The sequence below is a fragment of the Helianthus annuus genome, chromosome 6 (genome assembly GCF_002127325.2).
Source record: "Helianthus annuus cultivar XRQ/B chromosome 6, HanXRQr2.0-SUNRISE, whole genome shotgun sequence".
Lineage (NCBI taxonomy): Eukaryota > Viridiplantae > Streptophyta > Magnoliopsida > Asterales > Asteraceae > Helianthus > Helianthus annuus.
Window position 1 is genome coordinate 34,542,333 of NC_035438.2, and position 72,089 is coordinate 34,614,421.

At 38.6% G+C, this 72,089-nt stretch overlaps 4 protein-coding genes across 5 annotated transcripts; 1 reads left to right on the forward strand and 3 right to left on the reverse strand.

Moving 5' to 3' along the window:
* Nucleotides 1-12,042: 12,042 nt before the first annotated feature.
* Nucleotides 12,043-18,841, reverse strand: LOC110865214. Its single transcript, XM_022114438.2, has 4 exons — nt 17,487-18,841; nt 15,009-15,580; nt 14,370-14,589; nt 12,043-13,495 (listed from the first exon to the last, which is right to left on the reverse strand). The coding sequence occupies exons 1-4, from the start codon at nt 18,693-18,695 to the stop codon at nt 12,137-12,139; spliced, it is 3,360 nt and encodes a 1,119-aa protein (XP_021970130.1). The 5' UTR covers nt 18,696-18,841; the 3' UTR covers nt 12,043-12,136.
* Nucleotides 18,842-31,449: 12,608 nt separating this feature from the next.
* Nucleotides 31,450-32,311, forward strand: LOC110863922 (berberine bridge enzyme-like 8). Its single transcript, XM_035974501.1, has one exon. It carries the CDS (start codon nt 31,513-31,515, stop codon nt 32,278-32,280), a length of 768 nt encoding a protein of 255 aa, XP_035830394.1. The 5' UTR covers nt 31,450-31,512; the 3' UTR covers nt 32,281-32,311.
* Nucleotides 32,312-34,941: 2,630 nt separating this feature from the next.
* On the reverse strand, nt 34,942-36,253 carry LOC110865213 (40S ribosomal protein S27-2). Its single transcript, XM_022114437.2, has 4 exons — nt 36,094-36,253; nt 35,862-35,963; nt 35,733-35,761; nt 34,942-35,280 (listed from the first exon to the last, which is right to left on the reverse strand). Exons 1-4 carry the CDS (start codon nt 36,094-36,096, stop codon nt 35,154-35,156), a joined length of 261 nt encoding a protein of 86 aa, XP_021970129.1. The 5' UTR covers nt 36,097-36,253; the 3' UTR covers nt 34,942-35,153.
* A 1,987-nt stretch (nt 36,254-38,240) lies between these two features.
* On the reverse strand, nt 38,241-44,965 carry LOC110865212 (retinoblastoma-related protein). Of its 2 annotated transcripts, none has more exons than XM_022114436.2 (19): nt 44,727-44,965; nt 44,320-44,467; nt 44,040-44,144; nt 43,456-43,598; nt 43,279-43,375; nt 43,105-43,151; nt 42,525-42,723; nt 42,350-42,416; nt 42,074-42,253; nt 41,794-41,987; nt 40,451-41,294; nt 40,204-40,366; nt 39,875-39,947; nt 39,606-39,782; nt 39,393-39,515; nt 39,148-39,295; nt 38,958-39,070; nt 38,771-38,886; nt 38,241-38,686 (listed from the first exon to the last, which is right to left on the reverse strand). In XM_022114436.2, exons 1-19 carry the CDS (start codon nt 44,948-44,950, stop codon nt 38,530-38,532), a joined length of 3,318 nt encoding a protein of 1,105 aa, XP_021970128.1. In that variant the 5' UTR covers nt 44,951-44,965; the 3' UTR covers nt 38,241-38,529. The 2 variants fall into 2 exon arrangements, with proteins under 2 accessions (XP_021970128.1, XP_035830395.1); XM_035974502.1 differs by having other exon boundaries at nt 44,320-44,498; nt 44,727-44,861.
* Nucleotides 44,966-72,089: the final 27,124 nt, after the last annotated feature.

Genomic DNA, 72,089 nt, shown 5'->3' on the forward strand with positions numbered 1-72,089 from the left:
TTTTAGTCCCTCTAAAGTATATTTTCACATACCGGAACCTTATGACACGTGTCAAGACATTATTGGACGAAATTATTCGAGGTGTTACAACGTGTGTGGAACGCCCAAGAATCGAGGCAGAAACACGACCTCTAGAGTCGAAAGTGACGACAAGTCTACTGTGAATAGTCGAGTTGCCTTGGGTAGTCGATGTCTAGTAGCCGCAGACAATCTATCTCTCGATTCTATGTGTTTCGATTCTGAGAACCGTAACTGTGTACTCCGATGACTTGATGATTTTATATGTTTATGTGTGCTTTCTTGTTTTACGCTTATGTTTTGGGATATTATTCGATTTTGCTATCGACACACACGACTCGCAATTGATGTTCTATCTCAATTCGACATCCAGTTATCGCAACTCTAAGACGATATCATACTATACTGTGCTATACGACTAAGTTAGGTTATACTATACGATGCTATTCGATACGATATTCGAACGACACTCGAGCTTTGAAGGATAGGTTTCTGTTTTCTGACTACCTCAGTGATTAAATGCCTAGGTAATTTACGTGTGTCTGTGTTTTGTGCTTCTGTACTACTGTGTTCTAGGTGTTTCTGTGCTTATGTGTATCTATGGTTATGTGCTTATGTGTTTATGTGTTTATGTGTTTATGTGATACGTATTTCAACGTGATTCTAAGCTTTAGATAGTAGTAGACGTGTGAGGTGAGATTCGATTTCGTTGTGTTGAGACTCGTGACGATGTCTAATGCAGACCATGTCATCATCTGGATCCCGACCCCGAGCCCCACTTACCCGCCAGGAAAAGAGGGACAGACGTCTCGCTGCCATCATCTCCAAAACTGTGGCGAAAGCTGTGAGTGAGGTGTATGAAAACGCTAGCAAGTCGTCCGAAGAATCACGAGCTAAAATCCCTAAGGATTCAAGCAAGGCTGCTTTCAACTTTAAGCAGTTCAAAGCATGCGGACCAAAGGAGTTCACTGGCGAAGATGGTCCAACAGCCATGTTTCACTGGTTCGACTCGGTCGAAGTCACTCTGCGCCAGAGCGGATGTCCTAAGCATCTCCGTACTCTCAATGCTACAGGCGTCTTCCAGTCCCGTGCTCTAGACTGGTGGACGGCCGAACGAAACAAGCGCGGAAATGATGCAGCTTACGGGCTATCATGGAAGGAGTTGAAAGCGATTATGATCGAAGAATTCTGCCCTCCTCATGAGCGCCAAAAGCTGGAGGACGAGTTCTGGGGAATCAAGCAGAAGGATGGAGACAACGCTGCTCTCACTGCTCGCTTCAAGCAGCTTAGCATTATCTGTCCTGATCAAGTCAAGACCTCAGATCAAGCCATCAAGAAGTACATCCGAGCCCTACCTGATTGTGTAGCCGACTTTGTCCACGCCGCCAAGCCAGCAACGATCGAGGAAACCTACCTACTCGCCGCTGAGATCAACGATAAGCGAGTCAAGTCTGGTTTCTGGGATAAGCAAACCAAGTCTCTGCACCAAGTCACTACAACACCCACCGACCCATCTGCTCAATCCTCCAAGTCTTCAAGAAGGAAGAAGAAGAACAACAACAACAGCTCTAGCAACAAGAGCTGTGCTGCCGCAACCACCGCTGCTCCCCTACAATCTGTACCAGCTCAACAGCAGCAGCACCAGCGCTCAGCTCCAGTGATCAATGCACCGCCAGCAAAGCGTGCATACACAGGCCCCCACCCACTCTGCCCGACATGTTCGTATCACCATCCAGTGGGTCTAGCTTGTCGTTTTTGCGCTCACTGCAACCTGTACGGTCATTTCACTGCGAACTGCCGTTATGGTCCCCGTCAAGCCCCAGTTCAAGCTACTGCCAATCAAGCTCTACTCCCTGCCCCTCAAGGCCAACAAGCAGCTCTAGCACCAGCAGTCAATGCTCGAGTCTGCTTTGCATGTGGTGACCCTAACCACTTTGCCAACAGATGCCCGAACAGGGTAGTCAAGCAAGAGCCCCAGCAGCAACAGCAACAGCAGCAAGCAGCCCATGCCCGAACCTTCAACATCAATGCCCGCCAGGCTCAGGCGGATAACAACGTGGTTAATGGTACGTTCCTTGTGAATGGTATTTATGCATCATGTTTGTTTGATACTGGAGCCGATAATTGCTTTGTGTCGTTTGAATTCGAGAAGCTCCTTAGTCGTAAGCGCTCTTATCTATCCTCGCCATTCGAAGTCGAAGTTGCTACAGGAAGAACCATTGCCGTCAATTCAGTACTCCGCGATTGTACTCTCGAACTCAACAATCACGTTTTCCCAATCGACCTTATTCCGATGCAACTCGGAAGTTTTGATGTCATAATCGGCATGGACTTTCTTCGTGAAAACCATGCTGAAGTTGTGTGCTTTGAAAAGATTATTCGATTCTCGCTCGCGAATGGTGATCTCCTATGTGTATACGGTGAAACATCATCGAAAGGTCTCAAGCTTATGTCATGCATTCAAGCCAGTAAATATCTCCGCAAGGAATACCGAGCCTTCCTGGCCAACATCGTAGTAGCGGAGAAGGGAAAGAAAAGGAAAGTTGAAGTCAAAGATGTCCCAGTGGTTCGTGAATTTCCTCAGGTGTTCCCTAATGATCTTCCCGGACTACCACCAAGTCGTGATATCGACTTTCGTATCGACCTCATTCCTGGAGCTAACCCTATCGCCAAAGCCCCTTATCGACTCGCTCCATCCGAGATGAGGGAACTCTCGAATCAACTCCAGGAATTACTCGAAAAAGGCTTTATTCGCCCAAGCACATCTCCTTGGGGCGCGCCAGTCCTTTTCGTCAAAAAGAAGGATGGGTCGTTCCGGATGTGCATTGACTATCGGGAATTGAATAAGCTAACCATTAAGAACCGATACCCCTTGCCCTGAATTGACGATTTGTTTGATCAACTACAAGGTGCAGCATGCTTCTCTAAGATCGATCTACATTCAGGATACCATCAGCTACGGATTCAAGAGGAAGACATCCCTAAGACCGCTTTTCGAACCCGTTATGGCCATTACGAATTTGTTGTTATGCCCTTTGGTTTAACCAACGCACCCGCGGTTTCATGGATCTGATGAATCGCGTGTGCAAGCCATACCTTGACCGTTTCGTCATCGTGTTCATCGACGATGTCTTGATTTATTCCAAATCGAAAGCCGAACACGAGCAACATCTACATTTGGTTCTCGAGTTACTCCAGGGGAACCAACTCTATGCCAAATTCTCCAAGTGCGAATTCTGTTTGGAGGAGGTGCAGTTTCTGGGTCACATAGTGAATAGTCGGGGTATCCATGTCGATCCTGCGAAGATTGAAGCTGTCAAAAGCTGGATTACGCCTAAGAACCCGTCAGAAGTTCGTTCTTTTCTCGGACAAGCGGGCTATTATCGACGATTCATCGAAGGATTCTCCAAGATCGCTGTGCCGCTTACCGCTCTTACCCATAAGGACAAGCCTTTTGTGTGGGGAAAAGCACAAGAGACTGCCTTTCAAACCCTCAAGCATATGCTGTGCAACGCACCGATTCTTACACTGCCCGACGGAAGCGACAACTTCATTGTCTACTGTGATGCTTCTAACCTTGGTCTCGGTTGTGTTCTCATGCAGCGAGACAAGGTTATAGCCTACGCATCTCGTCAGCTCAAGATCCACGAGAAGAACTATACAACCCATGACCTCGAGCTAGGCGCGGTTGTCTTTGCATTGAAGATTTGGCGACACTACCTGTATGGCACTAAGTGTACAATCTACACTAATCACAGGAGTTTACAACACATCTTTAATCAGAGAGAGCTTAATATGCGTCAATGCCGATGGGTAGAACTTCTCAATGATTACGACTATGAGATTCGTTATCACCCAGGCAAGGCGAATGTGGTTGCCGACGCGCTCAGCAGAAAGAGTTACGTGCTCAGTACTCGAAACATCCAAGCCCAGCACAACCTCGAAACCCTTATTCGTGAAGCCCAACATGCTTGCTTTAACGAGCGTACATTGAAGAGAGAAAGAATCTATCACGATGGAGCTCAGTTGGTAAGCAAACCAGATGGGATATTCTATTATCTGGACCGAATTTGGATCCCTAAGCGGACCGATTTGCGAAAGATTATTATGAACGAAGCCCACAAGTCCCGATATTCTATTCATCCCGGTGCGGACAAGATGTACCAGGATCTTCGTTATAAGTACTGGTGGCCGGGTATGAAACGGGATATCGCTCTATACGTTGGAAGCTGTTTAACTTGTGCAAGAGTAAAGGCTGAACATCAAAGACCTTCCGGCTTACTCGAACAAACGCCAATACCTATATGGAAGTGGGAGAGCATAGCTATGGATTTCATAACAAAACTCCCACCCACGCCATCAGGTCACGACAGTATTTGGGTCATAGTCGATCGTCTAACGAAATCAGCCCACTTTTTGCCGATACGAGAATACTACAAGGTGGAACGACTAGCCCAAATCTACACCGACGAGATCATTCGTAATCATGGTACGCCTCGTGACATCATTTCAGATCGTGACGCTCGGTTCACTTCGCGATTGTGGGAAACATTTCAAGCGGCCCTTGGTACGTCGCTTAATCTGAGTACTGCATTCCACCCTCAAACTGACGGACAGACTGAAAGAACGATCCGTACTCTTGAAGACATGCTCCGAGCATGTGTTATAGATTTTGGTGGTAGTTGGAACAAACACCTGCCATTGGTCGAATTCTCGTACAATAACAGCTATCATGCCAGCATTCAAATGGCACCTTTCAAGGCTTTGTATGGAAGAAGATGTCGATCGCCCATTGTGTGGCACAAGATCGGTCACTCACAACTAACCGGTCCCGAGATTCTACAAGAAACGACTGACAAAATCCACCAGATTCGAGACAACTTGGTGAAAGCTCGGAATAGACAGAAAAGTTACGCCGATAAAAGACGCAAGCCCCTTGAATTCAAAGTTGGTGACTACGTACTCCTAAAGGTATCACCTTGGAAGGGTGTAGTACGATTCGGCAAGAAAGGGAAACTCGCGCCTCGATATGTTGAACCTTTTAGGATTATGGAAAGAATCGGAAAAGTCGCCTACAGACTCGAACTACCGGAGGAACTTAGTAACGTCCACCCGACTTTCCACGTCTCAAACCTCCGAAAATGCCTTGCTGATCATGATCTAATCGTACCACTCGACGATCTTCAGGTCAATGAAACGTTACACTTCGTGGAAAAGCCTATCAAAATCATTGATCGCCAAACCAAGCAACTCAGGCGCTCTCGCATCCCAATCGTGAAGGTCCGATGGGAAGGCAAACGAGGCGCGGAGTTCACTTGGGAACTCGAAAGCGACATGAAGGCCAAGTACCCGCAGTTGTTTAAATAAATAGATCTGAAGCATCAAATTGGTAAATCACGGTGTTGTGTAGCCTTCGAGCCTAATTTCGGGACGAAATTCCCTAAACAAGGGGAGGCTGTAACCCCCCGTGTTTTCGAATGTCAAAGTCAAAGTCAAAGTCCAGGTCAACTTTGACTTTCTTTGACTGTAGACAGTCGATTTTATATTTTAGTTGTATTATGTGGAGTAAGTGTTGTAATCAGCAAGAATCGAGGTAATCGAATGTGTTTTAATGCGAACCGATCTACGACTGTGAATGATAGGAAGTAACAATGCGATAAAGATAACTAATCAGCAATTAAACCGATCTAACAATCAATCGAACTCGAGACTCGAATTATGCGAATTGTGATATTGTTATACGTGTGTGTGTGCCTTACGTGTTACTTGTGCGTGTTTACTTATGTTTGGTGTGGTATTCAAGCAAATCAATCGAAAATCGAATCGAAACTCGAAAGGCAATCGAACTCAATCTAAACCGACATCGAAACGTGATTTATAGGAGATTGTATATTAGATATAGTAGTTGGGATTAAAAGTAATTTGACTAGGAACTCTATCGTAGTCGTATCATCGTACATCGAAATCGAAACATCGAAAATCGTCGCAAAATACTCGAAGTGCGTGGCGGATCGAACAGGAAGCATCCTGATCGAACAGGCCAGCCGATCGGCTAGCATCTTGCCAGCCGATCGAGCAGCCCACTCGATCGGAGCTCCCAGCCGATCGGCTGCCACTTTCCTCTTTTGGAAGCCTATAAATAGAGCTGTCATTGTCATACTTTCCACTTTTGGAAAGCTCTGACCGAACCAGCTATCTTCTTCACCTTTTCTCAGATTTCTCCCAATCCCGGTAAGTTTTCACTCTAATTCTTGTACGTTTTTTATCATTACTTGATTCTACACCTTTCTATCTTTCAAAACTTGGATTCTAACCGTGGAATCACCAAGATCTAAGTGTTCTTGGGTGATGTCATCATGGTGTTCTTGAAGAACATCATGTTTTGGCCTCATTCCACTATGATTAGCTTAGGTCTAACCGATTTCCACATAAACAAGTTAAGATCTATCAAAGATCTAAACATCCACAAGTTGTGAAGGATTGGAAGGAGGAATTCCAACTTTCTTTCAACTCTTTTACACTCAAAGCCTTCAATCAATAGAGATGGAGCTTGAACCGGCTAACTAATCATTCAAATAGTTAAAAGGTTCAAAATTCGGGTTCTATGAACAAGGTTCACCGATTTCAGGTTAAACTCCTAACCGACGTTCTGAACCGTTCACCGGCCGGACTTGGGTGATTCCTGTTCGAGCCAAGGGAACAAGTAGGAACGAGGGTTATCATAGTTCAACACGTTTTCAAGATACCTTGAAAGAATGACAAATGAACAAACAGCCAAGTGTTAGACGAAAGGCCGACCAGGTCAGAAATGCTGGCCGAACGGCTAGGCTGTTCGAACAGCCCAGCCGATCGGACATGCCAGCCGATCGACCGGGCCAGCCGATCGGCTAGCACAGGGTCCCACACTTTCAAAATTTCATGAGGTATAGTATTGACGAAGGAGTGTTCGATCAAACATGTCACTCGATTGGTAAACATTACTGTTCGGATCATGAGATACTATGCTTCAACACTTAATCGTTTTCACAACTCGTTCGTAGTAGGGAATGCCAGCCGATCGAACAGACTGTTCGATCGAGTGACATTCAGTGGAGGACCACTTCTGAAATTCCTAGCCGATCGAGTGAGCTAGCCGATCGAGTGAGCTAGCCGATCGAGCGAACCGCTCGATCGAGCGACTTGAAAGGTAGGAACACGTCAGTGTTCACAAATGCTGCAACGAAAACTTCAAAAGTTCAAATCCTCAAACACAAACACACCAGAGGAAGAAACAATCCACTCGAATGGTGCAGCCGATCAAGGCAACCGGCCGATCGAACAGGACTGTCCAATCGGATATACCAGCCGATCGAACAGGCCGTCCGATCGAACCTGCCGTTCGATCGACCAGCCTATTCGGTCCTTTCACACTTGTTTACTTTCCACGTTACTCATTGTTGTGCTATCAAACTATTCAGGCTAATCTTACTCTCAGCGCTCCATTCAATCCATAATCAATCACTGTGAGTATACTCGAACCCTTTTTGCTTTAGCACTTTTGGGTGTTACATAAGTTACTTATCAAAATCACAATCGATCACACTATTCAAACTATTTGAACGCTAACCGATTGCATGTATTACGTGATTAAATGTATGCTTGTTATTATGTTTACACGTGGAAAGCTGTCTACCTGCCTTAGCAACGTAGTACTATAGTTTGGACTCAGCGCCCGTTCACACGGGGGTTGTTAAGGACAATTTACTTGCATGATTTACGGTGGTGATCATGTATTGCGAACTGTCTCGGACAGTCAACCCGCAGTCACTGGTATTGATAGGTCCATGTCGATAATTTACATGCATCATTGCTATCTGTGTACGTGCTGGTTATGCGTAAACTATTCGAACTCTATATGCTATTATTAAACTTGTATGCTCACATTTACATTATATGTATTGACTTTATTTTAACGTATGTGACAGGTGCTTAAGTTGCTAGGATGCTTAGCTGCATGGTGATGAAATCAAGGCTAGGGAGTCTAGAAACAATAAACATTTGTCTGTAATAATTAAATCTGAGTTGTCGGAACGGAGTTACTTGTCTTGTTGCTTTCTGTGATAACTTGTTATTTATTTGGGACACGGTATGGGACGTGTCATTTAAACTAAATTTATATAATAGTTGTTGTGGAAACTTCTGGACAATCTGTTTCGCTCAGTGCCGCGCCCCGATGATTCCGCCATCGGTTGGGGTGTGACACCTACATAACCCGAACCCTCGAACCTCTGCTCAGAACCTTTAACCACAGCATTTTCACCAGGAGTAGCCTGGACATCCGCAAATGCAACATCTGATGTATCATCACTCTTAATGAATTCCAAAGCAGACATGACTGCAAGAAATGGACAAGCATATATAAGGGATCATAAAATGCAAGTAAAAGAGAAAAAATAAATGTGCAAAAACATACCCTGTCCATCCCTCATAAGAACCGGGTCTCGATTTGGTTTATCCCATACCTTACTAATACCCAGTAACACCAATAGTTGCTCGGGAAAAGGACGAACCCTTGAGGGACATTCCCTGATAATTTCAAGAAAACGGGAGTTTATCTCAGAAGCAGAAGGTTCAGGTTTATTAAGAATGGCCTCGGGTCGCCTCCAAACCATTTTGAACGGAAGAATCTCATCCGAGACCCAGAAAAAACCGATCCTTCCAGGAACCAAGGGTGGTAACCATAGATGAAACTAAGCAAACATCGGCTTTCAACGTCTCAAATGTAAACCAATCACCGTTCTTTGCCAACCGAAAGAAACAGCGGAATGATAACAAGGTAGGGTCATAACCACACGCTCGGCATAAAACCTCGAAATGCAAAACCCTAGCCAAACCTTGTGGGTGTATTTGACCAAAAGACACACGGTAATACTCTAACACGTTTAAAACAAAGAGTGAAAATGGATGACGGAGATTAGAAAATTCAAAGTGTAGACAGTAAAGTGCAATCGAACCAGCCGGACACTGATCGATTGAGACATCCATCCCCGGAACAACTGGTTTAAACTTCAGCCCAATTCCCCATTCCATACAAAACGTTTCAAACTCCTCTTGGGTTAAACGCGAATAACTTACGGCTAAATCTTTACGAGCACCCATAAGTTATGATTGAAAGAAAGAAAACGAAAATAAAGAACTAACCTGGACGAAAGGAAGGGAAGATATGAAGAAAACTTGAGAGAAAATGAAGGAACTTTGTGATCATGTTGATAAAAAAAGAAAAATAAGGCCAAAATAGGAGTTATGATTACACAGCAGTTAATTACACTGCAAAAACCGCCGACCAATAAACTGCCACACATCAATCAAATCAGTTGTCAGTTTTGAAATTCAAAAAATCCTCAACTGTCCTCAACCCTTCAAGCCTCCAAGCCTTGAAGCCTTTGAGCAATGCAAATAAATGTGTAAAAGTCAGAAGTCTTTGAGCTCATTCCCAAAAACCTCTGACTTAGGGGGCTGATGACGGGGATAGCCCAAGACCAAATAAAATGACCAAAACACATGAATGCTTAAAAGGTTGAAAGGTTCAAAGGTTAAAAACCCGGGAGCTAGGATAAAGCAATACATGAACAGTAAATGGTCACATCTCTGATTGCTTCACCAACTCTCCTAGCCACAAAAGTAACACGAGTCCACAGAATGTAGTCTTTTACACGCAGGTCAAAAGGCTTCAACCCCCAAAAGGGTAAGTCCCCCACTGCATACAAGTTTCACTAGTCAATGGTTTCTTCTTGGGAGATGACCTTTCCTATAAATTGACACTTCATTTAGTGCAAAGGATGTTCTGATCAGCTCTGATTCCAGGGAGACCTCTGATCATTATTCTTGAGTACTTGTTCCATACAAGTCACTCTCCGTCACATACAACACACACATTCTCTTTGCTCCCTCGTCCGAAACTGAACACATTTCAGTGGAGGATCTCGAGCAAACAACAAAATCAAACTAGTGAACCTCTCTCCACGTCTAGCAAACGTGGGGGGACCCCACGACCTGCGTTAGGCAAAATCAAACCCTCCAACCCTTTTGCCTAACCAGCCCAGCTACTACCATCGGTCTAGTATCTGTTGCATCAACACACCCGAAGAAAAACGCGAAGGAGGAAGAAGCGGTTACGAGTGCATGTACTCTTGTGATACAAGCAATGGAGCATGTTCGGTCTACTCCCCCTCCACGGCTCATTTTGTGGCGCACCTATATCTTGCGAGATCGTGAAGCCGTGAACGAGCGTTTGATGAAAGACTATTTTGATCCCACACCGGTTCATGGACCCAATATTTTTAGACGGCGGTTTCGAATGAGCCAAAGGTTATTTTTGCGCATAATGATTTGGAAGATAAGTATGATTTCTTTAAGCAAAGAATGGACGCACGAGGATATTTAGGCTTCACCTCAATTCAAAAGGTCACTTCTGCTTTACGCATATTAGCCTACGGAAACACGTACGACATCAACGACGAGTACTTGAAGATGGGGGAGAAAACAACACGAGATTGCGTGGAACAATTTTGCTATGGTATTTTTTAATCACTTTTATTTATTTAATTTTGTGTAGTTACTTTTATTTTTAGTAGCTCACTAGTAAAACTTTTATATATTAAATTAAATTTTAGGTATATGCCAGTTTTATGGAAAACGTTATTTGAGAAATCCCACTTGGAACGACTGTCTACAAATATATGAGGTGCATCTAGAAAAGCATGGAATACCCGGCATGATTGGTAGCTTGGATTGTCGTCAATGGCGTTGGTATAATTGTCCAACCGCTTGGCGAGGTCAACATACACGGGGTGACCAGAAAGGGCCAACTTTGGTTTTACAAGCGGCTGCGTCATACGACCTTTGGATTTGGTCGGCTTTCTTTGGTGTAGCCGGGTGTATGAACGACATTAATACCTTAGAGGCTTCACCATTATTAGAGAGCTATATTTCTGGAACGATACCAAAGGCCGATTTTCATGCAAACGGGAACGACTACGAGCATGGCTACTATCTAGGCGATGGTATATACCCGGAGTATTCGATTATTGTTAAAACATTTTCTGAAACGTTCGATGAGAAAAGAAAGTATTTTAAAAAACTACAAGAGTCTTCGAGAAAGGACATAGAGAGATGTTTTGGGGTTCTACAACAACGATGACATTTTATCAGAAATCCTTGTCGTATGTGGCATAAGGATAGAATACAAATGACCATGTATGCTTGTATCATTTTGCATTTTATGATCATAGAGGATGATGAAAAAGCGATATGCCAAAACTATATTCCGGAAGATGTAGTTAAAGGAACCCAAGCAATAATGGAAGAGAGACTCACAAATGCTCAACTATTGAGATCTAAGGAAATACATAACACGTTGAAGGCGGATTTGGTCGAGCATGCTTGGGCGATTCGCCCAATGCGACACACTGGTGACGACGAAGAAGATTCCGAGGAAGAAGAAGTTGAGGAATTCGAAGCGGGGAACTTTGAAGACGTAGGTTTAGGTGCTGGAGAAAACGAAGAGGAAGAAGGAGAGAACGACGATGAAGACGAAGAATAAATGTATTTATTTTAGTGTAATGTTTTTTTAACGTTTTTTTTTAATTTTATTGTATTGTTTTTTATTTAATGAAATGGTTTTGAATTTTAAAAAGTTAGAAATTAATTAAAAAAATTGAAAATTAATTAGTTGAGTAACGATGAGGTAGGGGCTTTATGACTACGGTCTTAAGTGACATAACGCCCCATAAAGCCCCTGTGTGACGTGGCACGACTTGTGTCGCGTAACACCCAGAAAGGGGCTTTATGAAACCCTAAAACAGCATATAGTTTTAAACCCACAAAAGCACTTTTTGAGTTTTGAGTATGTGGTGGAGGAAATGAGTTGCTTTTATATCATATATGGGAGTTCTACTTGTGTGTATGGAATTGAGAAACTTTTATATAACATTTTTCAGTCTCAAAAATCCTATGATTACAGTTTAACAAACATGCAGAGCACAAAGACAGAAAAAAAAACGCCACTTTACTTGCCTGAATCCGAAAAACATTAATTGTACAATGTTTCTTAACCTTTTTTTCATTTATATTCTAATCTCTAGATATACTTCAATCCTGACATATATTGTTGTCTGGATATTAGATACTGGATCAAGGAATATATAATTCCCAACAACCCTAATATCCTTACCTTCACCACATCAGTGATTAACAATGGAGGCAAATTAAGGGGTATCGTAAGCAACGGTACCGAATCGTTCCTCTTTTTGTAACTCCACACAAACTGATTGAACAGGATATGACTCGGGAATGTCAAAATCAACAACGCCAAATTTTTCACCGCGAATAACCAATTCGGCCCACCGACTTGCATCCCCCAACCGACATTCCCTTGCCAAATCTCTTCCCATATGCTGTAAACTGATGTCAAAATCAAATAACCAGATATCACAATCGTAACAGGGAAATACCTCTGTTTGTCCCCAAAACCCGCAACAAAATCCGAATCTTGATTGAGTAGCAAGAGTATAGGCGCCAAAAGGAATATCGCACGGTTTGACCCGCCTGTGAGATTAACGTTCAATATAAGACATATGGCAAAACACATAATGGTTGCCACGTTGCCGACAGCTGGCATCCATGCACCCTCTGCAGCCATCCGTTTGATTGTAAACGCGGGTACGGTAGACGCCCGACGTTGCTGCATGAACCTCATTTTAGGGAAGGAAGAACCGGAATCGCTGCTTTGACCAGATTGACTATGTCTAATACCACCGCCACCCTTCTCGTTGAATTTTTCCCTCATGAGTGATGCCAGCTCATACTTAATCTCGAGTGCTATAAGCATAAAAATCGCAGCATACAATCCCAGTAAAGACGTTCTTGCACCCTCGACCGCCAGCAAGGCAGTTAGTTTACTGTCTTCCTCACCCAAGTCACCGACCCCACTATCGGCTAGAATCGACTTGACCCGGACCTGACCCTCTAACAAATACGTGACCGGAAATAGAGCCACCAGTAAAGCAAACACCCAAGGTAGAACTTTCGTGCTAGAAGCAGACGGCAGGTGGGTAAAGACCACAAACACAGAGGTGCAAACCGTAGTTGTGACGATAAGGATGTGTAAAACGGTTGCTTGTAGGAAATATTCAGCTGATATGTAAACACCAAGAGCAATTCCCATTGCGATTGAAAAAATCATTCTTAATTCGACAATGTATCTGATGGGAATAATGGAGGTGACTGCTGCAAGTGAGAGAAGAATTGCTGACATAAGCAGCCATGATGGCCATGTAGGCTTTGATGTGATGAAACCATATATTGAGATGTCATCAGATGATTGGCGGGCGGCTTTGATTAGTTCGGAATGGTATGTCCATGACGATGGAACTGGCGGTTGCATGACTATAAAAAGGACGCCTGTTGCTATAACTAGTACCAAGCTTCTTTTAGCAGACTGCATATTAAAAAAAAAAAGATTAACAAAAAATCAACGTAGGAGTTAAGAACATTAAACAGCATTGAATTTGAAAGAAGCATTAGTTCCGTATATATCCTTCTAAATTTCTTAATTAATATCAATTAAAGAAAGTAGCCAATAACAGAAACTCAAGGTGGCTAATTCTACCCATTCATTTATGGATGAGTTATGACCGACCCTTATGGGTCAAATGGATTTGAAATCGTCGTAAGTGTACTTTTAATGCTTACAGCCTTATAATGTGCTTTATTTAAAAAAGAGTAAAATGTCATTTTGGTCCCTGAGGTTTGGTCAGTTTTGCGACATTCGTCCAAAGGTTTGTTTTTCCGCATCTGTATCCAAATAGTTTGAGATCTTGCCATTTTCATCCGGCTCGTTAACTCCGTCCATTTTTTTCTCTGTTACGTGAGGGATACTTCCATCTTTATTGTTAACTTAAAGGGCAATTCAGTCTTTTTCAGGGGTATTCGGTCTTTTTACATAAAGTGAAAAAGATCGAATTGCCCTTTAAGTTAACAAAAAAGACAGAAATACCCCTGACTTAACGGAGAAAAATGAATGGAGTTACTGAGCCGGATGAAAATGGCAAGATTTCAAACCTTTTGGATACAGATGCGGAAAAGCAAACCCTTGGACGAAAGTCGCAAAACTGGCCAAACCTCAGGGACGAAAATGGCATTTTACTCTTTGAAAAACGATAGATGTTATTGTAGTAAAATAGTTTTGTAAACAGTAAATAAAAAACTGCTTCTAACAAATGGACAAAATGGTAAAAAGATGTTTGTGGGTCAACTAGGCTCGTTCATCTTTGCCACCTGGACATAAGAAAGTATAGGAAACTTTTATTTACCATGACATGAGAAAAGTGAAGAGCAACAATGGGAACACAAGCCAATCCCGTCAAAAGTACACAAACTCCCAAAAGTAACCCTCCAGATGGCGATCTACCATTCCACCATTGCAAAGCTTCAAAGATTGTTTCACGACAAAACCAGACAGACAAAGCAATAACCGCAGCGTGCGAATATCCTTGCCACGGTTTCATCTTTGGGGCTGTTCTTGATCGATCCCTGCAAAATTATAATAAGTTTTAAAAAGAGTAAAGTACACGGATGGTCCCTGTGGTTTACCAAAATTTTGGATTAGGTCTCTAGCTTTCCAAATGTACATGGATGGTCCCTATGGGCACTTTATAATGCATTTAGTCCCCAGATTTTTTCAAAAGTACATGAATGGTCCCTGTGGTTTGCACTTTGCAACACATATAGCCTCTAACTTGGACCTGCTGAAACCTTTCGATGTGTTGGCTGGGGACTAAATGCATTACAAAGTGCAAACTACAGGGACTATCTGTGTACTTTTGAAAAGCTAGGGACCAAATCCAAAATTTTGGTAAACCACAGGGACCATTTGTGTACTTTACTGTTTTAGAAATGTAAAAAAATGTTAAAGAGTTTAAAATTATGGAGAATTGAGGTGAAGCAAATACTTGTATAGAAGCAATGGGGGAGAAACGGCCAATAAAAGAATAGCGGATGCCCATAAAGCAGCTTTTGATGTAATAAACAACATGACGAGCTTTGATGAATACAAGCAAGTTAGCACCCAAACGGCTTTTGGTCCAATTCGGTGGTCAACAGAAAGTCTTCTCACAAGAGCCAATCCCACAAAAGTTGTTAGAACAACCATGTAACTTGGGTACATAACCTCATCATCAAAGCTATAGTAATAAATGCCAGAATATGTATAGAAACGATTCTCGATGTGACATAGAAGTAAGGCATGCCCGATTAAACCGACTTCGGTTAAATAATGAAGCTTTTGTGGAAGAAGAGCTAAACCGGGAACAGCCATTGCTAATATGACATCAGCAACGATAAATTTACAGAAGGATTTTAGTGACATGCCTGCCATCCAGATGTTGAGATCCCAGAAGTTGTGGACGACAAACCATGTCACCATTAAGCTTCCGAGCACAACGAATGCGAAATATGATGAGAGGTTTTTCTTTGTGAAAAATCGAGCCAAGTAGAATCCAGCTACTGCAGGGAGTGGAATGAACTGCAACAGGGTGATTGAAGAACAAAATTAAAACTATACTGTTACAATGACACGTTTATGTTATTCATTAGAATTCTTTAAAAAAAATAAGAATCCAGCAGCTAGTCTAGCTACATTCATATACATAACAAAAAGTCGTCTAAAAGCAACCCAAATAACCACTAAAATAAACAAGTTCTTACATAGTTCATGTTATGCAGTAGAAACATTACAAGTAGCAAAGGGTTCAGATAAAGTATTACAAATTATACATAACACAACATATATAGAGTCGGATAACATAAGCCCACAGACATATAGAAGAAAACCATGCAATATATGCTAAGCAAACTGGGAAAAACCATACACTGCCTATACCCTTTTCTAAACAAACACTTTTGAAAAATACAAAGTCTTAAACAACCTAATAAAACACCCAAGTCAAGTCATATTGGTATCATCAGACCTGTACAGCAATACTTTGTGTAACCTATAATATCCATAAACTTAGAAAGTTCTAAATCGACGTATTTTAACTTGTTTCAAAAAGTTGCTGAACAAAACTGGGTTTTCAATTTGCTCTTTGTTCTTGGTAACCTAGTTTTAGGCACACAAGCAATGTTCATCCACGCACACTCATGAGTCATGTCAACTTTTAGACAAGGAATTAAGCCATCTTTCATGGATTGTTACATATCTCACCATGAGAGTGATATTCAATGTTGAAAAGGAAGTGAAAATGCGAGCTTTATAACCAGTACTCTGGTAGTGAAATGGATAAAAATACTTAATTACTCATTGAGCTCAACAAAGTTCAAATATATAAACAAAATTGTGAACCTTATATTGGACATTCCTTTAAAGTTTGAAGTCAATATTACATTTTGTTCAGTAGGTAGAATTGACAATTAGCAATCACAATAATAAAATGGTATCAAATCGAAACAGTATAAGGTACTATGGTGACATGTTTTGTGCAACTATCTACAGTCTACACTAAGTATGAGCTTGAAAGAATTAGTATAATCGATAAGAATACACCAACCCTTAAAAAAGGATCTTTAACAAAAGAATCATCTACTGCTTCTAAGAAGTCTATAGTGTTAGAACTTTTAGCCTAGAAAGTAGAAACTAAGCTTCGTGAATTGATAATAAGGCTTAACTCTCCAAAACCCATGCAACTCCATCATTCTAGAGTATTTGCTAAAATAAAATAACATGTGTCACGACTAGATTGGTGGGAACAACACACGTATTTTCTATTTTCTTGCAGATGGAACTATCTCCACTTGAAGGCATCAACTGAAATGTAACCGCCATATACGAGAAAAAGTAGTAGCAACTAGCAACGACTAGGACTTGCAATAGAACAAGATAGAAAATACTTGAATAACAATAAACTTCTAGAGCAAAATTTATCTCACGTCACTGATATAAAACCCAATATATCGTACGACATTTCCTAGGTAACCTAGTTTAAGTTGCACTAGAAGAAAACATTAGCATTCTAACTAACTTAGAAACTTGGCTGGGCTATTGCTAGTTTGGCTTCGATTTGTCGGCCGTAAATTAAGAAGGGTAAAAAAAGGCTGTTTAGATGATCGACTCACTTAGCCACTTGAATAGTAAACATGTTACAGTCCACTTAATTTAACCAGGCTTAAACTCATTAAACCCACAATATCGCAAATCAATATGGTTGGACAATTATGACTTAACTAACAAATTAGAAGATAACTGGAAGGATTGGTGGCTCAGGTATTCAGTTGGAACAATGCACATTAGTGGGTGTGAAAAGGAAGATGACAATGACAAATACAAGTTTATAAGAGAAGCCATAACATTTACAACGGAAAACAGCAGTTGATATTAGAGCAATGCAAACACAAGAAATATAACCCTGCAACGTAAACTAAAAATGACATACCAGCACAGGAAATCCCACAACAATTGCTCCAGCAGCGCTCACAAAAACAGCCAAACCAGTGAAAGCCAGTGAACTAGAAGCATCAGCAATCATATTCATTTCATAAGCACCCGCACCAGCAGCCCCTCCTAGCATTGTAACTGTGACCAGAACATAATTCAACGGCCAAGGAACCTGAATGTACCGAGCAAACGAATGGAAAACAACCCTAACCTCCAAGCAAACAACAACAATAACCAACGCAACAGCACCATTCACAATTCGAATACTCCGCAACTGATGTTCACTCTTTGTAACCCACCAGAGCGCCCCGCGCGTTGACGCATACAACAGAAACAAAAACGGAACAAAAAAGAGCAAAAACAAGTCGCAAACTGTAGAAGCCGACGAAAACAAAATCGCCGAGTGAGACACAATGTGAAACATCAGAGGAAAAAACAACAAATGCAAACTGTGTAAGCAACTCTCGAGCTGGCCAAGAACTAAACTATCGTCCGGAACCTCTCCCCCATGGTAACTAACTTCTTGCTTCATTTTAAACGACGAAACACGCGGAATCGAGTACAACCAGTAAAACACACAATTAAACACCATATAATAATAAGAAGCATTCATCATACCAACAGCAGAAACAGTCGCCCAACTAAAAAGCACCGAACCGATAACCGGAGTACACGCAAACAAAATCCGCTCAAAAGCAAGAACAATAGTCGGAAACTCAATCTGAATCCACTTAAACTGTAAAGACGCCCAAACACCTATCAAAAAACTAGCAAAACCACACACACAACAACCTAACAACCCTAAAATCACCGAATTAAAACTGGTAAACAGAGACGAACTAAAACAGAAAACAATCTGTGCAGATATGATCGTAAACCAAACCGCAAAGAACGAACCGGATTTAAAGTTCAACGAGTCGAGAACATACGCAACCATAAGCCCTAGGGTTAGAGCGGCAACAACTGGAGTGCCGCCGAGGTCGAGGAGGAACGCGGCGGACGGAACAAGCGCGACGGCGATCCGCGCGTTGTGAACAAACGACGTCGGATTGAAGCGAGAGTTGTGTTGCGAACGGCGGTTAGTGGTGGTGTTGCCGTTGGGGTAGCTAGGGCTAGGGTTTCGTTTGGGGGAGTAGACACTGTTGAAGTTGGGGGAGGGAGAGGTGTAGGGGCGGTAGGGCGGAGGGTGGAGCTCCGGCGGAAGCATGGTCGCCGGCGAGGGTTTAATCGGAAATGGGATCTGAGTCAGAAAGCGAAAGCCGAAAAGAGTGGTGGGTTTGATCTGAGAGGATTGTGTGACGTGTTTGGGAGAGTTACAGCCGTTGGATTGCGAGATTGTTACATGTCTTTAAGACCCATCTTTCAAAATTAATGACCCTTGCATTTGAAACGTATTGCCGGGTTGACTATACTTTCTTAATTATGATTAATTAAAAATTAAAAATATTGGGATTCCTGATTTTTAACTCCTTTTAATCTATATCTAGTAGAACCATATTATTACACGAGTTGAATAAATGTAATTCTATATATTAAATAATAAAAAATAGTTATATCTTTAAAAACCATGTGTATTGCACAGATTAAATAAATGTAATTTTGTATACTAAATACTAAAAACGTCATATCTTTAAAAAACTCGTATATCATCGGGTTGAATAAATCTACCAAATAATAAAAATATTACATCCTTAAAAACTCCGTATGTTATATGTGTTGAATTGAATAGATCTAAAAAGGAGTTATATCTTTAAAAACCATGTGTATTACACATATTAAATAAATGTAATTTTGTATATTAAATACTAAAATAGTCGTATCTTTAAAAAACCCGTGTATAGTAGGGTTGAATAAATCTATCAAATAATAAAAATATTACATCCTTAAAAACCCCGTATGTTACATGTGTTGAATTGAATAGATCTAAAAAGGAGTTATATCTTTAAAAACCATGTGTATTACACATATTAAATAAATGTAATTTTGTATATTAAATACTAAAATAGTCGTATCTTTAAAAAACTCATGTATAGTCGGGTTGAAAAATCTACCAAATGATTAAAAAAAAATTGTATCCTTAAAAACCTCGTGTATTACACGTGTTGAATAAATCTAATTTTACATAGCAAATGATAAAAAGTTAAATCTTTAAAATTTCGTGTATTACACGTGTTATATAAATGTAACTTTGTATAGTAAATAATAATAAAAAAAGTTATAATTTTAAAAACCCCCGCGTTTTACACGATTTGGATAAATATAATTTTGTATACCAATTAATAAAAAATTATAATTTTAATAAATTAGGATAACATTTAATATTAATTTATTATTTATATATTTAATATAAGATAAGTAGAAAAGAGAGGTACTTGTTTTAAAAATATATTAAATTAAATATTTAGATTTGAGGATAATATTGTATTAAAGTATGATAAGATTTAATATTAATTTTTTTTAATCGCAATTATTTATTTATTTAGTTAATATAAGATAAGTATAGATTTGAGGATACCTTCTATGAATGACACGTGTACAAAACTTGGTTTCTTTTATTATAGTAGATAGATTTATATCTATACTACCTTATGATAATTTTACATTGTGTATACATTTTGAAGCAACATGTATAAGAGAGCCAAACTATTTTAGAGGGGATAAACGTGCACATTATCCAAAGTTTTAAGACACTTTAAAGGTATAATTGGAATTCTGGATTACCTGAGCTTTTAAAGCTTGCTTCTTCATTCATCATCGATCCATCATTGAGATTGAATGTGGAAATTGAATACTTTAATTGCCATCAGTTACTCCAATGAACTCAATTGTTCCTCCTTCAATGAGATTATAAAAAAATGGTACACAACAGCCTCTGAATTACGCAGGACACTCGGCCGGGATTCTCTCCTTTTTCCCAACACAAATCTTCACTGATTTCCAATCGCTGTTGATTATTTAGGTACCAAGAGCTTAACTCTTAACACTGTAAATTAGAGAAATTTTAATTTTCGTAATCAGATTCAATTCTTGTTAGAATATGGGGATTCTATTTGAAATCGCATTGTACTGTATTTCTTAACCTACATATATCTGTAGTATTTGTGATATTTGTGCATATAGTAGTTATACAAAATATTAGCACAATTGATGAGTTGAAGTTCAATGGAAATTCGTTAACCTCCATTCTTTTAATACATTCTTTTACTTTTCTTGTAGAGATTGAAAATCGACTTGTGTGATCAAAGTCAAACTGACAAAGTTACGATGGTGTGAATCTTTTTGTGAAGTCAGTTACTTGGCCAGCAATTGATCAGTTAAACTATCATGAAACGATCTTTCATCTTCTTCTATGTCGAATGGCGATTTTGATACCGACGATTGAAGGAGCAATCGGTTACATAAGAAATATTGGGTTGAAAGCAGTCCTATGGTATCTTATTTAATTGGGAAAGGTTACTCCGATTGAAATCTAAGACGACTCCGGACATAAACCTGCTCGTCCTTGCTGTTGTGCTCTCACTCTTTTTCCACCTCGGCACTATCTTTGCATTGTTTCAGTAAGTGAGTTTTCCTGATTATCGAAATGAAATCACTCACTGGGGTTTTTTTTTTTTGTATTTGAAAAGGTTGAAATCCGTCTCTGTTTAATTGGTTTGCTTTAGTTTTATTGCAGTTTTTGCTTCTTGTTATCTTCAATAGATGGGTTTTAAACATACTAATGGTTCACGTTTAAATGTGCAGATGATGGGGAAGGATAAAGATTACAGATATATGGCAATGTCTGACATGTGCCATTATCTTACTCCAGACCCCAAAGTGGCGGAAAATCACATGAGATTTGAAAATATTATAGAAAATAATGGAAGTGATGTACGTGCACCTTTACCAGTTAAAAAAGAAAGATCCTATATGGCACAACAGGTATCATACTTTTCTCACATTCAATTTTGACTTCTTTTTTCATGTCATGTGATATGTGGACTTATCTCTATATTGTAAGTTGCATTTGACTACTTATTTTTATGGAATATGGTGTGTGTTGGGTGTGATATGTTTTTATTGATATTTTAAGCCCTTTTTAACACATTAGTCAAGTTTTAAATCTATAAAACACGATATTCTATTAACACTAAACACACACATGGGCAAGTGCACCCATCGTGAGCGTAGTATAGCGTTGGTAAGATACCGAGGTCGTCCAAGGACACAAGAGCTTTTAGTACCGGTTTATCCTCAACGTCTAATCAAATCAAAAGTTTTAAAAAAGGTTTTAAACATGAAATTAAAAACTAAAATGCTGAAAAATAAAAATTAAAAAAAAAAAGAAAAACGGATAGACAATATGAATCACTTGGATCCGACTCGCCTTTAATGTAACCTTTGATGATTTCCGCACTTTTGCACTTTTTAAAAGATTATCTTAGTTATAGTAGTAGGCCCCTCTTTTGAAGGTGACGTTACCCTCAACCTAGTGGTTTGAGTCAGCAAGGATACAATCCCAAAGGGTCGGGATATTTAAAGATAATTAATTAAGTTATTAATGCGTAAAGTGGTAGGCCCCTCTTTTGAAGGCGACGTTACCCTCGGCGAACTGGTTTGAGTCAGCAAGGATACAACCCAAGTAGCCGGGTTAATGTATTAATAGTAGTTTACATATGAGGGGATCAAGCCATTCGCACCCCCGCCATCCAATACCAGTGGGTATTGAAGGAGGTCCTAGTAAGCTTGACCCAGGTCCTTGTAGGATCTATATACTGAACAAGGCAAGAACCGTACTAAACCATTCCCTTAACCACCGACCAGGTAGCCAACATATCTCTATATAGACCGTAGAGATATAAATGGTGAAAATCTTTTATATAGACAGTAAAGTAATGCCAAGACACCACGGACATATGAAAAAGAAGTTTCACCTTCAACATAAGAAACTAATTATTAAAGTCATTAATACAAAACCAAATAAAAAGTGCGAAAAGATTAAAAATCAAAAGTATTACATTAAATGCTTGTCTTCACCAAGTGATGCAAGAGACTTAGCCAAGCATGACCTTTAATTGACAAAAACTCTTACGATCAATCTTGGATCCCGAGACTACTACACACACTCTAAGATGGATGATGGATGATGGTGGTGGATGTGGGTGTTGTAGTGGTGGTGGAGTGGTGGCAAAGTGGGAGAGATGTGGTTTGCCAAGGGATGGCTTTGAAGTGAGCCAAGCACCCCTATTTATAGCCTGTACAAAAGCCCGGACACGGCCCTGTGTCCGCTGGACACGGCCCCGTGGCCATCCTCTTTCTCTTTCTTCATTAATTGCAATTGTCTGCATTAGGCTCCACACGCCCCCGTGTTCGCTGGGCACGGCCCCGTGTGCAGAAGCGTATCTGTACTATCAAGATTTGCAAGATTCTGTGAATCTTAGCGTTGACCACGCCCTGTGCTGAGCTGGGCACGCCCCCGTGCTGGGATTAGAAGCTTCTACAACTTTGTCATTTTCTGCAGAAACCTGGCCACGCCCCCGTGTCCGCTGGGCACGGGGCCGTGGTCAGCCTCCTGTTTCTTGTTTTTGCTTGGGAAGATGTTGTCGAGGGGTCGGGCATGCCACATTTATTCCTTTTCTTTGTATTTATATTAGTTTTTGCAGCATATTTGTTCCTTTTGTTCATTTAAGCTCATTTGGTCTTGAAAATACAAATGGAAGACAAAAGCACACTTTTTCTAACATTAGTACTAAGAAATGGTTAGTTTTATGACTCATTTGATTTAATTTATATGTTGCATTTTACACATATCAGAATATATTGATCTGATCTCATGGTAATATAAGTGTTCTGTTATAAGTGTTCCATAATAATAGATAGTAATATAGGATATGTGTACTGGGAAATTAATTTTAAAATCTTTTAATTTGCCAACGGATAATCACATTACTATTTTGCTGGTGAAGTTGGTATCTTGGTAGTGTATTGCATATCATGTTTTTAAGTATTGGGTTTGAAATGTTCTACAATTATATCTGCAAATAACTTGAATATAAAGCTAAGTTCAAAATGAATCAGAAATTTGAGCATGTTGTGAAGGAAGAGGTTCATATGAAAACAGAGTGTAAGATCAAAGGGGCAGATGAAGAAAAATGAGAGAAAGTCGAAGAAAAGATAGATTTTAAAACTAAATCAATTGAGAAAAAGAAGCCAAAACATAAGGACGACGAAAAAAACCCAAAGAAAGATAAAGAGAAAAAGAAAAAGAAGTCAGAAGGGGAAGACGAAAATGCCGACAAAAAAGAAAAGAAGAAAGACGATGGTGGAGAAACAGACGAAGGAGATAAAGTGTCGAAAAAGAAGAAGAAAGACAAGTGTGACAAATCCAATGATAAAGAACATGACAAAGAAGAAAATAAGAATAAAAAAGAGAAGAAGAAGAAGAAGAAAGAAAGGATGATGATGAAGAGAAAACCGAGAATAAAGATAAAAAAGATAAGAAATACAAGAAAAAGCACAAGGATGACAAAGTAAGTGATGTCGAGGGTGAGTCAAGGGAGATTGAAATAGAAGAAGACGCTAAAGAAGCGAAGATGGGGAAGAAAGATAAGGGGGATAAAAATAAACTTGATGCAAAATACAAAGATGTTGAATGTAACACCCCGAAAACGGGTTTGGTAATTAAACCCCGTTAATACTAAAGAGAGGGTAAAATACCGTTAGCAGTAAAGGCTTACCCGGAATTATTAGGATTTAAATAAATAAGCCTAATAATTAATAAAAAAAAGAGCAACGACTTGAGAAGACAAAGTTTATAAAAAAAGGGACCCGAGTTAACGGGACTTAAAATAAATGGGTTATAACTCCCGAAACCTACTAAGTTAACTAGAAATAATTAACTTAGTTATAATTGGGTAATTAAGAGAATGAGTAAAAATAAAAATCAAAGATTAATAACTCTTTTTATAAAAACCTCTAACATGGGGGACTAAAGGTGGGAAACTATGAAAAGTGTTTTAATTAAAACATTTATATAAAAAAAGTGAAAAACACACACCGGTGTGTGTGGGGCGATCGACCAGAGCAGGGAAGAGGGGGTGTAAAACCCTAGACTTAACAAAACCTTCAAATTGAAAGGGAAATCGAAGACCGAATTCGGGTTTGAATATAATTAGCGATCACCAAGTCATGGGGATCACAAGGTATGTTTAATTTTGATATTTGATGATGATTATGATTTGTGATGAACACCCATAATCGAAAATTATGTGATGAATGTTATATACATGAGTGATATTGGGTTGAATCTAGGTCTAGGAACAAACCCTAGATGCAAATTTGTAGGATTGTGCCATAAACTAGTGATTATTCAATTAATCAAGTATGAGCTAAGTGGATTTTTGACTAAATAGTAAGAATGATGATATGCATGTGCTTAGAATCATCATATTTGATAGTTGGAGCAAAATACTTGAACAATTTGTAAGTTTGAGTGAATGCTCATATAAGACTTGAAATGGGTCTTGAATGTTGTGATGAAATTAGTAAGTTTGTTCATGTAAATAGATGAATGAAATCGGGTTATGTACTAGATCATATGAAGAATTTGATTTTATTAAGAGTTCGAATGAATGCTAAATAGTATGATGAAACGGGTCTCACTTATAAAGGAGAACCCTTAGTTCTTGCATAAATAAATGAATAAACTAGTCATGATAATCGCTTAAACTAGTTAAAATGTTGGAAATATAATAAATTTGGTTAGAACTTTGGTTAAAACGGTAGCATCATTATAATGTCTACCGGATAATTGACGAGATCTCCTAAATGAGTTATTGAGTGCAAATATGCATTTCATACGATTAAAGGTAGTTGACTTTTAAAAGTCAAATTAACCAATGATAAGGTCGAATAATGATTTCGACGTAAAACACGTAAGATGGAATAGTCGTAATTAGAAATGACTAATTTAACTGTCTTACGAATTATGATGCTAGTTTGACGCTTAATGAGCTAGGTGGAGGCTTGGGAGAGAAGCGGGTCAAACGGATCGAGTACGCGAAAAAGAGCATAACCGGATGCAAGGTAAGTGAAACTTACACCTTTTTGTAGAATACGTGTTTATTCTATAAGTTGCAAATACGATAAGGATAAAATTCAAGATATGGTTTCCGACACAAAATAATACGGATCGGAACTAATATAAATGATAAAAACCATGTTGAATGGTAAATAGAGGTAAAACAGTAAATTAGCCATGAAAAGGCTAAGGTAAAAATGAGTTTTCGAACGGCTACTTTGTGAGTAAGCCTAAACGAATAAAAAGTGTAGAACGGTGATTTAGTCAAGTATAAATGAATCAAAGTCCATGTTTAAACGACACCAAATGGCACAAGCCATGTTGGATAAACGCGTAAGAAACGAATTTAAGAAACCTAAACAAATTAGCGAAAAATTCGAAATGAGTTACTTAATGATATGGTAAAAAAAAATTACCATTCTATTATAAGCACAAAATATTTGGTTGTTTAGACCAAATGGGTCAAATGGTAACGTTGATACCATTTGACAATTAACGACTAATAAGCGTTTGTTGAGATATAAGCTCACAGGATAAGACGGCTTATGGATTAGTGATGCAATGGATTAGGAACCTTGAGACAAGGTATTAAAACGGGTCAATATGTTGACCCGAGCCAGGTATGCATATGTGGACTTATAGTTAAAAGTGCAAAGAGGGTCAAATACTTAGTCGAAGTCCTTCATCGCAAAAATGAAGGATTAAATATGACCAAAAAGGCCCTTGATAGGTAAACCGGGTAAACGACCCTTAGAGTTTGTTTAGAAACTTATATTATGACTTTGTAACCCTTAGATGTGTATAAAAGTTCTAGGCAAAAACATTTGTGGGTCGAATGCCTAGAAATAGTCAATTGCGAAAAAGGACTAGCCGAAGGGTAAATTGGGATTTTGGTTTCTTATGTTAAATCCACCGCAAAAATAACTGTGGTGGAAGATAAGTAGTTATTTAGCAAGAAAAGACGAGGTGCAAAAAGAAAATAGCGAGTTTGATGCTTAGATGCTTAAAAGTCCCCTATACGGGTCAAAATAGACTACGAAGTAAATTGTGGTTAAATGCTTAGATAGATACAAATGAATCGGTGAATGTAAACGCCTACGTAAACTCTATGATGGGAGCGAGAACGTTAAGGTTTGACAAGCCCGGGATGGGTAAAAATGATAGGAATTAACTATTTTTCTAGAGCATGTAGTGAGATGATAATGCCAAACGGGTCGAATAATCACCTAAAGGATTTATGAGCCAGTAGTGGATAAATCAGATTTTTTATGCAAACCAAGGTGATAAACGGGTCCGTAATTTAATTATGGACGCGTAGGAAAAAGAATCGTGTAAAATGGATTTGTGAATTGAAAGTTATGCACGTTTTTGTGTAACTTAAACTTGCGAGAAGTTGTTGCAGTTCAGCAACAAACATTCTGGACAAAACATGGGGTCGCGCCACGCGACAACAAAAGCAAGGAGCCGTCGCGCGACGCGACGGGTTCCAAAATTTGAAAAATGTTTATTTTAATATTATATGCATTGCGAACCCGTTTAAATACGTTTTAAGCTACGTATGACTAATCCAACTCATGTTTTATGAGCTGTACGATCAAGCTCAATGAAGAACCGAACACGATCAAGAAACAAGCTTCCGCACGTCGCTACTCAGTTTTTTTTTTACGACAACTCAATTAGACTATGTTGTATAACTTTTAAATTGTGAAAGTTTTAATAAACTCGTATTGTCATACGTATGTGTAATCGTATAAACATGTATATTTACGAAACTTATATAAAATATTGTATAAACCAATCAAGGGTGTTATAGTTGAAAAGCTAAAACTTAAATTAGAGAAGCTCAACACTAAAATTGAAGGTTTACTAGAGAAGAAGGCGGAAATAACGAGGTTGACGAAGGAGAAGGAGGAAAGCCATGGTGTTATTAATAGGCACAGCCCATGTGAAAGATCCAGAGATAAAAATTATTTCAGCTGTTAAGAGGCACAGGGGCGTGCTTACCACACACGACCCCGTGCCTCACTTACTGTTTTCGGTTTTAAATGAAGTTTTGAAGTGGGAGACTTCCTGTTACGTTCATGAGGTTGCCATCTTTCGTAGTTCCACTTTGCAATACAATTCCTCAAGTTTAAACACCAAATTTCCAACTAGATTTCATTAAAAATCCTCCACCGACCAATTACAAACTAAAAAAATAAAAATTGCAAACTAAAGTTAGATCCTAAAAGATAGTTCCTCGTAGATACCCATAAAACAAAAGATTTAAACTACAATAGCTCCCCCTAAATAGCACCATTAAAGAACAACAAAAACCCGAAACTAATTTTCGGATGATATGGGCTTAGAGTTATGTCTGTGTGTGCTCTTTTCTATGTCATTGAGCCTTTCTTCAATCTCCCTTGGGAGAAAGAATAATGGCGCATCATCGGTGTTCTCTTGCGGAGGAGGGGCGGCGACCACCCGAACCTCATGGAAGGCGTCAATGGGAGGTTCCTCTAGGACTTCGTCCAACCCGGTTGGGTTTATGACCTCGTGGCTAGGTTCCAATCTTCTTGAGGGAAAATCAAATCCATAGGGGAACTACTAGGATATTCAACCTTTGGTGCAAAAGATTGATCTCCCGAAAGCTACTCTCGAGTGTGAATGTGAGGTAGTTCACACGGTCAATAAGGACTTCTTCCACCGAGGTCATTCATCGATCGATTCTCGTAGTGCACAAACATAGCGAACAAGAGTAACTTCGAGTGAAAGTCTCCTTCCTCAACTGCTGTTGCGGGAGTTGGCTGATGAAGTTCCACTTTGTTGGCTTGACGTGCTAAGTAAAACAAGACAAACCATTTAAAGTTGAATATGTAGGGAGGTCACACGGCCCCATGCTGCTTCAACTGATCTGATTTTCAACCCATGAGCTCCTATTTTAAGTAAAGAAATTCTTGGTTTTCTTTTGTTTATCTTGTTCTGCATGGACTCTGTAGTGCAGCATGTCCCTGTGCTTGTCTTCTGGATTGTTGTTTTGGTCTTGGGGCGTAGCTTGGAGGGTAGGCATGATGTATCAATTCTTCTTTCTTGTAATTATTTTGGTTTTTGCCGTTAGTTTGTTCTTTTTGTACGTTTAAGCTCATTTAGTCCGGAAAATCAAAAGTATACAAAGAAACACATTTTTTCCAAAATTAGTACATAAAAAGGGTTGATATTATGCCTTGTTTGATATAATTTATATGTTGCATTTTGTACATATCACATTGTCATATCTATCTTTCTAACCCATTAAAACAATTTTTCTACAGATCTATTATCTCAAGAAAATTATTTTCGACTTGGTGACTTGGAAATGTGTTAAACACAAAAATGGTGTAACACCCCAAAAATGCGTAATTGATTTAATGTGCCTTTAAATGTTTTAGTGTGCAATATAATAACTTTAGGGGGTGTTTGGCCAAGCTTTTATTTTGTGGCTTATGCTTATATTTTAAAGTAGCTTTTAGCTTATTTTCTATTATCTGTTAAACTCTTTTTAAGTGTTTGGATTAGCTTATAGCTTATTTTATATAATTTGCTCTTACACAAAGAAGTTTGTTCAAATAAGCTAGAAAACCATCTTCATATAAGCTTATTAAAATTAGCTTATATAAGCTAATAAGCATAACCTTAAAAAGCTAAACCAAACACCAACTTAAGCTTATTTTGTAAAAAAAGCTAAAAAAACTATAAGCTTTGTTTAAAAAGCTAGGCCAAACACCCCCTTAGTTGACTAACTAAGTTAAGTGGTATGACAATAGTGTAGAAAGAATGAAAGTTATGCCTTAATAAATAAGAAATGGAACTATAGGGGTTGAAAGTGCACATTTGAATAACAGTTAAATAAAAGAAATAAAAAGTGCAATGTGTGTATGTGTGTGTGTCGCAAGAAAGAAAGCAGGAGAAGGAGAGAACACTTCTCCTCCAACAACCACAAAAATTCAAAAAATTAGAAGTGTTCTAGGGCAAAATTCGAATGCATGTGTTTAGTTCCTTAACCATCTAAGGGGCTGTTTGACAACTTCTGAATGGTTAAGTGTTGAACCAGTAAGAGGTCTGAACCATTAAGAGGCCGTATAATGTTTAACCCTTCAGAGGCAAATGTCTGACCAATTCAGATTATAGGTCTTAACCATTCAGACTCTGTATAACATTTAACCATTCAGAGGCAAATGTCTGAACTATTCAGACATCTGCTCATGAAACAAACAGTCTGAACCATTAAGTATTGAGCCCGTAAGAGGTCTAAACCATTAAGAGGTAAACAAACAGCCCCTAAGTATATTCAACATAAGGTAAATTAAATTGTATGATTTGATGATCTTGGTAAAGTGGGTTGTAATCAATCCGTGAAATTATGTGAAATTAAGCTTGAATATTGGTTACAATCATCATGTAGAAGATGATTTATGCTTGAATTTGGTTATATTGATGACTTGAAGTGAAACCCACTTGTTGTAGTAGCATGATGAGATGTGGTGATCATGTAGTAGCGAAAAGAAATCAACTAGGTGAGTAAATCAAAAAAATAATAATTGATAAAACAATAGTGATAAATTTAATAAAATAAAAAGAAAAGAAATAAAATAAAAGAACTTAAGTAAATTACATGTTATGTCCTTTATAAATAAGCTTCAGATTTAGTACCTTGGGCATAATGGTCTTTTTACCTTAAAGTTAACATGAGCTAGCTTAAAGGACAGAGAGCGTGTAAAATTTACAAAATAAAGGACATTTGCAGGATTTTTAAAGACAAAGGACAAAGAGTACAATTAAGTATTTAAATAAACGACAATTCGTGTAATTTACTCTAGTTGACTAAATCTGAAGCTATTTATAACGGACATAACATGTAATTTACTTAAGTTTTTTTATTTTATTTATTTTATTTATTTTATTTCTATTTTATTAAATTTATCACTATTGTTTTATCAAATTTTTTATACAATTATACGCAAATTCATACTTGACCGGCATAGTGATGTCATTCGTACTATTTTAGCATTAACATTAAAACTTTGTGAGTCTGTGCGTGCAGTATGTCTATCACTTCCGTCAATCTTGTACCGTAGCAGAAAACTGGTCAAGACAAGGTTTTATGATGTTAAATATAGAAAAAGTCTATTTTAGAATGAGGAGTGGTAAACTTGTAAATAAGGAGATCTTCCTTATGCTATTGCCTATAAATACTGGTCTTATGTTAGTCATTTAAGACTTTTGACACATTTAGAGGTTTTTTGCTCATTTGAAGAAGTTAGAGAGAGAAAGCTCTACGAGGTGATTCACGGTTCTTGTATTTGTTATATCATCAATCGAATCATCATTTAATTACGTTCTTGTGTCCGATCCATACACGTACACGGATTCCGCACATCGTACGTGTTCTTCGCAAGACGGTTATTCGAAATCGATCTGGAAACGAGTCCACAACGTTGAAAAAATGCAAAGAATGTTTCAGAGATCTGATTTCTATAGGTAGTTCCTTTAATACATCGTTTTCAATAAAAATAAAATAATAATCATCACCAAAAACGTTTCTTATGTAAAAATAAATAAACAAATGAAAAAGGATAAAATAAAATGGTAGTTTCCTAAAGTCAATGATGAATTGAATTTTCCCTTCATATTTTAGGCTTCATACCTTATTTCGCTTAAAACTTTCTTACCTCAAGACTTTCAATAATAAAACTTTATTGTAATATTCTTTTCTGTTATACCGTTATTCTGAAAGTATATTAATGTGTAGAATTACGCATGCTCTTTTGTTGTGTTTTGAGGCTCTCCTGCCTATATTAACTCCATTGCATCAAGCTCACGAAAACATCTCAACTTGTGTTCTTATTGCTTCCAACTCTTTGTTTCTTTGTTTCATGGCATGGGGAGCCTCATACTATCTCCCATTGATCTTGATGATTCATAAGCTGCCTCCAATCCAAAACCAACAATGTCACCTCCATCTCTCAACTCTTCTTTCCAGTCCATTTGGCAAGCTAGACTCAACAATCTCAGGTTCATCAAACCCTCAACCCCTAAACCGTCCTTCATCGTGACTCCCATCGATGAGACGAAGATCCTAACCGCTCTTTTCTGCACCAAGAAACACGGATACCAGATCAGGATCAGGTCGGGAGGACATGACTTCGAAGGCGTCTCGTATTCTGCTGTAGTTCCCTTTGTCATGCTTGATCTTGTCAACATGAAGTCTATAGATGTGGATGTTGGAAACAAGACTTCATGGGTCCAGGCTGGTGCACTGCTTGGTGAAGTCTACTACACTATTTCTCAAAAGACCAACACCTTGTACTTCCCGGGTAGTATTTCCCCCACAGTGGGTGTGGGCGGGTACATGAGTGGCGGTGGGTATGGAAACCTGGTGAGGAAATATGGGACAGCTGCTGATAATGTTGTGGATGTTCGGTTCATGGATGTTAATGGAAATATTTTGGACAGGAAGTCAATGGGCGAAGATTTGTTTTGGGCGCTTCGCGGTGGTGGTGCTTCCAGCTTTGGAATAGTTCTTGCATGGAAGCTGAGATTGGTGCCAGTGCCGGAGATTGTCACTGTTTTTCGGGTGAATATAACACTTGAACAAAATGGGACGGATATTTTTTATAAATATCAATATGTAGCACCAAGTATGGATCCACATTTGCTTATAAGAGTTCGGATGTTCAGCGAATTTATAGGCAACACTACGAATAAAACGATCTGAATATTGTTTGAAGGACTTTATCTTGGAAAAATTGACACATGCTTCCATTGCTAGACAAAAACTTGCCAGAGCTGAAAATGAGAAGAGAGAATTGCGAAGAAATGAGCATGGTCCAGTCAAGCCTTGTGTTAACAGATCTGGGATTCACAAGCTCGACCCCAACCGAAGCTCTTGCAAACCAATCTGTCATCAAGAGGCGGTGGAACTACAAAGTTAAATTAGACTATGTCAGGACTCCGATCCCTAAAAGCGAGCTTAGAAAGATCTGGAGAAAGATGTTTGAAAACCTCGCGTACACTTTTGGAGGGAAGATGGAGTAGTACTCGGATACCGCAATTCCATATCCTCATAGAGCTGGGGTGTTGTACCAGTTTCTCAAGGGTGTGAGTTTTCTCGATCAAACTTCAGACACAACCCCAACATCGCTCAGACGGGTAGAGTGGCTGCGAAGGTTTGATATTGGAACTACCTTGATCTTGACTTGGGTGTTGGAAGTGAGACTTATGAGGAAGCAAGTGTTTGTGCGAGAGATATTGGAAGAGGGAAAATTTTAAAAAGTTGATTCGAATCAAGGCCAAAGTGGACCCGGAGAATTTCTTTAGGCACCCACAAAGCATACCGGGTTTCAACTTTGCACCTGTTTTGATCAGTTGAAGACATGTTCAAAGCATATCATATAATGTGGTTAAGTGTTTATTCTACCAGTTCTTGTCCTTGATCCTAGCATTTTATGGTGGGATTATAATTTGGTATCATTGTTTTATTGAGTATAACTTGTTATCATTGTTTTTATTGATTATACATGAAAGTATTAAGAAGATTATTTTTTTTAGTTTGTGATCGATACTTTGGTTTTTCTTACCTTTGTTTGTCGGTGAAGGAAAAATAGTTATTATTGTTGAGAAACGTGTGATATTCTAAGTAAACATCAAAAATAATCACACGACCAATTAAAAAGGTAAGAATAACAAAGAAGATGCCCCACTCATTAGATGTTTCCACAGAAATCAACTAATATATCGATTTCAGAACATTTTACAATCAAGTGTGAAGTTAAATACTTGAATATACAAATGTATGATCACGGTTAATATATTCCTCAAGTTTGTACAACCACCAGCATAGAAAATAAGATTTAAATGTTATAAGCCAAGCCTTGGGGGGGGGGGGGGGGGGGTGGTTGTAGTGGGAGCCGGGGAGGGATTGGTAAGACCCGGTCCTTTTTTACCTTTTTTTTCGTCTACCGAGTTCCTATCGTTTTCTTTTTCGTCTACCTTTTTTTTACCTTTGTTATTTACCATATTGTTTTACTTTTTCTTATTATTTTGATGATCAGAGCCAACTTACGGTGCAAATACCATAACACACTAGCATATCATTTTGTTTTTACGAATTTATTCATCGGTTGTCATGGTGTGTGATATATTCTGAATTTCAACCACGCCCATGCGCAACTTGCAGCAAGCCTCTTAAAAATGGTCAAATTTAGGAATCATTGGGTTTCGCATATAACTTGCCCTTGCAGAAAACCTTTTATTAATGGACATGCTGCATGCAAAGGTGGGTTGTACATATGAAGGTTCTAATTTATGTCAGGTTTTCATAAATTAAACTGAAACCCATCATGACAATCAGACAATGAACACTATCCAACTATAACTGGAGTTTTATTCATAGAAGGAATATCAATAACACACTAAACTTTCACTTCAATTGCCTAATACTAAGGATGTGTGCTATGAAGCTCTATTGAAGGCGTGGGACAACACCGCACGCCACTTGGGGCAGGGAAAGGGGAAGCTCATTGATGGTTGATCAATAAGGTGCCAGAAAGCGTCTCACCATTAAAGGGTCTGCGTCTTATCTGATGCTTACATGCCGTCTACCTTGCATCACTTTATTCCTAAAGCCCTGTAAAAGCCCAGCCCATAACACAATCTAACACAACCTAACCCAACTCTAACAACTTACCACATTAACACGATGATCGGACTTTGATGGTTCATTACGAAGAGACGCTAGTTAATTTTTCCTATTAATTCCCTTGGCAACAGCAGGAAATTCATTTGTGTATGTTCATTTATTAAACAAACGAACACGAACAAAAAAATCCGCTCTTTTAGTTAAATGAACAAACATGAATAGAGGCCGCATTTGTTCATTTAAGTTCGTGTACATTCGGTAACATGTCCGTTTGTGTTCGATAGTTCATTGGTGTCTTTAGTTTTTATATAAAAACTTCAAAATTCCGACAAAAAAATATTTAATAACTGTCAGCGTATAACATATTCTGTTCATGAAAGCATCATATATTCTGTTCATGAATGCTTGTTTGTGTTCATCAACATTTGTTTTCGTTCAGTGCCTAAAATTAACAAACAAACATAAAATCGCGTTCGTTAAGTGTTCACAAACAGTTCGTGAACACGTATATTTCTTAACAAACGAACACGAAAAAGGTCTTGTATGTGTTCATTCAGTTCGTTTGAGCCCTATCGATAACCATGAAGGTAATCAACACAACTACCGAACCCTCAAACAAAATCCCTAACAAAAAAAAAAAACAGAAATCAAAACACCTAAAAAATCTCAAAAAAAAAAAACAGAAATCAAAACGCCTAAAAAATCTCAATCTAAGGAACAGGGGCAACACCAACACAGTATAAAATCAAATCATTAATCCATAAACATAATCACTAACCAAAACATTTAGCCATTACATGAACACATTCATAAATACCAAACTTAACATGATTGTGATCCCACCAAAAAAAAAGATAAAAGAACAAAAAAGCTAGCATCAAAGACTAAACTTATAATTCAGCTCAGAACAGGCAAAGGACCATAATGAACAACCAAAATGGCTTACTTGATCAATCCCCCTTCCTCCTGAAAGAGCACCCTTCAGTGAGCCTAGCACGTCCACCAGTCGGCTGGCACAACACGGTCTGACAGTTTCCACACACCACAACCGTTTGCGAGTGACTAAATACAGTTGTTCTGTTCACATCATCATTTAAACATTCACATAAAAATCAGTTTATACAACTAACAGTACACATATAACTAGAGCTGCAAACGAACCAAACAGAACCTTGTCCGTATTCATTTGTTACGAAATACTTGAGTTTACAAACGGTTAATGAACACCAACCGAACAAGATTTTATGTTCGTGTTCGTTTATTAAAGAAATAAACTTGTATGTGTCTGCTTGTTAATTTTAGGCATCGAACTAAAAACGAACGTCAATGAACACAAATAATAAATAAAAACATTAATGAACTAACGAACACGTTACGAAACATTCACGAGCATAAGGCCTTTTTTTCATGTTCGTTCATTTAGCATGTTCGTTTGTTTAATAAACGAACGAACAAAAATGAACTAACGTTTGGTTCGTTAGCAGCCCTACATGTAACATAACAAGCAGCAATTAAACAAAAACACTTACATCATGAAACAACCCTGGCACTTCACGTCCTGCATATACAAAATTTAACGAGATTAGAAACAATGAAACATGTTTCGTAATAATTTGGTGATTTATTTAGATAAATAAAGTTAAAAAAAATGAAAATACCATGAAGAAAGAGTTTGGAGACTGCACAAGACGCTTCAATTTGTGCTTCCTCTTCTCGAGCTCAGCTGGCGGATTAAGCAGATCAACATCGTTAGGCAAAACCTGCAAGTTTCATCACATCGATTGCGTTATTCAGCAAACACTAGAACACGATGCACGTGTAAACGCATTGTGAATCTATTAGATAGTGCAATTGAAGAGTTATTGTGAATCAAATTCTAGAGGAACTGACCATCTTAATTCGAGATTTGTCGAAGGATGACGGTGTTGAACAACGATGATGACGAAAACCCTAAATGAAGGTGAGATCGGCGCAGGTGGTTCTTATATATATGGTTCTAGATTGCGTGACAGCCGTTTGATCTTGTTTTCTGTTATAAGCCGTTAGATCTAGGGCTAAAACCAGTCTGGAAAATTCTTTAATGTTTACTCACTCTAGTTAAAGTTAAAAAAATGGCAACACTGTAATTGGTTTTTAGGCAATTGTGTTTTATAACTAAAACATTTTTATGTGTTTTCTGGCCATTACGTTTAAAAAAACACATTCTTGAAGTGTTTTGGTGCATTGCGTTTTAGGTAAAACACCTTTTTAGGTGTTTTCAGTCCATTGCGTTTTACAGAGAAAACTTTCTTTTGTTTTTTAGGCAATTGCGTTTTAGAATGAGTCATTTTTAAGTGCTTTCTGGCCATTGCGTTTTACAAATAAGACATTTCTTTGTGTTTTTGGTGCATTGCGTTTTAGGTAAAATATTTTTTTTATGTGTTTTCAGTCCATTGCGTTTTAGAAAACAAACATTTTAAGTGTTTTCTGGCCATTGCGTTTTAGAAATAAGATATTAGTTTGTGTTTTTGGTGCATTACGTTTTAGGTAAAACACATTTTTATGTGTTTTTAGTCCATTGCGTTTTAGAAAGTACATTTTCTTTTGAGTTTTTAGGCTATTGCGTTTTAGAAATAGGATATTTCTTTGTGTTTTTTGGTCATTGCGTTTTACAAATAAGACATTTCTTTGTGTTTTTTGTGCATTGCGTTTTAGAAAATGTCATTTTTTAGGTTTTTTTTTTCATTGCGTTTTACGTAACTGGGGGTTTTTCTATTGCGTTTTACGCAACTGGGTTTTTAATTTTTTTTTTTTTTGAAATTATAGCAATAGTATACTCGTTTTAAAGATAAAAAAAACGCTCGTTTTTTTGGTGCAATTTTTATAAAAAAAAAAATAATAATGTCGTATGAAAGAGTTATTAACGTTTAAAAAATATGAGGGAATTGGATGAGAGAGAAACTATTGTCTTGGATTGACTAGAATGCCCCTAAACAAACTCACGCGCCTCTTTTCTTCTCTTCAATTTCCATCATTTAATCTTAACCCATTCCAACCGAATAATATTGTTTCCGCTATCGCATTATCAAACCCTATATTTATATTTCCTTCATTATTTCGTCTTTTAGTGTTTTTTTATACATACGTCAACGTTTTGATGCTTAAAACGACCGTAATTTATACAACATTTGAGCAAATATTTTATATTAAAATAGAGTTATATAACATAGTTTGAGCTTTGTAAAATATCAAGAAATGGCTTAAAATTAAAAAGGATATGTAAAGTTAAAAATGACCATTAAACAAGTTTTATAAAACAAGAACAATTTTGTACAAAATAACTAAAAAAAACTGTAAGAAAAGTAATATTTACGGTAGCTTTAATGTTGAACTTTCGTTACCCAACACAATTACAACAAAAAAATAAAATTACTCCAATAACATTACAAAAATTAGTGGCTAAGGGGCTGTTTGTTTACCTCTTAATAAGGCTCTTAATGGTTCAGATCTCTTACTAGTTCAGCACTTAATGGTTCAGACTGTTTGTTTCACGAGCAGATGTCTGAATGGTTCAGACATTTGCCTCTGAATGGTTAAGATTTATACAGAGTTTAAATGGTTAAGATTTATACAGAGTTTAAATGGTTAAGACCTCTAATCTGAATTGGTCAGACATTTGCCTCTGAACGGTTAAGCAACTCTAAACGGTTAAGCATTATACAGACTCTTAATGGTTCAGACCTCTTACTGATTCAATTCAGATGTTGCCAAACAGCCCCTAAGATTTCTAAGTTATAATCCGTTCCATTAGAAAGAGTTGCATATACCCATTTCATGAGAAACAACTACCCATATCAAACCAAAAACATGGAAAAACTACCCATATTATTTCAAACTTAAAACCTTGGGACAAGAATGCGATGAAAAAACTTGTTACATGAAAATCATAGTGTGCATAAGAAGGATTAGTTACTATTTATTTGAACCATTATAAATCATTGTGTTGTGTAAGATAGATTAGACAACATATATATGTGTTGCATGTTGCATAAGATAGATTAGTTAATCATCTATTTGAACTATTATAAATCCTTGTGGTGGTGATACCTAATATTCATCATCTTGCAACTTCGCCGAAACAGACAGCTGACAAACAGAATCGTAAATTATTAAGAGTTGAGCCAACTACAAATCCAACAAACACGACCATCGAGGTTAGTGGCGGCTACTGTACAATAACTTCACCGCTCATTCCATCCCCATTCCCATTCCCAAATCAAATCCAGTCTGCTGATGCCCCCTCTATATACACACACACACACACACTACTATCACCATCATCGGGTATCATTCCGTCTTCATCTGACCACTCGATGAAGTTCCACCACCTTTCCCATTTTGAAGATACAGACTGTTAGCCACTAACGAGTCGCTCACCAACCCAACATCAACTTCATCGAAATTAAGTGTCCCTCTCACTTTCCGAGTACTAAAAGCACAATCCCTAAGTTTTTTAAAATTAAAAAAAAAGAAGTTAAGAAAAAATGATTTCTAACAAACGAAATGATCATATTGTTTGACTGCATACCCGTTTAAGCGATTGTTGATGGCTGTGAGATCCTTTGATGGGCTCTGGTATGCATGAGTACTCTCCCCAACACACGCGTAATAGCTTTTGGATCCATGAGAAATTAGAGCATCCATCTGAACACGTAACCGTGTTATTATGTTTATAAAAACTATTGTGTAAATGGAGTTAAAACTATATTATTTACCTTTGTTGACCGCAATGGAGAAACGTATACGTTGTGCACTGCAGATACCTTCTTCGGGGACATATCAGGTAGACTCGGGAATACCGATACCTTAGGCGAGCCAGGGCATGGACCTAACAATTCCCCGTCAACACGTTACAAATACAATAAATAATAATATAATATAGCATAACTGGTACAAACATATTACCTTCATCATGATTGTTCGTTTCGGAAACCTGATTGGTGGTTTTCGCAACCCCTGCTGACGGAGCAAGCTCTACCAACAATGGCTTCACAGCAGGAATGAATATTTCATTGTAAAACATGATTATATCGACGTCATTCTGCCCCGTTTTCTGTTGCCAAACCATCCAGAAGATGTAAATTGCCAAGTAATAAAAAGCTAAAAACATCTAAGAACTGGAAAAGAGATATTAAGACAGGTGGAAGTACCCCATTGGACCGAGAAGATGCCCTGTCATCAACAAACACAGCACGGAAAACTTGAATTTTACAATGAGGTTGTTTTCTATAGTTGTTGATGATTTCTTTGAAGGTTAAGCTTAGTTGGGAAATCTGCAGTTTATGACCATGATATCAATTAGTAATAATTAACAACCGAACATTAGAACTGAGTTGTCATATGTGTTATGTGTAAGAGCAAACCTTTGCAACTCCGTAGAAACAACATAAAATAATCTGGTCGATATGACGGTTGAAAAACAACGCGGTTCGCTGGCTCAGAATCTGCTGAAAAAGACAATATACCCTCTCTCTTATTTCTTGCGACAACTGTAGTCTTTCAACCATTCCATTAATTCTAACAGCAGCTAGCTTCACAATCTGGTCATAAAAAACAGAAAAAAAAAACATCAGCGTTAATGATTAATTGATTAGTAACAATAGCTTTGTGTACGAGTTAAAGGGTTTGGTACCTTGCTAAAAAATAAATTAACAGACGTCTCTGCACAGGTTTCTCCCCTGCCAGTTGGATTTGGCCTCGTTGGACTGCAAATAAGCGTAAAAAGCCTCTTAATTATCCACTGGCGTCCAATATTATTAAAAAATAACAGCATCTCAATAATAGACTAAAACTTTTATTTAAAACGAGTCATTAAGGTTTTACAAATCAAAAAAATACTATTTGAGCAATCTTCGGCCCATTTCCTTCAGAAAAATACAGTTTGACCCGTTCGGGATTTTCATCTCTAAGCAAACAAGTCAAAACTGACATTTCGTTATAAATTAATATATTGTTTATTACCTGGCAAATGCGGACTGCAAAGCTGGTGATAGCAGCTTTGATTTAAGATTATTAATACCCAAAAGACGATCTTTAACCGGAGATGTGAAGGAATTCCGTTCAACCAAAACACTTCGATATTCAGTGCAAACTCTTTTTGGTGATAAGAGGATGCTACTCTTACCTAAAAAATATGTACTTAAACACATTAGCTCACAAAATCAAATCTACAAAATGTTAAATTTTAGAAGTATAAAAAACCGTTTACCTGGTGAGCTGTCACGCTTCTGCAATGAAGGGACAGGTGGCAACCCACCACAAGACATATTAGTTTGCAGTCCAATTGCATCCAAAGACGGCATGGGGTCCGCCAACAGCCCACGACGGTTAATTTCAGAAGAAAGCGCTGGTCTCGCAACTGTCAACGAGTTGTACATCGAAGAACCTTTCTCCCACACCATACTTTCTAGAAGTCGTTCTTCTAACGAATTCAAATGTCGCCTTAATTCTCTAGGAAGAGATTCTTCGTGCCTGATGAAACTTTCGATAACTTTACTAAGATCAAAAGCCGTGATTCCCGTTCTTTCCAAAACAGCCGGAAACAACATAGTGACGGTTTTATGCGTCGCAAGAACAAGTTCAGCGGAACATGCGAGCATGCACCGGTGGAACCGTTCGTTTGTTAACAACGACGTTAGATTGTTCCCGTTTAGTATTTGAGATTCTGCTGTACACATTGCTTGTAGAACACGATAGTATAACTTTAACGCTTCCATTCTACGTTGTTCTGCCCAAATATTATCCATCAAGTTGGTATTCTGTATGTTGGAAATTGCGTTTCGATCCCCAAGACCACTGCTGGGAAAAATAGCTTCTAATATTATACGGGCCCGCTTGACGACATCAGCGGTTACATCCTTGTCACATGATGACATGAATCGTTCAAGCTCTATTGAAGGTTTTGATGGAAGTGGAGAAATGATAGTCCGCAGCCATTTTGCGGTGGTCATCGCTGTGCTGACAGGTGTACCTTTAATCTTTGATGGAGATCGGTAAGGAGAAAGTGGGCTAGTAATTGTCTTTGTTGGGGATGACATCAAGTCAAGCTTTCTCTATACAGAGAACGAAAAGTCAAACCACTAATAAGTATATTTATGGTTAAAATGCCATTTAGTCCCTGAGGTTTGGCCAGTTTTGCGACTTTCGTCCAAAGGTTTGTTTTTCCGCATCTGGATCCAAAAGGTTTGAAATCTTGTGATTTTCATCCGGCTCATTAACTCCATCCATTTTTTTGTTAAGTCAGGGGTATTATCGTCTTTTTTTGTTAACTTAAAGGGCAATTCAGTTTATTTCAGAAATATTTGATCTTTTACCTAAAGTGAAAAAGACCAAATTGCCTTTTAAAGTAGCAAAAAAGACGGAAATACCCCTGACTTAACGGGGAAAACCGGATGGAGTGAACAAGCTGAATGATAATGGCAAGATTTCAAACCTTTTGGATCCGGATGCAAAAAAAGAAACCTTTGGACAAAAGTCGCAAAATTGGCCAAACCTCAAGGACAAAAATGGCATTTTACTCTATTCAGTGCTAATAATATTAGTAATATTTACCTTTGTGCCACTCAAATTAACTGCACCACCCGATAAGCTGCTTGAACCAAGGAGGCTTTCATCATCATTAATAAACAGTTTCTCATCTAATTCACCTTCTTGACATACTGAATTATTGTAATCTTCTTCTAGAACATTCAAATAAGAAGACAAAGACGATTCCTCTAATAAATCTTCATAATACATCAAACCATCTGCATGTGTAATCAAATACCTTTATACTACATATAACATACAATGTTAAAATCAATGAAATAATTTCAAAGTGTTTAAAATAAACCTGTGTCGATATTGTCCAAGTTTCCATTTTTACATTCTGAAGCCAAACAAGGTTTTTTCTTCAAAATGTCTTCTACTACATTATTGGTTTTGACCATTGTTTTTCTTAATTCTTCTTCTGATGTCTCGTACATGTTACAGAGAGATGCAAGTAGATCAACACCTTTTTCATCTTTTTTAACTGCAATTTATCAATGTTATTACAAAGTCAGTTTCCAGTAACGTAAAAAAAACATAAATTATAATATACAACTGAAGTAAATGATGAGATGGTTACCAAAGCGCGAAGTGTCATTAATCGAAAACTTTCTGAAACGAGCTGGAATATGAATAATTAAAATCGCCTGCCACAGGTTCCATAAATGTCAAACTAAAAAATCATGCTGGAAATTTTATTTTGATAAAAAAGTGAATGATGATTATTTTATATGGTTCAGTTAAGTGTCACGAACCAGAATAGAGACGAGTCCATTAGTGCAAGTGACCAGGTCTTTGAACCGACTGAATGCATGAACTCGAAGAGCCAAAAATAGTAGCCATCCAAAACGATGACAGCTGGATATGTAATCTTGTGAGTTAGCAACAGCTGACTGGCCATCAGTATTATCATGGCTCGCTACAAAAAGTGTCTGGAATGCCCGTTTATAGTACCTAATAAAAAATAATAAACAATTTAAGAAATCGTCAAATAAAATTCACTACAGATTTGATAAAGTTTCAGTAAAGAAAAAGAATTAACTGTTTATGTCGAATACCAGTTTACAAAATTAGCAAACAAGCAGCAATCGGTTCACATGTGCCATAAAAGCTAGAAAATTTATTACAGTTGCATATATAGAAAACAAAAAACAATGGCAATTTTGTAATTTCTTTTGTGGTATAATCTACAAAGCAACTTCAATAGTTACAAACAGTAATCAGAGTCAACATAGCCTTCATACACATAAATACAGTAAAAAATAACGTTATATTACAAACTGCAAATTTGCATTAACCAATAAAGACATACAACAAAAGAATAAAGGTACTCACTTGCTTAAAAGGCTGAGATGCACAAAATTGGCCTGCAACTCTTTCGCCTGATCGAACAAATAAAAAATATCAGAAAACTTAAAACAAGTGCAAGAACAATGAAGCCAAATAAACATATATGCCACTTGCAAATTCCTCAATCTACATAATCTTAATTATCAGCAACATGTGTACCTGAAGTCTGGTTTCCCAATCAGAACCGTAAAGATTGCTTAAAATTGGACCAGTCTTGACTACAAATTGAGGTAGCTCCTTGAAGAAATCCACATAACTGAAACAAAAAAATTATAACTGGATCAGCAAGTGACAGAATTGACGAAAAAAGCGACCCGCAGCTAAATAACAACGTACTTCAGTTTCGCCACTCTGAGTATTTGACACAAGTTAAAGCCATTGCCGTTGGTATTAGCGGCACCTTCTGCATCATCTTTCTGGCTTAATCTTCTCAAGGAGAACAAAAGGAATGCAAACCAGTAGTGCTCTGCTTCTTCGGGCTGATTGAAAAGGCAAAAATTAAATGTTTCCTCAATTCGAAGATTAAAAATAAATGTGCATTTAATCTATTCAAAAAAAAATTACTATCTTGATTTATGAAATTGTATAATCATTATTAGCATTCCGATATAACACTCGGTTTTGAGCACGACATGGAGCATAATAAAGTCTTAGCTAGTGTCAACAGGTAATTGTCAATAAAGTTAAATCATGTTTTTTTACAAAGAAAACTAAAAAATTGAAATTAGTTAATAACTTGTTTTAAAAGATGGTGTAAAACATAATTTTACGAATCAAATTAAAAAAAAGGCTAATTAAATTGCTTAATCATTAACAATGTAATAAAAATAAGCATAACAAATCACAACCCTCTAAAAACATTATCTTAAAAAACTCATTAATATATAAACATAAATATCAAAAAACTTAAGAAGCCATACCGTCCCACTTCCAAGAGAAGATGCATTTGTCAAAAACAAATGCTTGCTTTGATTAAACAGCTTCATCGCCTCCTCTAATTCACCATCATCCATTCTTAATTTACCCTGTGACAAACCAGACCAAAAAAAAGTCAAACTTTAGCAATAAAAACACTACAAATCAAGTCAAACCACACAAATTATTAACCCAGAAACAAGATTCACTAAGCAAAATATAACACAAACAATTTTACTGAAACTTTATAAAAAGGGAAAATAAAAAAATAAAAAAAAATAAAACCTTGCAAAAGTCTTTAAACCGAGCTTCAATAGTAGCTCCGTTTTCCGTTGAACCCTCAACGGTTGATTTAATCGGCTTGAAATCTTCCATCGAATTCACGCGAATCTCGGCCACACGAACCAACTCAGATCTCCGATTAATCGAAACCCTAATAAACAAATTTGGCGGGAATCAACAACCTAACGATCGAACAATCAAACAGATCTAAAAAAACAAAACCTTATAAAAATAATAACAAGATTGATAAAAATAATAATTGAAACGCCTCTTTCGAATAGAAACACACACAAACACCTAATTCTCTCTCTCTCTAGAAATTAGATTAAGATCTTTTACGAAAATCTTGTATCAGAACACAAGTGAAGTGTTGAATCGATTAATGAAATTAACGGCAGCAAGAAACGAACCAGATCGGAATTGGACGAAACCCTAGGATCCAAATTGGGGGAAACGATTGAACAGATCTTGAGGAATTGATACGGTGTGTAAAAACCCTAGCTTGTGAAACACACAGTAGCTGTTGTTGGAACCCTATCTGTGTGTGGAATTTTGCCCTATTTTTTTCTTTTTTTCCCTCCGCTTTTGGGGATCCGGCGGTACGGTAGCGCGGGAAAAACAACAAATATGGCATGATATGATGGTATGTTATGTGTATTATGCATACATAACGGCCAATAGGAGGTTGACGCGTGGATGTGGAGGATTTTTTACCGCCAAAACCGGTGGCTTTTTCGAGAGGGGAAATCACGTGCGTCGTGGTCCATGATTGTTGTCGTGTCTTGCGTAGTACCCTATTGCAACCCTAATGTAATAAAGGGAAATGAAAATATTGGATTCCAAGTTTGTGTACTTTTTTTTATCTTTACAAATTTTATATTGTTTTTATTTTATTTTTGGATTTTGCTAGACGGTGGGGTGTGGGTTCGCGGACGGCATCGGGGAGCTGATGTAGATGGTTTCCTTGTCAGGGAACACCCCTCCCCCCTCCCGGTTGAGTATTCAGTGAGCTCGGGGATACAACCCCGTTTGCCACGGTCAACCTTTCTCTATTAATATAATTAGAAAGGATGGATAAAGAAACCATTTCTTCTTGACGGGGAAGAGAAAGAAAAAGGTGGGGAAAGTGGACCATACCCCTTAATCTTAAACGACGCTTGTGGACAGTTGCTATGAATCAAACTTCACTAAACCAAGGTTTGTTAATAGCAGTGTTATAAAAATTGTGACTAGTCGATGATTAATCGTTAGTCGGCCAGTAACTGAATAATTTTTCGTTAATCAGTCAATTAATCACTAGTCGGACCTATTCGGCCGGCAAAAGTCGGGGATTCCAGATTCCAACCAACCCATCTGAATTCCAACAATTTATCTTGTATACTTAAAAAATGAGTTGAGTAAGAGTTAAAATCTAGCTACTTAAAATATTTACCTATAATACATAAAACTGAAAATTACATATAAAAAAACTGATCCGAGTAATCCCAAGTTGTCGCTAGTCCATATCTCACCGGTCGACTAACGACTCGCGATTTCTCCAACCTTAGTTAATGGACACAAAAGATGAGATCATTGAGATGCATGATTAGAATTTAGAACTACTATTTGACGATATAAATAAAATATAAACTTGTAACTTAGGTTTTGGGGAGGCTCAATAAAAGCACCACAATCCAAAGTTGTCCGAGGTCAAAAGCGTATAATAACATTGAGCCCTTTTTTCATTAAACAAAATTGAATTTAATCAAATAATTCTCGTGTAAAAGAAAATTTTTGTAAGAAGAAAAAATAAGAAGTTTCAACTAATAAAAATATTTTATTTTACTTCATTTAATATTTACATTTAATTTTAATGTAACAGTATATTTGTAAACTTACATAGATCATTAATTTCTAGTCTCCCTCTTTAATAGTTGACTACATTAAATTTGTAATTTATTTTCAATATATATATATATATATATAGTTGAACAAATAAAAAATAATAATTTAGAGTGTAGGACAAAGTACTAGGTGTGTAGGATAAATTACGAGTTACGTATGATAAATTTAAATATGTGTAGAATAATTTTCGAAATATGTAGGATAACTTTTTATGTGTGTACGCAAAAAAAAATAGTGTAGAGAATAATAGTGTTTATGAGTAATTAATTACTTAAAGACAGTAATAAAATAGATGATAGAAAAACTACTTTATAGTTGTATCATTTGTTCTTTTTCTTCCCAATTAAATTTTCTTCTTAAATGAACCTGTGGAGAGTTCAAATGAGAAGAAACTTTTTGTAAGAAGAAAAAAAAAATAAATTTCAACCAATAAGAATGTTTTATTTTACTTCATTTAATATAAGTATATCATATTACTATAAGGGTAAAATATAGTAAACCTACAAAGATCATTAATTGGTAGTATTATCTTTAATAGCTAACTACATTAAAATTTGTAACTTATCTTCAAAATATATATTTTTTCAAAAAAATAAAATAATTTAGAATGTAGGATAAATTACAATATGTATATGATAATTACGGGTTGTGTAGGATAAATTTCAACATGCGTAAGGTAAATTTTAAAAGGTGTAAGGTAACTTTTGATGTCTGTAGTAAAAAAAACATTAGTATATGAAGGATGATAGTTTTTATGACTAATTAATTAGTCAAATATGATAATAAATGAGATAAGTGAAAATATATTTAATGTTTTACAATTGTACTTTTTGTTATTTTTCTTCTCAAATGAGCATTCTTCTATATATCAATTACATGTGTATGCATAATTATAAACCAAAAACTTTATTGCCAACAATCCTAAAACCCAAGTAACCTACATTATCATCTATTTTCTAAGATTTGGGGGCCCACGCTCCAACCCCCTTGCTTCATTTCACTCTCCCATATATTATGGGGAGTGGAGGGGTTTTGTAACACCCCGTGTTACCGAATGTCAAAGTCAAAGTCAAAGTCAAAGTCAAGATTGACTCCTTTGACCTTAGTTAGTCTATTTTATGTTTGCAATTTACGTTAGTTGTATTATGTGGAGTATATGCTAAAATCGAATTAATCGAAGTTTATTTATCGACGCGAACCGTTTTACGACTGTGAATAATAGGAAGTAACAATGCGATAAAGTCAATTAATCAATAAACGAGCTAATCTAATCATCATCGAACTCGGGACTCGAATTACGCGAATTTTGGTGTTAATATATATGTGTGTGTGTGCCTTGTGTGTTACCTGTGCATGTTTACTTTATGTTATGTGTGATAATCAATCGAAACTTGAATCGAAACTCAATCGAACTCAATCAAAATCGAATTATGATAATTGGTGGCGAAAAGACAGCGCGAGATATGGACGATTGTATGTTAGATATAGTGGTTGGGTGATTTCTGTCCGAGCAGGGGAAACAAGTAAGAACGAGGGTTCTATGTTTCAACTCGTTATCAAAGTACCTCGATATAACGTCAAACAATCAAAACAGCCAAGTGTTAAACGAACAGGCCAACCAGGTCAGGAAGCTGACCGATCTGGCTGTCTGTCCGAACGGACTGCCCAGCCGATCGGACAAGCCAGCCGATCGACCAGGCCAGCCGATCGGCTAGCACATGGCTCCACACATTGACAATTTCATGAAGCCTGGTATTGAACAAAATGTTGTTCGATCGGACTACGGTCTGATTTGAATTACTCTTCGGATCATGAGATACTATACTTCAACACTTAATCGATTTTCAACTCGTTCAACGCGTTGAAGTGCCACTCGATCGGTCGAGCCGTCCGACCAGGTGACACCCTGATAAGAACTTGTTGTTGAAGTACCTAACCGATCGGTTAAGCCGGCCGATCGAACAGACCGTTCGATCGATCGACCTGAAAGGTAAGGAAACTTCAATGTTTTCAAATACTACAACAAAAACCTCAAAAGGTCAACCATCATACACAAACACATCTTACTCAAGGGAAGAAACAATCCACTCAAACAGCCCATCCGATCGGTCAACCGACCGACCGGACAGGTTGTCCGAACGGACTGGTTAACCGAACGGTCAAGCCGTCCGATCGGACCCACCATCCGATCGACCAGACTGTCCGACCCTCCAACACTTGTTTTCCCTTTACGCGTTGCTTATCGTTATGTTATCGAACTATTCAGGCTAACCCTACTCTCAAGTGCTCCCTTCAATCCATCAATCACTGTGAGTATACTCGAACCCTTTTTGCTTTAGCACTTTTGGGTGTTACATACGTTACTTATTCTAAATCACAATCGAACACACTACTCAATTACTTTAAAACGCTAACTGTTACCGCATGTATTACGTGACTAAATGAATGCTTGTTGTTATGTTTACACGTGGAATGCTGTCTACCTGCCTTAACGACGATAGTACTATAGTTTGGACTCAGCACCCGTTCACACGGGGGTTGTTAAGGACAATTAATTGCCTGGATTGTGGTGGTAATCATGTATTGCGAACTGCCTCGTGCAGTCAACCCGCAGTCATTGGTATCGATAGATCCATGTCGATAATTAACATGCTTCGTTTTCCTCTGTGTACGTGCTGGTTATGCGTAAAATATTTCGAACTCTATTATGCTATTATCAAACTTGTATGCTCACATTTACAATATATGTATTGACTTTATTTTAACGTATGTGACAGACAATTAGGATGTTTATCTGCTAGGAAGGCGAGCTTATAATAAGCGTCTAGAGCATAGTTGTCTGTAGATCTTGCAGATCGAGTCTCTAGAAGCATTTGAACAATTTTTATATTTAAACCTGAGTTGTCGAAACAGAATATTTGACTAGATGTTATTTGTAATAATTTGTTTGCCATTTGAGGTACAGTATGGGACATATTATATAAATTGAATGGTAATGACAGTTGTTATGGAAACTTCTGGACAATCTGTTTCGCTCAGTGTCATGCCCCAATGATTCCGCCATCGGTTGGGGTGTGACAGATTGGTATCAGAGCCATAACTATAGGGAATTAGGCTAGACTCGACCTAGTCCGGGTCGAAGTCTTAGAAACCTAGACTATAGTTAGGAACCAACAGACCGAGCTTATGTGCTATATATCCTGCTAATTCTCATCATCACCGCACTCGAATTTTCAGACAACGACAAGTGACTCAGTCGGGATTAGGTGTGAAAACCGCAAACTCTCGACTAAGTTGCTGGGTCAATGTTGTTTTATCAATGATTTCTTCATTCTTTTCAATAACGAACGCTTGTTTAACGAGGAGAATTATACCAAATCAGGAGTGAAACCCATATTTTGATGAATAGTCTCCTCAATTTCACTAAAACAAGGAAGAAGTTGCTAAGCCAGGGGTTAAACCCTAATGTAACATTCCTATTTTTATATAAGAATTATAAGTTTGATTAAATTTATTAACCACTAGTAACTAGTAACTAGTTTATTTTTAATATAAATATTCAACCCAAATAGTTTTAAAAACTATTTTATATATATAGTTGGTTGAAATATTATACTAATCAATTGGCCTGTATATGGGTGACCTTTCTAATAAAATAAAAGTCTATAAAAACTTATATTATTAGACGGGTAGTCCACGGGTAAGTTGATTATTAGAAATATAAAGTACCTAGACGGGCCTAGGAACCGTATAATAATTAAATTATAAAAATACATTGTATTTTGAACCTACTTTGTTTTTAATGAAACTTGGTTCAAAATGTAGATACAAATATTCTCGTTCTAATAACATATTTATTGTTTTATAAAACGTTATATTTTACAAGTTATACGCGCCAAATAAGTAAAGCAGTTAAATTAATTATAATATATATATATATAATAAAATATGAATTAATAAAGTAATATGTAACTAAGTGTAGTTTACATTAAAGAAACAAAATAATAATAAAATAATAAAACTTATCATAACTAAGGGTATGTTTGGCAAAAGTAGCTGGTGGCTGGTAGCTGAAAGCTGGAAGCTGGTAGCTGGTGGCTGGAAGCTAGTAGCTGTAGCTTTTTAGATATATTTGGTGTTTGGTAGAGTAGCTGTAGCTTTTAATAAAATGCATAAAATTACCAAAATGGACATAACTAAAAATTTAGAAAGTTGGTGCATTAAAAACTTTCTTATTTTGAGAGGTTAAAATAGTCATTTTTCCCTAAAAGCTTGTAGCTCCTTCTAAACGCTACTAGTAGTAGCGTTCAACCAAAAGCTTCAAGCTCCTAACCTAAAAGCTTAAAGCTCCTACAACCAAACAAGACTTTTTATTAAGTATGAGCTTTTTCTTAAAAGCTTAAAGCTAGAAGCTCCTAAAAGCTCCTAAAAGCTTCATGCCAAACATACCATAAATATGGATACGTGTAGAAAATAAATTCAATGAAAGCATTTGACATGTGTGTCTGCGTGGACTCACAAGCTTAGTCCGTAAGTTATCCTTTCAAAGTATAAATAAGAGAAAATGTTCAACCTACAACTTTGCACAACTTCTTTCTCCACTCCCTTTATGTTGCCCATTTATCATTCTCAAATTCTACCTTTTTATTATTTCACTTATAATAGTAATAGGACCTGTCCTGTTTTAAGTATTGTAACTCCCGATCACCGCTACCCGTTCCGATTGATCTGGAACCCATAACTCATGTTAGGGCTCTGCCCGACTAAGTTCGTTGGGATTCGGTCTCGGGACATCGGGATAAGGTTGAATTAGGGATACTATACTTACCACGAGTGCAATATATATTTTAAATAGCTCAAAAGTTATACCCAAGATTTATACCAGGAGGTTTTCTAGTTGAACCCTAAAGTTACAAAGTGGGTCCATTTTCTTTTCTCACCATTTTTATTCCCTTTTTGTGATTCACCCAAAACTATTATTTATTATTTTATTTATAAACCATATTTGAGACCCCCAAGTAATCCTGCACAACTCCTAAAATTTTCAGAACAATCAGAATCTGGATCAGGGCCTCTAAAACTCAAGGGGGGCATTTCCCATTCGATATTATCATCACAGTTTTACGTGTAATTCGAATTTAATCGATCTGTCGACTCACCAAGGCTTCAAAGACACGTGGCTACCCTATGCTAAAAGGGTCCCCGTCGCGTGGCGCGACCGCGCCATTTTTCAGATATAAATAGAAGGGTGTGGGACTTGATTTCTGGCATTCGTTCGACGCTAAAATTCGTTTTACACCTCGAGATATCACCTGATTACTACCAAACACACACTAGCTCGAATTCTGCTACGATACCGGGTATTAACTTGATCGCTGCTACGATTCAATGTCCGATCGATTGAAACTATCCAATGAATGTTTAAGTACTGCTCAAACACGGGTTATACTTTGTCATTCGTCGTTATTCCGACAGGATGTTTGAGTGTCGCCCGAACTCGGGCTATACTCTGTCCTTCGTTGCGAATCCGCTGGATGTTTAAGTATCGCACTTTGTCATTCGTTGTGAGGGTTTAATCTCGTGAGTTATCGTAAATGTTGTATTAGTTATTTACCTAGTTTCGTGTGCATTATTGTTTAAATTAGGTTATCAGTCTTATCAGTAGGCAAAACTTCACCCCATACACTTACAATCAAAGTAGATGCTAATTCTCAGAAGAATTTGAATCAGGAAGCTTGTTAAATCAATACTGCATGCTTATAATGTGAGTCATTCTCTTTTTACCAAACTTGCTTTCAAAATCATGTTCAGTTTTAAAGTTATAATTACAGGGATTAAGTCTTTGTAGTCTTCATTACAGCCGGTATGTGGGGTTTTGTATACATTACTTGTTAATCCATCACCATTGGACAACGAGATAGCCAAGGGGTGATATGACCATAGTCACAGACACCATTGGACAACGAGATAGCCAATGGGTGGTCGAGTGACAAATACCGTGGGTATATGGTTGACATGTAGAGACATTGTAATCGCTCTTAATACTGTAAATTATAACTATGAGTCATTCTGTGCAAACTGAATGAACTCACTCAGTATTTCCTGCTGACAAAACCTTTTTAAAACGCGTTTCAGGTAATTACAGTAGATTGGAGTAAGAGATGGATACGGCACTGAAAGGCTTAAAGAAGTGGCTTATTTTATTAATAAAATCAAATTAAGAAATATTGTTTTATGTAATTGGGTTTATCCCTTATTAAAGCTACCTTTGTAAAACATGGGTTTATCCCATCTATTTAATAAATAAAATCTGGTGTTTTCAAAACTCTGATATTTTTCCTAACTCACGGTCCTGATAAAATTTCCGCTGCAATATTTTTCAAAATAGTCACCGGTACCACTTGGCTGTTCACGGCTCCCGATTCTGTCCAGGGTGGGTCGGGGGACGTAACACCTAACCTTGACAACTTGTTCCGACTTTTATCTCACCAAGACCTCGACGGACTCCAACGACCTGAACTCACGAGTATGACCTAGGGAATACGTGCTGGATGCCCAAAAATCGAGGCGGAAACACGATCCCGAAAGTCGAAATGTGATGACAAGTCTATTGAGAATAGTCGAATCGCCTTGGGTAGTCAATGTCTAATAGCCGCAGACAATCTACTTCTCGATTTTTATGTGTTCAATTTTGAGCCCGCAACTGCTGACTCTGATAATTCGTTGATTTTATGTATTTTAAGTGTGTGTATCTCTTTATGTGTTTAATTTTGGTATTTATTCGATTATTGCTATCACTTCGATCGACACACACGACTCGCATTGCTCTTCTACCTCAAAATGGTAGCAAGTCGCTACGATATAGACGACATTATGCTACGATATACGCTTATACTATACTCATACGATTATGCTATACTACCCGATTATGCTATGCACAACCGATATATGTATGCGAACGACACGCGGATTTGAATGATAGGTTTCTGTATTCTGACTGCCTCTGTGATTAAATACGTATGTGTTTTATGTGTTTCTATGCTTCTGTGCCCTACGTGCTTATGTGCTTCTGTGACTACGTGAATCTGTGATTATGTGCTTATGTGTTTATGAGATATGTGTTTCGACGTGTTCCTAAGCTTTAGTAAGTAGTAGACGTGTGAGGTGAGATTCGATTTTGATGTGTCTGAGACCTACGACGATGTCTGTTGCAGACCATGTCGTTATCCGGACACCGAACCCCACTTACCCGCCAAGAAAAGAGAGATAGACGTCTTGCTGCTATCATCGCCAAGCAAGTAGCAAAAGCTGTGAGCGATGTCTATGAAAACGTCAGCAAATCTTCTTAGGAGTCGAGAACTGAAGCTCCCAAAGATGCTACCAAGACTGTTTTCAGCTTTAAACAGTTTAAGGCATGCGGGCCAACGGAATTCACCGGAGAAGATGGCCCAACAGCTATGTTTCAATGGTTTGATTCCATCGAAGTCACTTTGCGCCAAAGCGGCTGTCCAGAAAATCTCCGTACCCTAAACGCAACCGGCGTCTTCCAGTCCCGAGCTCTAGACTGGTGGACGACTGAACGAAACAAACGCGGAAATGATGCAGCTTATGAGCTGACATAGAAAGAGCTGAAAGCCATCATGATGGACGAATTATGCCCTCCCCATGAACGCCAAAAGCTGGAGGATGAGTTTTGGAACATTAAGCTGAAGGATGGAGATAATGCTGCCTTGACTGCTCACTTTAAACAGCTCAGCATCATCTGTCTCGATCAAGTCAAGACGTCAGACATGGCCATCAAGAACTACATTCGAGCTCTACCCGATTGTGTCGCCGATTTTGTTCACACCGCGAAGACGTCATCAATTGAGGAGACTTACTTGCTTGCCGCCAAGATCAACGACAAGCGAGTAAAGGCTGGTTTCTGGGATAAGCCCTCCAAGTCTCTGCATCAAGCTACCACTGCACCGACCGCCGAAACCGCCACTGCTCAACCATCCAAGTCATCACGTCGCAAGAAGAAGCACAACAACAACAGCTCCAGCAACAAGAACTGTGCTGTCACTACCACTGCTGCTCCCCTGCAAGCCGTACCAGCTCAGCAGCAGTCTCATCATCGACCAGCACCAGCTACTCAAGCGCCGCCAGCCAAGCGTGCTTACACAGGTCCCAACCGCTCTGCCCGACATGCTCATATCATCACCTGGTGGGTCTTGCCTGTCGCTTCTGCGCTCATTGCAATTTGTACGACCATTTTACTGCCAATTGTCGCTATGGTCCTCGTCAAGCCCAGTTCAAGCCACTGCTCATCAAGCTCTACTCCCAGCCCCGCAAGGCCAACACGCAGCTCAGGCACCCGCGATCAATGCTTGAGTCTGCTTTGCATGTGGTGACCCTAACCACTTTGCAAACATGTGCCCGAAAGGGTTGTGAAGCAAGAGCCCCAGCAGCAGCAACAAGCAGCACGCGCCAGAACCTTCAACATCAATGCTCGCCAAGCCCAGGCTGACAACAACGTGGTTAATGGTATGTTCCTTGTGAATGGTATTTATGCATCGTGTTTGTTTGATACTAGAGCCGATAACTGCTTTGTGTCATTTGAATTCGAGAAGCTCCTTAGTCGTAAGCGTTCTTATCTTCCCTCGTCATTCGAAGTTGAAGTCGCTACTGGAAGAACTGTCGCCGTTAATTCTGTTCTTCGTGATTGTACTCTCGAGCTCAACAATCACATCTTTCCAATCGACCTTATTCCGATGCAGCTCGGAAGTTTCGACATCATAGTAGGCATGGACTTTCTACGCGAAAACCATGCTGAAGTTGTGTGCTTCGACAAGATGATTCGATTCTCGCTCGCGAATGGTGATTTATTATGTGTGTACGGTGAAACTGCTTCGAAAGGTCTCAAGCTCATGTCAGGTGTCCAAGCTAGCAAGTATCTCCGCAAGGAATACAGAGCTTTCTTGGCCAACATCGTAGTAGCGGAGAAGGAAAAGAAAAGGAAGACAGAAATCAGAGACGTCCCAGTGGTCCGTGAATTTCCTCAGGTGTTCCCTGATGATCTTCCCGGATTACCGCCCAGTCATGATATCGACTTCCGTATCGACCTCATTCCTGGAGCTAACCCCGTAGCCAAAGCCCCTTATCGACTCGCGCCATCCGAAATGCGGGAACTCTCGAACCAACTCCAGGAGTTACTTGAAAATGGCTTTATTCGCCCGAGCACCTCTTCTTGGGCGCACCAGTTATTTTCGTCAAAAAGAAGGATGAGACGTTCAGGATGTGTATCGACTACCGGGAATTGAATAAGTTGACCATCAAGAACCGTTACCCCCTACCTTGCATCGACGATTTGTTTGATCAGCTACAAGGCGCTACGTATTTCTCGAAGATCGATCTACGCTCAGGCTATCATCAGTTACGTATTCAGGAAGAAGATATACCCAAAACCGCTTTTCGCACTCGCTACGGCCACTATGAGTTTGTTGTTATGCCTTTTGGTTTAACCAACGCACCCACGGTTTTCATGGATCTGATGAATCGTGTGTGTAAGCTGTATCTTGACCGTTTCGTCATCGTGTTCATCGACGACATCTTGATTTATTCCAAATCGAAAGCCGAACACGCGCAACATCTACGTTTGGTTCTCGAGTTACTCCAGGGGAACCAACTCTATGCCAAGTTCTCCAAGTGCGAATTCTGGTTAGAAGAGGTTCAGTTTCTGGGTCACATCGTGAATAGTCAAGGTATCCATGTCGACCCTGCGAAGATTGAAGCAATTAAGAGTTGGATTACACCAAAGAACCCGTCTGAAGTCCGTTCTTTTCTCGGATTAGCGAGCTATTATCGACGATTTATCGAAGGATTCTCTAAGATCGTTGTGCCGCTTACTGCTCTTACGCATAAAGACAGGTCTTTTGTTTGGGGAACCGAACAAGAGTCTGCTTTCCAAACCCTCAAGCATAAGCTTTGCGATGCTCCTGTTCTCTCATTGCCCGATGGGAACGACGATTTCATTCTCTACTGTGATGCTTCCAACCTTGGCCTTGGTTATGTCCTCATGCAACGAGACAAGGTTATAGCTTACGCTTCTCGATAGCTCAAAATCCACGAGAAGAACTACACAACCTATGATCTCGAGCTAGGCGCGGTTATTTTTGCATTAAAGATTTGGCGACACCACCTGTATGGTACCAAGTGTACGATCTTCACCGATCACAGGAGTTTACAACACATCTTTAATCAGAGAGAACTCAATATGCGTCAACGCCGATGGGTAGAACTCCTCAACGATTACGACTATGAGATTCGTAATCACCCAGGCAAAGCAAATGTCGTTGCCGACGCGCTCAGCAGACGAAGTTATTTGCTCAGTATTCGTCGTACCCAAGCCCAACACGATCTCGAAACCCTCATCCGCGAAGCCCAACATGCTTGCTTTAATGGACACACCTTGAAGAAGGAGAGAATCTATCACGATGGAGCTCAGCTTGTAAGCAAATCGAATGGGATCTTCTATTTTCTGGACCGAATTTGGATTCCTAAGCGGACCGAATTGCGAAGGATTTTAATGGACGAAGCTCACAAATCTCGGTATTCTATTCATCCCGGTGCCGATAAAATGTACCAGGATCTTCGCTACAAGTACTGGTGGCCGGGTATGAAAAGGGATATCGCTCTCTATGTCGGAAGATGCCTGACTTGTGCAAGGGTCAAGGCTGAACATCAAAGACCCTCTGGCTTACTCGAACAACCGCCAATCTCTATATGGAAGTGGGAGAGCATAACTATGGATTTCATAACCAAGCTTCCACCCACGTCATCAGGTCACGACAGCATTTGGGTTGTCGTTGATCGTTTGACCAAATCAGCCCACTTTTTGCCAATACGAGAAGACTACAAGGTAGAACGATTAGCCCGAATCTACACCGACGAGATCATTTGTAATCATGGTATGCCTCGCGACATCATCTCTGACTGTGATGCTCGGTTTACGTCACGATTGTGGAAAACGTTTCAAGCAGCTCTCGGTGCGTCGCTTAAGCTAAGTACCGCATTCCATCCACAAACCGACGGGCAGACTGAAAGAACGATTCGTACTCTTGAAGACATGCTCCGTGCGTGTGTCATAGACTTCGGTGGTAATTGGAACAAATACCTGCCGTTAGTCGAATTCTCGTACAACAACAGTTATCATACCAACATCCAAATGGCAACATTCGAGGCTCTATATGGAAGAAGATGTCGATCGCCTATTGTATGGCACAAGATCGGTCACTCGCAATTAACCGGTCCTGAGCTATTACAAGAAACGACTGACAAAGTCCTCCAAATCCAAGACAACTAGTTGAAAGCTCGGGATAGACAGAAAAGTTACGCCGATAGAACACGCAAGCCCCTTGATTTCGACGTTGGCGACTACGTACTCCTAAAGGTATCACCTTGGAAGGGTGTGGTCAGATTCGGCAAGAAAGGGAAACTAGCGCCTCGATACGTTGGACCTTTTAAGATTCTGGAAAGGATCGGAAAAGTCACCTACAGACTCGAACTACCGGAGGAACTCAGTAACGTCCACCCGACTTTCCATGTGTCAAACCTCCGAAAATGCCTGGCTCAGCATGATCTAATTGTACCTCTCGACGACCTTCAAATAAACAAAACGCTACACTTCGTGGAGAAGTCTGTCGAAATCATGGATCGCCAAACCAAGCAACTCAGACGCTCGCGCGTCCCTATTGTGAAAGTCCGATGGGAAGGCAAACGAGGCACAGAGTTCACTTGGAAACTCGAAAGCGACATTGAAGGCGAAGTACCCGCAGTTGTTCAAGTGAAAGACTAGAGAGAGCAAGTTCTCAAACGTGATTCACGGTGATGTACAGCTTTCAGCCTAATTTCAGGACGAAATTCCCTAAACAAGGGGAGGCTGTAACACCCCGTGTTACCGAATGTCAAAGTGAAAGTCAAAGTCAAGATTGACTCCTTTTACCATAGTTAGTCTATTTTATGTTTGCAATTTACGTTAATTGTATTATGTGGAGTATATGCTAAAATCGAATAAATCGAAGTTTATTAATCGACGCAAACCGCTTTACGACTGTGAATAATAGGAAGTAACAATGCAATAAAGTCAATTAATCAATAAACGAGCTAATCTAATCATCATCGAACTCGGGACTCGAATTACACGAATTTTGGTATTAATATATATGTGTGTGTGTGCCTTGTGTGTTACATGTGCATGTTTACTTTATGTTATGTGTGATAATCAATCGAAACTCGAAACTCAATCGAACTCAATCAAAATCGAATTATGATAATTGGTGGCGAAAAGACAGCGCGAGATATGGACGATTGTATGTTAGATATAGTGGTTGGGATTAAAAGTAATTTGAATAAGAAACTCTATCGTATTCTCATCAAACGCAATCGAAATCGAAATATCAAAAATCGTCGCTGATGCGTGTGTAGTGTAATATATTTTAGATGTATATTTTAAGCCTTTTTTACACTTTTAGCCAAGTTTTAAATTTATAAAACACGATATTCACTAACACTAAACACACATATGGGCAAGTGCATCCATCGTGGACGTAGTATAGTGTTGGTAAGATACCGAGGTCGTCCAAGGACACAACAGCTTTTAGTACCGGTTTATCCTCAACGTCTAACCAAATCAAAATGTTAGAAAAGATTTTTAAACTAAGAAAATAAAAACTAACTAAATGCTGAAAAATAAAATAAAAATAAAAAACAGATAGACAAGATGAATCACTTGGATCCGACTCGTGTATTAGTATAACCTTTGATTATTTTCGCACTTTTGCACTTGTTTAAGAAATTATCTTAGTTATTGTAGTAGGCTCCTCTTTTGAAGGCGACGTTACCCTCAACCCAGTAGTTTGAGTCAGCAAGGATACAATCCTAAAGGGTCGGATTATTGAAAGATAATGAATTAAGTTATTAATGCAAATTATGGTAGGCCCCTCTTTTGGAGGTGACGTTACCCTCGACTAAGTAGTCTGAGTCAGCAGGGATACAGTCCTAAATAGCCGGGTTATAGTATTAATAGTAGTTAACTTATGAGGGGGTCAAAGAGTTTGGATCCCCGCCATCCAATACCTATGGGTATTGAAGGAGATCCTACTAAATTTGACCCAGGTCCCTTGCAGGACCTCTAAACGCTGAACAAGTGCAAGACCCTTACCAAACCGTTCCCTTAACCCCCGACCAGGTAGCCAACATACCTCCATATAGACCGTGGAGATATGAATGGTGAAAATCTTTTATTTTATATAGACAGTAAAATAATGCCAAGACACCACGGACAAACGATAAGGAAAAGTCACCTTCAACATAAGCAACTAGTTATTAAAGTCATTAATACAAAACCAAATAAAAAGTGCAAAAGATTAAAAATAAAAAGTATTATACTAAACACTTGTCTTCACCAAGTGATGTAAGAGACTTAGGCAAACATGGCCTTGATTGTCAAGAACTCTTACGATCAATCTTGGATCCCGAGACGACTCACACACTCTATGATGGACAATGGATGATGGTGGTGGATGATGGTGTTATGGTGGTGGTGGGTGGTGGATGAAGTGTGAGAGAGGTGGTGTGCCAAGGGATGAGTTGCAATGAAACCAAGCACTCCTATTTATAGGCTGAACAGAAGCCTGGGCACGGCCCCGTGTCCGCTGCACACGGCCCCGTGCCCGTCTGACAATCTCTCTCCTCATTAATTGTAATTCGCACGGGGCACGGCCCCGTGCTGGCTGAGCACGGGCCGTGTTCAGTCTTCTGCCTTCTCTGTTTTGCTTGGTATGATGCTGCTGAGGGGTCGGGCAATCCACTTGTGTTCCTTTTTTGTATTTGTGTTAGATTTAGCTGTCTTTTTGCTTCTTTTGTTAATTTGAGCTCATTTAATCCTGAAAATACAAAAGGAAGACAAAAACACTCTTTTTCCAACATTAGTACTTAAAAGGGGTTAGTTTTATGCCTCATTTGATGTAATTTATATGTTGCATTTTACACACATCAAATATCCCCACACTTGAATTTTTGCTTGTCCTCAAACAAAACTCTTTAATATGTGGCTACACTCCCAAATGGAATGGGTAGAAGAGAAGGTTTTGGCTTGTCATAGAGTGTCGGGAATCCAAGATTTTTATTGGGTTTTATTTTTATTTATTTACAATCCTATTCGTTATGATTTATTTAGAACGTTTCATAAGAGAAATTACTTATTTGGGCATAGCATGCCTTTTTAAAATTCCATTTATATACAAGTTCACATACATCACGGGAGAAATCACTCACACTCGGCCGAAGGTGTATTTTTTTAGTGAATCACTCGAGAGCGGCATGGAACTTATTCCTACCATAGGCTTGTCAAGCAATCAATCCTCCTCCTTTTTAACTTTTTACCTTTGTAAATATCAAGAGGACTTTTTTTGGGTAAAGGCTTGGGCTAAAGGTGGGTAGTTGGGTTAGTGGTTAGTAGAAAAGGGCGAAAATCGTAAAAAGCGTCGGTTTTCGTAAAACATTTTGTTTTAGTGACTTTTTATTCTTAATGAAGTATTTTTTCAAACAAGCTTTTGTTTTAAGAGCTTTGTTTGTTTATTTCTAACTTCATTTCATATTTTTTTTAGTCACATGAAAACCGAGTTTGTTACTAAAATAAAGGGTAAAAATAAAAAAAAAAAGTTTTTGGTGGGTAAAAAGGGTTTAGGGTAAAGAAATGAAAAGGCTTAGGCTCAAAGGGGTTAACTAGGGGGAGTTTTTGGGTAGGTGAAAAGAAAAATAAAAATAATGGTTTTGAAAGAAAAAGGGTTAGTCCTAATGCCTCTATCATTTACTTACTTGGATTTAAGTTGGTAAGGACCGGGAATGAATTGTCGTGGCAAGTTCTAGAGTCGTAAGAACCAAGCGGCTATTCACACAAGAAATGAAAAATGAGCATTTAGCTTAAAGATGTATATTTGTATGCCCAATAAAGGCTCAAAACTCACTTTTGTGGGAATGAGTTTTTCTATGTGATCAAGTATATAAAATCGAATTTTAACTAAGCTTGTCATGCCGTTTCATAATTTTCTTATGTTGGTTCTTTTTATCATGATGCTATCGGTTGTAAATTTGTGAAAATATAACCTTGTTAGTCTTAGAATTCCCAACTTAAACTTTAGACAAAAAAAATAAAAAAAAAAAATTTGAAAAAAAATTTGGGGTGATTAGCGGTTCCAATAGAGTTTTGTGTAAGACTTGTTATTAGGACTTGCAAAATTCAAGGTTTTAGCATCCCCCTCCCCCCCCCCCACTTAAATTACACATTGTCCTCAATATGTCCCAAAAATAAATTTTTAGGTTGATTGAATGTGTAACATGGTGTTAAAAGCAAAAATTTGTGTTACTGGCAGTCTGGACACGGCCCCGTGTCCGTTGGACACGACCCCATGGTGAACTGCCAGTAATGAAAACTTACAGAAGATGGACACGGGGGCGTGTTGGCTAGGCACGGCCCCGTGTCTGGCGAAAATCTGCAGAAAAGTAACCAAACAACAGGTCTGGGAGGTGAGTACGGGGGCGTGTCAGCTGGACACCTCCCCGTGTGGACAGTCTGTAAGCCTGAAAAAATAGGTTCCTCCTTTCGGTTTCCCATCCTGGCTTCATGAGTGCTAATGCTTAGCACTCTAAGCCTTGGTTTGTACCTGTTTCATCACTTAATACCACACCAAGCAACACCAACATCCTAAATTACCATAGTTAATTGTTCAAAGCATAGAGTAAAAGAAAATAAAGCATAAAATAAAAGTAGTTAAGGAAAGTAAATTGTTCAACACTTGGCGCGCAGACCACAAACTGTTTCGATAGATAAAGGGACTTTAACCTGTGGGCTTGCCATCAACCCGGTCCTGCTCCTTCAACCCCCTAGTCCATGTCCTCATCGCTGTCATCACCTCCATCCCCATGACCCGCCATATACTCCCGGATGCTGCCGATGTCATCTTGTATATCGTTGATGTTTCGTTCGATAGCTCCGACCCGGTGGTATGTATTATTGGCAAGGTTGTAGGTGTTCTGGTGCACATGAGGTTTTCCTGCAAAAGATCATGTAAACTTTGAAAGTTAGGAAAACCGCCTCCTTGTGAGGAGGATTGACCCGGATCACCATGTGGTTGATATTGGTAATGAGGAGGTGGAGCGTGAAGAACTAGGGCTTCCTGTGGGTTCCATGCATGGCCTTGCATCCTTTGAAAGCTCACTAACCCGTCTTCTGCCTCATAAAGTAAGTTCATGGCTCGGCAGATGTGATAGTCAACTCGTCCCGACCATGGGCTCCTTTCAAAGGACCTAAGGATGCGCGTGAAGTGCTTAAAGAGGCGGTACACCCACCCTCCAAAGAAGATAGGTGTTGGAGCACGAGCAAGGCGGTTCAGATACATGTTTCGCAGCAGGAGGTATGGAACATCGAGGGCCCTTCGGTTGTGGATGCAGTGAAGGACTACCAAATCTTTCAACCCCACAACGGCACTACTGTCGTGACGCTGGCTAAGAGAGTAAGCGAGGAGCCTATGAATGTAGCGATAGAGTGGATCCCTCAGCTTAGTACTCTTGGTGCTGCTAGGGTTGTAGATTCCTTCACCGATTTGGGCCCATGCGGCTTGACGTTCATTTTCATCCAAATCTCGTAATCCCCCGGTATTTTCCTCGTTCCCCGAATCTTCTTCCGCGTACAGTCCCAATATTGACCCGAATTGTGCCATAGAGATTGAGTAATTCGTCCCACCACATCGAAATGCAACCCCTTCATTATCGAATGGGTCACACCTTGAAGTGAAGGTAAAAGTACTATAGAACTCCATGGTGCACTGATGCACCGACCGAAGCCGAGTGGTTAATGCAACTCTTAGTGGTCCCGTAACGATGTTGTTGAATCGGTCCAGCTGGTTTACCAAGGTTAACAGGTCCGTGCATGCTTGTCCGGGGTACTCCTCGGGCCTTGTTTGAAGTAACTCGTATCTTGCCCTAGCGTCGAGCTCATTCGCGTTAAACCTTGTGAACTTCGACATCTGAAAGAATACACCAAAAGTTAGCACGAAACAGTGAGATTTTCAAAAGAAACTGCAAACAGTGGGCTGGACACGGCCCCGTGTTCAGCAGGCATGACCCCGTGTCCAGACGTCTGTTACTCAAAAACCTCATTTTTTGTCCCGATCCCGAAAATCTGAAAATTTTTAGCCAAGTAGGAGCGGTTTCCCCCGAAAATGAAACCCCAAGTGCCGTTTTTCCCAAAACAACCCGTTTACCCTTTCAATTTCATCTTTTTCGGTTCAAAAACAAGGGTTTGAGGTTTTTGTGAGAACTCGGGCAAATCTATCAACAATATAAGTGTATTTACTTCCCATTATACTAATCTAAACTAACACTAACAGATTATATCAAAAATTTGAAGTTCGATCCGGATGGACTTGAAAAACCCTAGATTTTTCCCCAAATTTTTGATGTTTAACTACATGCAAGTAACTAATCTAACTACTAATGATGATAGAATCATACCTTGATGTTCTTAAACGTGGAGGTAACGTTGGAAATCTGCGGAAAATCGCCTTGAACCAGAGCATTTTCGGCAAAACGGGGCGTGTGGAATGAGGTAACTGTTATGAAAAGAGGGTTTTATCCCGACAGTTGCGTCGACACGGCCCCGTGTTCAGCGGACACGACCCCGTGCCGAGCAAAATTTTATTATTTTTTTTATTTTTTTATTTTTTTATTTTTTTTTTGTGCTCGTGTGAGTGCCCATTTTTCCGAAAACATGGTTAGAAGACTTACCGGTTTCGATGTATACTCACTTATCAGTAACATACCAGGTATGATGTGGGTGCTTTTCATTCGTTAACCGTTTGAAGTGAGATCTCTTCCTCTTCATCCTCAATGGATCCTCGGTAGAGTTTCAGCCGTTGGCTATTGACTTTAAATGGAATACCATTTCGAGCTTTAATTTCTACTGCACCGTGAGGAAAAACATGGGTGATGGAAAAAGGTCCTGACCACCTAGATTTTAGCTTAATATATTTGTCGTGTAAATTTTACATTCTTTCCTTATAAATTTTGGAGTTAGAGTATGCATAATTTCTTAATTCGTCTAATTCATTCATTTGACAAAATCGATTTTTACCTGCAGTTTCTAAGTCCAAGTTTACGCTTTTTATTGCCCAGTAGGCCATGTGAGCTATTTCTACTGGCAAGTGACAACTTTTTCCATAGACGAGCTTATATGGGGTTGTGCATATAGTGGTTTTATAAGCAGTTCGAAAAGCCCATAAAGCATCATCTAATTTATCAGCCCATTCCTTTTTATTTAAACCTACGGTTTTTTCAAGTATTCGTTTTAAACCTCGGTTAGTCACTTCGGCTTATCCATTTGTTTGAGGGTGATACGCTGTTGAGACCCGGTGATAGACCCCATACCTTGTTAAGATTTTTTCGAGTTGATGGTTGCAAAAATGGGTACCTCTATCACTTATCAAAGCTTTTGGTGTTCCAAAACGGGAGAATAATTTTTTCAGAAATTTTACCACTACTCTTCCATCGTTTGTTGGAAGAGCTTCGGCCTCTGCCCATTTAGACAAGTAATCAACCGCCACAAGTATATACTTGTTTCCTTTTGACGGTGGGAAAGGTCCCATGAAATCGAGCCCCCACACATCAAAAATTTCACAAACGAGAATGCCATTCTGAGGCATTTCGTTCTTGGAAGAAATATTACCTGATCTTTGGCAAGCATCACATGTCTTTACAAGATCTTGGGCATCTTTGTAAATGGTTGGCCAATAAAATCCTGAATCATATACCTTTCGTGCGGTACTAGCGGCACCATGATGTCCTCCGTATGGACCTTAATGACAATGACGGAGAATTCTTCGTGCTTCACCACCATGGACACACCTTCGGATAAGTTGGTCGGCACACATTTTGAAAAGATAAGGGTCTTCCCAAAAGTAATGCTTTACATCAGCGAAGAATTTCTTTCTTTGATGATGCGGCCATCCTTTGGTGACTATACCGCTAGCTAAGTAATTAGCATAGTCGGCATACCATGGTTCTTGTCTGCTCTCCACCATTTCCAAGGATTCTGTGGGAAATTTTTCGTTGATCTGTTCGTCCCTGGTTGCCTCCAAAGCTGGGTCTTCTAGGCGTGAAAGATGATCTGCAGCAGTGTTTTCTGCTCCTCTTTTGTCTTTGATCTCGATGTCGAATTCTTGGAGGAGTAAAATCCATCTGATCAAACGGGGTTTTGCGTCTTGTTTCCTGAAGAGGTATCGGATAGCTGCATGATCTGTATAGACTACAGTTTTAGAAAGAACAAGGTAAGAACAGAATTTATCAAAAGCAAATACCACAGCTAGTAACTCTTTTTCAGTAGTTGTGTAATTTTCTTGTGCATCGTTAAGTATTTTACTAGCATAATAAATTGGGTGGAAATGCTTTTCTTTTCTTTGTCCCAAGACTGCTCCAACAGCAAAGTCACTTGCATCACACATGATTTCGAAAGGAAATTTCCAATCAGGGGCTAACATGATAGGTGCATTGACTAGCATTTCCTTGAGGGTTAGAAATGCTTGATTGCATTCCTTGTCAAAGATGAAAGGTGCATCTTTTTCAAGTAATTTTGTTAGAGGTCTTGAAATTTTCGAAAAGTCCTTGATAAACCTTCTATAAAATCCAGCATGCCCTAGGAAACTTCTGATTGCTCTAACGGAGGATGGTGGAGGTAATCGAGAAATAGTTTCTATTTTTGCTCGATCAACTTCCATTCCTTCGCTTGAGATTTTGTGACCGAGTACTATTCCCTCTGTTACCATGAAATGGCATTTTTCCCACTTAAGGGCGAGGTTAGTTTCCTCACATCGGGATAACATTCGTTCAAGGTTATCGAGGCATTGGTCATATGAGTCTCCAAAGATAGAAAAGTCGTCCATGAAGACTTCCATTGTCTTTTCTATCATGTCATGGAAAATGGCCACCATACAACGTTGGAATGTTGCAGGCGCATTACATAGACCGAATGGCATGCATCGATAGGCGAAAGTTCCATAGGGGCATGTGAAAGTCGTCTTTTCTTGGTCTTCAGGTGCTATCGGGATTTGAAAGTAACCTGAAAAACCATCCAAGAAACAGTAAAATTTATGACCGGATAGTCGTTCTAACATTTGATCAATGAAGGGCAAAGGAAAGGGGTCTTTCCTTGTTGCTTCATTTAATCGTCTATAGTCTATACAAACTCTCCATCCTGTGACGGTTCTTGTCGGTATTAATTCATTTTTTTCATTAGTTATTACCGTCATGCCTCCTTTCTTTGGGACTACTTGGACGGGACTTACCCATGGACTATCGGAGATAGGATAGAGTAGTCCGGCGTCAAGTAGCTTGATGACCTCATTTTTAACCACTTCTTGCACATTGGGATTTACTCTTCGTTGTGGTTATATTACTGTTTTGTAGTCATCATTCATTAAAATTTTGTGCGTGCACATGGAAGGATTTATTCCTTTAATATCTAAAAGCTTCCAAGCGATCGCATTTTTGTGTTTTTTAAGAAGATTAACTAATTTTTCTTTTTCTACGCTACTTAATTTAGACGAAATAATTACAGGTAAATTACCACCTTTGTCTAGAAAAGCATATTCCAAACCTTTAGGGAGTTCTTTGAGCTCAATGGGTGGGTCTTTAGGAGACACCTTATTTTGTGGCTCATCTAGGTCAAGAACCTTAAAGGTTTGTTCTATGGCGACCTCTTCTTCAACAAAGTGGTCATCTTCTTCAGTTGTATCGGGTGGCTCATCTTCATCTTCAATTAGGGGGTCATTATTGCCAAAAAGATATTTCATTGAACGCTCAAGATCTATGTTCCTTTTGAATGCCCCTAATTGAAGAGGTAGATTGTTAAATTTCCGGTTTTTCAAAGCTTCATGAGTTTTTACAAAAGGTTTTCCCAAGACTAGAGGAGCGTCATCGAGGATGATAAAGTCGGTTGGAATAATCATTTGATTTGTTTGAACCAAGACATCCTCAACTACACCGATTGATTTTATTACTTTCCGATTGGATAGAAAAATGGGTATTTGAAGTGGAGCAAAATCACTAATACTTAGCTTTTCAATAATGTAGTTAGGCATTATGTTAACACAAAGATCTTTATCAATGGTGATATTACTAATAAATGAATTCTGAAAGAAACATGGAACCGGTGTAATGTTAATTTCAAAAGGATCTTCTTTTATTAGTGAAGTTTGATCATTAGTTAACTTAACACTTACCATTTCTTCAATTTTTGTATTAGTGTTTAGCTCTTTTAAAAACTTAGAATGAGGGGTAACTAAACAATGATTTTCAAAAGAAGGTGACAAGAGATTAATTTCTTCAAAATTAGACTCTTCTTGTAATTTAACGTTATCGACCTCACCCCTTTCGTTGTTTAACTCATGTGTCGGTTTTTCACTTATTTGTTCTTCCATTTTTACATTTTCAACTATCTCCACGTTATTATTACAATTTAATTCTTCTCTTGCGCGGGACTCCTCTTCCCTTGCGCGAGATTCTTTTATGCAACGTTCGATAGTTTTAATGTGTTCTAATATCCTATCGGTCACTTCGGTGATAGAGAAAGGATCGGGATCCTTAAAGCTTGAATCCGGTTGTTCGATCCTTGGTTCCTCATAGTACCCATATGAAGTAGATGGTTCACACCATTGTTCTTCATTATAAGTATATATTGGATAAGGATCGTAATTTTGTTCTTCATAGTACTCATATGAGGTGGGTTGTTCACACCATGGTTCCTCATAATAAGTGTATGAAGGTGGTGGCTCATATCTTGACTCTTCAAAGTATGAGTATGAAGGCTCATACCTTGGTTCATCAAAATATGAATATGAGGGAGAAGGTTCATACCTTGGGTCTTCATAGGATGTGTATGAAGTTGATGGCTTGTGCCTGCGTTCCTCATAGTGGTTGTATGAAGTGGACGGTTGAAACAAGTTACAATATTGTACCGAGTGCGGGTTACCACAATTAGTGCAATAGTCTCTCATATAATCATCCTCCTCATAGGTGTAGTTGTAATCTCCTGAGTATTGATCCATAGGGATCACTCAACAGACCACAACTGAGTCTCGGGACCAGAAAACAAAAACAAAAATGGAAACAGAAGCTGGACACGGCCCCGTGTTCAATGGACACGGCCCCGTGTACAGAATCTGTATCTGGGCGTTTTTAATTAAAGTTACTGGTCTCGTTGGACACGGGGGCGTGCTCAATGAGCACGGCCCCGTGTTCAGACTCTGTATCTGGGTATGTGACTAAAAATATGCATCACGGGGGCGTGTTCAGTGAGCAAGGCCCCGTGTTCAGGCTACTGTAAATGCAAACTAAACTAAAATGCAGAAAAATGTGCGCGCGTTTTAAAAAGGTTTTGAAAAACTGATTAGGCCATCGATTTTAAGCTTTCTTAAAATCCTTGTGTCCCTGGCAACGGCGCCAAAAACTTGATGCGTGTGTAGTGTAATATATTTTAGATGTATATTTTAAGCCTTTTTTACACTTTTAGCCAAGTTTTAAATTTATAAAACACGATATTCACTAACACTAAACACACATATGGGCAAGTGCACCCATCGTGGACGTAGTATAGTGTTGGTAAGATACCGAGGTCGTCCAAGGACACAAGAGCTTTTAGTACCGGTTTATCCTCAACGTCTAACCAAATCAAAATGTTAGAAAAGATTTTTAAACTAAGAAAATAAAAACTAACTAAATGCTGAAAAATAAAATAAAAATAAAAAACAGATAGACAAGATGAATCACTTGGATCCGACTCGTGTATTAGTATAACCTTTGATTATTTTCGCACTTTTGCACTTGTTTAAGAGATTATCTTAGTTATTGTAGTAGGCCCCTCTTTTGAAGGCGACGTTACCCTCAACCCAGTAGTTTGAGTCAGCAAGGATACAATCCTAAAGGGTCGGATTATTGAAAGATAATGAATTAAGTTATTAATGCAAATTATGGTAGGCCCCTCTTTTGGAGGTGACGTTACCCTCGACTAAGTAGTCTGAGTCAGCAGGGATACAGTCCTAAATAGCCGGGTTATAATATTAATAGTAGTTAACTTATGAGGGGGTCAAAGAGTTTGGATCCCCGCCATCCAATACCTATGGGTATTGAAGGAGATCCTACTAAATTTGACCCAGGTCCCTTGCAGGACCTCTAAACGCTGAACAAGTGCAAGACCCTTACTAAACCGTTCCCTTAACCCCCGACCAGGTAGCCAACATACCTCCATATAGACCGTGGAGATATGAATGGTGAAAATCTTTTATTTTATATAGACAGTAAAATAATGCCAAGACACCACGGACAAACGATAAGGAAAAGTCACCTTCAACATAAGCAACTAGTTATTAAAGTCATTAATACAAAACCAAATAAAAAGTGCAAAAGATTAAAAATAAAAAGTATTATACTAAACACTTGTCTTCACCAAGTGATGTAAGAGACTTAGGCAAACATGGCCTTGATTGTCAAGAACTCTTACGATCAATCTTGGATCCCGAGACGACTCACACACTCTATGATGGACAATGGATGATGGTGGTGGATGATGGTGTTATGGTGGTGGTGGGTGGTGGATGAAGTGTGAGAGAGGTGGTGTGCCAAGGGATGAGTTGCAATGAAACCAAGCACTCCTATTTATAGGCTGAACAGAAGCCTGGGCACAGCCCCGTGTCCGCTGCACACGGCCCCGTGCCCGTCTGACAATCTCTCTCCTCATTAATTGTAATTCGCAATTACAATTAATGCGCCTGCAGTACTTTCGCCACGCCCCCGTGTTCACTGGGCACGGCCCCGTGGTGGGCAATAGAAGCTTCTAAAGGTTTGTCTTTTCTGCTGCTTCTTGGGCACGGCCCCGTGCTGGCTGAGCACGGGGCGTGTTCAATCTTCTGCCTTCTCTGTTTTGCTTGGTATGATGCTGCTGAGGGGTCGGGCAATCCACTTGTGTTCCTTTTTTTGTATTTGTGTTAGATTTAGCTGTCTTTTTGCTTCTTTTGTTAATTTGAGCTCATTTAATCCTGAAAATACAAAAGGAAGACAAAAACACTCTTTTTCCAACATTAGTACTTAAAAGGGTTAGTTTTATGCCTCATTTTATGTAATTTATATGTTGCATTTTACACACATCAAATATCCTCACACTTGAATTTTTGCTTGTCCTCAAGCAAAACTCTTTAATATGTGGCTACACTCTTGAATTGAACTGAGGAAAAAGCTTATAGGGATGGTTTTGTAACTGTATTTCGTTAATTAACCATTTGTCTATTTGCGAGTGATTTGAAGGGTTTGGAATAGCTGGTTCTAAGTTTATTGGTAGTTGTTTTTCAAGAGAGCGATTAAAAATATTTTCATTAACAGGCTTAATAGTATTATAGCTTGCCATTATAAAATCTAATTCTTCCTGAGATGGTAACTTTTCAATTTGCCTAGAACTTTCCCCAATTTCTATTTCCTTGGGCTTGGGTTTCTCGAGAGGTAAAGCATCGAATTCTATAGGTTCTTCTATGTCTGGTATATATCTATTGAAATCTCTGGAAACCTCTACTCTTACTGGATAGAGATTTAAATTATGAAGTGCCTCAGACAAGTTACTCATGCTATTTAGCAAAATAGACATAGTCAGAATTCATAAAATTTATAGGAAACTTTTTAAATATTAGTTCCTACTGGGTACTATTAAAATAACTGAAATTTACATCACACGAGGTTTTATTTGTAAATTTTATGATTTCCTTGATAAGACTTCTAGACTGTGGATAATAAAGGTACTAATACTTGAGTCAAATTATTTAAGAATTTGCATTACTTGCTATATTGACTAGCATATAAAGATCTGCTTATACTGTACACAATTAGTCAGATAAATAAACAAATAATCACAAAATAGCAATTAATGGAAATTAAGTATTTTCTAAATACTTAATTGGCTTAAATCAGTGGCTTGAGAAGTGGCTCTGATACCACCTTTTTTTGTCACGGCCCTTGACCCGGTTTGACCCGTTTTAGGAGCCGCGGGACAGAAATCCCGTGGTATTTAATTTTAGGCGACGGCGGAAGTCTTTTTAAAACATGATCTTTTAATAATTCAAACTGCTCGTTTCATAACTGAGGATAAATCCCATAATTTACAATAATGTGATTTCACTGGAATTCTTTATTTTTTTCAAAACATGTTTCTTTATTTATTCACACTGAGCCACTTTTCTAAGCTGGTAGTGCTTCCTGGCACTTTTCTTTGCTCACAACAGATCATCTGAAACATGTTTGAAAAAGGTTTTGTCAGCGGGGAAATACTGAGTGAGTTCATTCAGGTTTTATGAAATGACCCATAGTTATAAATTACAACATAAGAGCGATTACAATGGTTCCTATCTTATCTTTATCTGGCTTTCTGTCACAATGGTGACAAGTCACAATGGTGACGATGGTCATATCACTATTAGGTCAATGAACTCTAATAGTGACGTTCCTCCCTAGTAGATCAATGAACCTAACTGGGAGAAATAGTAATGTGCATAATACCCCACTAACCAATAAATCAAGATATCCACGACTTAGTCCCTGTAATTATAACTTTTTGAAAATAAATTTGGAGTATTGTAAAACAGTTGATAAAAAAGAGAATGACTCACATTGCAGATTTAACGAGCAGTGTATAAGCCTTCCTGATTTGCCTGTGATTAACCTAATTTAAATAATAATGCACACACACAACTGGGTTAGTAACTAATACAGTAGTTACGTTAATTCACGAGATTAAACCCTCACAACGATTAATAAGT

Bases quoted from the DNA above. Each gene is read 5' to 3' on its own strand.
- LOC110865214 (XM_022114438.2), bottom strand. From the start codon at position 18,695: ATGCTTCCGCCGGAGCTCCACCCTCCGCCCTACCGCCCCTACACCTCT. The intron at 14,590-15,008 runs GTATTTGCTTCA...ATAATTTTGCAG, and splicing joins CCCCCATTGCTTCTATACAA to GGATCGATCAAGAACAGCCC. The intron at 13,496-14,369 runs GTAAATAAAAGT...TTTAATATGCAG, and splicing joins TTCACTTTTCTCATGTCATG to TCTGCTAAAAGAAGCTTGGT.
- LOC110863922 (XM_035974501.1), top strand. From the start codon at position 31,513: ATGTCACCTCCATCTCTCAACTCTTCTTTCCAGTCCATTTGGCAAGCT.
- LOC110865213 (XM_022114437.2), bottom strand. The intron at 35,762-35,861 runs GTATTTTCATTT...TTGTATATGCAG, and splicing joins CTCCAAACTCTTTCTTCATG to GACGTGAAGTGCCAGGGTTG. The intron at 35,281-35,732 runs GTAAGTGTTTTT...TGATGTGAACAG, and splicing joins TGCCAGGGTTGTTTCATGAT to AACAACTGTATTTAGTCACT.
- LOC110865212 (XM_022114436.2), bottom strand. From the start codon at position 44,950: ATGCCATATTTGTTGTTTTTCCCGCGCTACCGTACCGCCGGATCCCCA. The intron at 39,516-39,605 runs GTTTGCTCTTAC...CATAAACTGCAG, and splicing joins GTTTCTACGGAGTTGCAAAG to ATTTCCCAACTAAGCTTAAC. The intron at 38,687-38,770 runs GTATGCAGTCAA...TAAAAAACTTAG, and splicing joins ATCAACAATCGCTTAAACGG to GGATTGTGCTTTTAGTACTC.